Source organism: Kogia breviceps, chromosome 14 (assembly GCF_026419965.1).
Source record: "Kogia breviceps isolate mKogBre1 chromosome 14, mKogBre1 haplotype 1, whole genome shotgun sequence".
Classification (NCBI taxonomy): Eukaryota; Metazoa; Chordata; class Mammalia; order Artiodactyla; family Physeteridae; genus Kogia; species Kogia breviceps.
In genome coordinates, this window is record NC_081323.1 from 52171901 (window position 1) to 52243481 (window position 71581).

Genomic DNA, 71581 nt, shown 5'->3' on the forward strand with positions numbered 1-71581 from the left:
AACCCGTGTCCTGAATCCTTCCATAGTTAAATGTCAGGCCAGATGAAATAGCAGATGTCAGCAAGCTTTGCAAACTATAGGGCGCTGGGCAGATGTTTATATAAACACCCCAGAGGAAACCCCAAACAAGGCTTATTGTGGAAAAATCTAAATGTCACTAAGCCTCCTACTCCATCTTCTATCCCACTTTCTCTTCTGTCTGTAAAACTAATAATAGCTAACAGTTACACAGCATGGCCTTGTGCCAGGCACTGTTTTAAGAGTTTCATGTATATTTAATCTAATCCTCAAACAACCCTGTGAAGTAGGTATTAATATCATCCCTATTTTCAGAGGAGGAAACTGAGGCAGAAATAAGTAATTTGCTTAAAGTCACACTTAATACACAGGAAACCTCTGGTTCAAACCCAGGCAGTTTTGCTCCCAAGTCTATACTGTGTATAGGAACTAGGGTGGGGAATGAGTCTGGGGGATTCTTCATGGAACAGACGGGGTAAGAGATGCAGGTTAGCAAAAGGCCTAAGGATGACCCATGGCCCCCAGCAGGCTGCCTGTGCCCAGAAGGCTGAGTCTCTCAGCAGACCCCACTCCTACACAGGGACATAAGAGGATAAGAGGTTGGGGGGAGGAGTTGGTGGGTGGCCTTAAGGCATCTCTTTAAACTTGTTTGTTTATGGAAAGAAATTTCTGGCCAGTTGCTGAAAACCTGTATTTTATGGGTAATTTTTCAATTTATTTCACACTGGTATTAAAAACAACAACCCAACCTACCACGGAGGCTGTGATTCCATGGGGGTTGGTGAGGGAGGGGTGGCTGACTTGAAGCAGCTCCTTTGTTTGCCTGAGCATCCCAGGGCCAAGGCTGCTTGCCTTCCCTTGGGAAGAACCAGACAAAGTGAAGAATGAAGACAGGGGTTGCAGAGGTTGTGATTTAAGAGGAGAACAAGACGAAGTCTGGTGGAGGAAGGTGTGGGGGTTCAATGCCTCTCTTTTACCGATGATGAAACTGATGTATAGACAATGGAAATTATTAGTGAAGATTTACTCTGGATTAGGCATTGCTTTTACCTGCACTACCTCAGAAGCAGTCAGGACAGAATTAGTAAAATATTGTCTTGGTTTGTGGTTGCTGAGAAGCAGACCCTGAGACACAGATTGGAGTTCAGGAAGTTTATCTGGGAATTGATCTTGAGAAACACAGGGCTGAGAATAAGGAGTGAAACAGGACCGAAAGGCAGCCCGAGAAGGATGGGTCATCAAGACAGTTATCACTGGGCACAATTGGAGCTCAACTGTGCTGGGGAGTTCTGGGAGACAGCATAGAACATGCCTCAGGCTCTCTCACTTACTGAAGGAGGGAGTGGGGGTATTTGTCCATCACTGGGTATCTCTACTCTGCTGTTGAGTCTATTAGCAAAGTTTTTGTTTCAATTATTGTATTTTTTAGTTTTATAATTTCTTTTGGGTTCTTTTTTGTAACTTCTATTTCTTTGTTGAGATTTTCTCCTTCCATTTTTTTCAAAAGACTGTATAATTTCTTCTCAAAGGATTTTTTTTGATGGTTGCTTTAAAATCCTTGTCCGATAATTCCAACATTGGAATCATCATGGTTTAGCATTGGCTGATTGTCTTTTCTCATTAAAACTATGGTTTTCTGGTTCTTGGTATGACAGGTAATTTTCTATATATCCTGTACATTTGGGCTATTATATTAGAAAATTCCAGGTTCTATTTAAATCTTTCATTTTAGCGTGCAATCTCACTGTTTAGGTATAGCATATAGGTTCTCACCTACTTTGGGGGCTGTAGTTGCAATGACCATTTGGTTTCCAGAGCCCTTGCAATTCTCTTCTGGCCTGCTTTGTTCTTCTGGCGTTACTGGGGTAGTATTATCCTAATACCCAAACCAGACAAATACAGTACACAAAAATATATAGAGATCAATACCCTTCATAAGTATAGCTGCAATAATCCTTAATATTGTCCTTAATATTAATATCCTTAATATTGTCCAGTAGAATTCAGTAATATATAAAAAGAATCATAAACCATGGCCAAGTGGCGTTTATTCCAGGGTGGAAAGGCTGATTCAACATTCAAAAATCAATGAATGTACCATATCAACAGGCTAAAGAAAAGTCACATGATTATATCAATAGATGCAAAGAAAGCATTTGCCAAATCCAACACCAATTCATGATAAAAACTCTCAGAAAAAATAGCAATAGCAATAGCAGTAATAGAGAGGAACTTCCTCAACTTGATAAAGAGCATCTACAGAAAATCTACAGCTAACATCATACTTAATGGTGAAAGACTGAATGCTTTCTCACTAAGATTGGGAACAAGGCAAGGATCACTCTTGTTCAGCCAGTGCTGGACGTTCTAGCCAATGCAATAAGACAGGAAAAGGAAATAAAAGGAACATAAATAGGAAAGAAAGAAATAATAACTTTTATTTTATTTGTAAGTGACATGATTGTCTACTTTGAAAAGCCCTAAACATCTTTTTAAAAGTACTCCTAGAATTAATAAGTGAGCTCAGCAATGTGGCAGGATAAAAGAGCAACACATAAAAATCAGTTGTATTAACCCAATCAAAAATGGGCAGAAGACCCAAACAGACATTTCTCCAAAGGAGACATACAGACGGCCAATAGGCACATGAAAAGATGCTCAACATCACTAATTATCAGAGAACTGAAAATCAAAACTACAATGAGGTATCACCTCACACCAGTCAGAATGGCTATCATTACAAAGTCTACAAACAATAAATGTTGGAGAAAGTGTGGAGAAAAGAGAACCCTCCTACACTGTTGGTGGGAATGTAAGTTGGTGCAGCCACTATGGAAAACAGTATGGAGGTTTCTTAAAAAACTGAAAATAGAGTTACCATATGACCCAGCAGTTCCACTCCTGGGCATATGTCCAGAGAAAACTCTAATTTGAAAAGATACATGCACCCCAATGTTCATAGCAGCACTATTTACAATATCCAAGACATGGAAAAAACCTAAATGTCCATCAACAGATAAATGGATAAAGAATATGTGATATATATATCTGAATTTGCCATAAAAAAGAATGAAATAATGCCATTTGCAGCAACATGGATGGACCTAGATTTTATCATACTAAGTAAAGTAAGTCAGACAGAGAAAGAGAAACATCATATGATATCACTTATATGTGAAATCTAAAATATGATACAAATGAACTTATTTACAAAACAGAAACAGACTCACAGACATAGAAAACAAAACTGATGGTTACCAAAGGGGAAATGGGGGTGAGAGGGATAAATTAGGAGTTTGGGATTAGCAGATACAAACTACTATATATAAAACAGATAAACAACAAGGTCCTACTGTATAGCACAGGGAATTAAATTCACTATCTTGTAATAACCTATAATAAAAAAGAATATGAAAAAGAATACATATATATATAACTGAATCACTTTGCTGTATATCAGAAACTAACACAACATTGTAAGTCAACTATACTTCAGTTTTTAAAAAATCAGTTGCATTTCTATATACTAGGAATGAATACGTGAGGCAGCAAAACTAAAAGTACAGTACCATTCACAATTGCTTTTAAAAAAAAGGAAAATAAATACTTAGGTGTAAATCTTACTTAGGTGTAAATAAAACATATGCATATGCCGAAAATGAGTGAACATTGATTTTTTTTTAAAATCAAAGAAGATCTTAATAAATGGAGAGACATATCATGTTCATGGATTGGAAGACGCAACATAATCAAGATGTCAATTCTCCCCAAATAGATATACATACTTAATGCAATTCTGATCAAATTCCCAACAAGATTTTTTGAAGACATAGACAAAATTACTATAGAATTTATATTGAAAGGCAAAGGAACTAGAATAGCTAAAACAGTTTTGAAAAGGAATAAAATGGGTAGGATCAGTCTACCCAATTTCAAGATTTCTTATGAAACTACCATAATCAAGACAATGTGGTACTGGCAGCCAGACCAACACATAGTTCATGGAATAAAATGGATAACCTAGAAACAGATCCATACAAATATACCCAGTTAATTTTTGACAGAAGAGCAAAAGCAATTCAATAGAGGTAATACAAGCCTTTTCAACAAATAATACTGGAGTAACTGGACATCCACAGGCAAAAAAGGAACCTTGACTTACACCTCACCCTTTATACAAAAATTAATTTGAAACAGATCATGGTTTAAATGTAAAACAATATAACTTCTAGAAAAAAATAGGAGAAAATATTTGAGACTTGGGACCAGGCAAATGTTCTTAGATTTAACACCAAAATCATGATCCATAAAAGGAAAAATTGATAAAGTGGACCTCATCAAAAGTAAAACCTCTGCTCTATGAAAGACATTGGTAAGAGAATGAAAGGACAAATTATGGACTAGGAGAAAATATTAGCAAATAACATATAGAATAAAGGAGCCTTAAAATGCAACAATTAAAAAATCTAATTAAAAATGTGCAGAAAGACATGCACAGACATTTTTGCCAAAGAGGATACACAGAAACTTGTATACAAATGTCCACAGTAGCTTTAGATTTAATAACCAAAATCTTGAAATTATTCAAATGTCTTTTGGTGGTTGAATGGTTAAACAAACTATAATACATCCATATCATGGAATACTACTCAGCAATAAAAAGCAACTATTAATACATGCAATAACTTGGACAGATCTCAAGGAAATTATGCTAAGTGAAGAAAGACAGTCTCAAAAGGACACATACTGCGTGATTCTATTACATAAGTGTAACAACATAATTATAGAAATGGAGAACAGATTAGTGGTTGTTAGGGGTTAGGGTGGAGGGGAGGGAGTGGGTGGGATCCTAAAGGAAAGCATGAGAGAGCGAGTCTTGTGATGGTCCAGTTAGGCATCTTGATGTGGTGGTGGCTACATGAAACTATACATGAGATAAAATTGCGTCCCAGGAAACTCTTCAATCCCTGGCAAACCAGGAAAGTTGGTCACTCTAGCAGGGGCCATCCAGCAGCCCTTGTAGCTCTGAGGAGGAGTTCGGGCTTCACCTGAAAGAAAAGCCAGGTCCTCTGGCTACTTAGGAAGAAGAGCTTGTAGGGGCCAGAACTGACACAGCCAGGAGCTACTACATCAATGGGGCCACAGTGGCAGACTGGTCAGATGTTCACCTAATGTTTGTTTTCCCCCTGAGCACATGGCTATACTATATTTCCCAGCCACCTTTGCAGATAGATGTGGCACATGACTGAGTTCTGGCCAATGAGATGTGGGGGGACATGATCTTCGCCTCCAGTATGTGGTCCTCCATGCCCTGCCCCTTCCTCAGTGAGCTTTAAGCCATGTACCAGAGAGCAGAGCACAAGCTGGAAGGAACCTCGGGCCTGGCTATCCTACAGAGAAGGATTTGCTGATCAGGAACACACACTGTGAGCATAATGCATTGCAGCCATTATACCCATCTTCATTTATTTGTGATAGTGTCCAGTAGTTCCTTAACTGATGGCTCCTGGTGTGTACACCTCCTCTTCTGCCATCAGCACCACTGGTCTTGATGTCCTCCCTGTGTACCTATGTTGGGGGATGGCAGGCTGGGATTCCCAGACAGCCCTCTACAGCTACAGAGAACCCAAGACCCTCTGAGCAGCTCAAGGTTGGGTGGGGGCCTGAGTTCTGGCTCTTAGAACCCTGGAAATACCAAATTCTGAAAGGATTGGAAGGGGTCTCGGAGAACACAAAATCCCATCTGTACCACTGAATGAATGGAGAAACTGAGGCCCTGAGAGAGAATAGGAGGTAGCTGATGTCCCACAATGAATGAAGGGGTGAGTGAACATTCATTCATTCTTTTATTCATTCCACAGATATTTATTGAGCACTTTATGTGTCAGGCACAAGGATAAAACAGAAGATTCCTGCCCTCATGGAGCTCACGAACAAGCAAATTACAAACATGAACAGGCCTGGTGGTGCTCGGTACCACGGACGATGAAACAGGACCAGGGGATAAAGGGCACAGGCATCTATTTTGTCTGGAGTGATCGGAGAGGGCCCCTCAGAGGAGGTAACGTTGAGTGGAGACAGGCCCTGAGGATATCTGAGGAAGAATTTTCCAAGCAGAGGTAACAGCAAAAAGCCCTGCTGGGGACATATAGCAGTTTGAGAAGCAGAAGAAGGGGGTGGGGGGGCGGGTGTAGCAGAGGAAGCGGGGGGTGGGGGTGGGGTGGGGGCGGGGAAGAGGCGAGAGGCTACAGGCTGCAGAGCTCTGTGGCTACTAAGCAGCCCCAGCCTCTGCCTGACTCCCATGCACCCTGGCTTTCCCCAGCCCCGCTCACCTGGGGGATGGCCTGCTCTGGACTCTGGAGACTTCAGGACCGGTGGTGGCTGGGTAGGGGCCGACTTTCAAACTTCTTAAAGTTTGAACTTCTAGGGTCACCTCATTTCTCCAAGTACCTGAATTCCATGTATAAGCTGGGAGACTCCTGCATCTGGAGAACTCATTCATTCATTCATTCTACAAACATGTTGCATACATGCTCTGTGTCCAGCATGAGCTAGGCTCCAGGCATCCCAATATGACCTCATCTCTGGCCTTAAAGAGTTGACAGCTCAGAGGAAGGGACAGACACATCCATAGTTACCACCTGGTGTGATACAAGCTGTAATAAAGAGACTGTGGGAGCCCAGAGGAGGCACTGGACCTGGCCTGAGAATCAGGGAAGGCTTTCTGGATGAGGGGCATATTCAGGACTGGGTCCTGAATGAGTCAGTGGGGATGGGGGATGGGATGTAGACCAACATTCCATGGAGAGGCCAATCATGAAAGGCTCAGAGGTGTGAGAGGCTTGGAGGTGTCTGTGAAATACTGCAAGGAGTTGAGATCTGGGGTTAAAGGGGTGAAAGGTAGGGTAGAGGGGAAGACGGAGATCAAAGAAGTCAGAACAAGAGGGCTTTGTAGGGTCTGGTGGTTGGGGACCATGCTGGGACACCTGGGTGCCCATCCCACCTCTGCCTTAAACTTGCTGGGCTGCCTGAGCTAGGCACCTCCAATCCCGAGGCCTCAGTAGCCCCATCTGTGGAATGGAGCCATTTTGGGGGTGTGGCTCTGAGATTCCATTAAGACCCCTAGGATGTTGTTTGTCAGTGTTCGTGGAGCCCTACAGAAGAAGAACAGCCAGGGCAGAGTTGCCTCACTCTCTGTGTTTCCCTCCCCCGACATGCCCTCAAATGTCCTGATTTTACTGGGGGCCTCACTAAGGATGAGGACAAGGGGCTGGAGGAGATGCCAGCATTTACCTTCCTTTTTTTTTTTTTTTTTAATCAAACTACACACACAGGATAAAGGAAGGATAATTGGTCAGCAAGAGACTGTCAAGGATAAGTTTCTCTGGGCCCCAAGCAGTGGCTAAAAGGGTGGACGCTGGACCCAGACAAACCACTGACCTGCTGTGTGGCCTTAGGCAAGTCACTTGGCCTCTCTGAGCTTCCCTTTCCTCCCCTGTAAAGTGGAGCTAATCAGAATAGAACCTCGCTGGGTTGTTTTGAAGATTATATTAAGTGTAAAGTGCTTAGAACAACGCCAAGCACATAAGCCTCAAAGTGATAGGCAGTATTATTCTTACTCTTACTGTTTTACTGGGCAAGGTGGCCGGAGGCAAGAGTGCACCGTTTGTTGGGGAGGAGGGATTTGGCTCTGAAAGCGTTAAAATTGTACCAGCTGCTCCCATCCTGTAGACAAGACTGGAGGAAACACAGTCCAGGTCCTGGGCCACTTTACTGGCTAATTTATCAGGTGCTGGTCACTTTGGGGCTTAGGAGAAAGAGGAAACAGAGAAAGCGGACAAGAAAATCCGAGGCGGAGAGTGGGGTGGAGGGAGATGCTGAGAGAAGGGGGTCACCTGACGTCCGCGCGTCTGTACCTCTTTGTGTGGCGTGGAGGACCGTACCTGTGTATGCCACGGGACGGTGCCGGACGCGGGAACGACGACAGAGCGCGCACGGCGTGACAGACCAACCTGGCCGGGCGACCCCCTCCACCCCCACCGCGCGCCTTCCCCAAGCGGGTTAATGCACCGCCCCCGCCTCGCTGGCTCCTCCCCGCCCGCCCCTCCCAGCCCCGCCGACGCCCTCACTAGACCTGGAGGCCGGCCCCTGGGCTGACTGGGGGTCTCTGGCGGCGGGACCGACCCCGCACTCGCGGATGCGCCCGGCGCGCCCCGAGCAGCCCCCGCGCCCGCTGTGCCGCCGTCGCCGGTAGCCGCTGGACCGTCGGGCCTCCCAGGGAGCCCCGCGCCCCCGCCCAGAGCAGGCTGCCCAGATGCGGGCGCCACTCTGCCTGTTGCTGCTCGTCGCCCACGCCGTGGACATGCTCCCCCTGAACCGAAGGAAGAAGCAAGGTACGAGGGGCAGCCGGCAGGGTGGCCGGGAAGACGCCGCGGGATAGTCAGGGGGGTCGCCCTGAGGCATCTGCCTGCTGTCCGACGCCCGGGGCTGTTAACTCTTCCAGACTGCTGTCAATCCCACTTTACAGATGGGGAAACTGAAGCCCCAGGGCACCCGTGGGGCAAGCTGGACCAAGAGGCTCTCCAGGGAGGGAAGGAGCTGCCAGGGCTCTCTCATTGCCTGCTTCCTATAATCACAGCATTGCTGGAGGGGCAGGGAAGTGACTTTTGCAGAGACAGGAAGCCTCAGGTGGCAGGCTAGAGGTTGCAGGGCCTAGGGGACAGAGTTCGTGGCTCAGAAATCACCCCAAGCATCCGTACTGAGCCAGGAGGTGACATAAAGAGCCCTGAGCTGGGAGTCCAGATGCCCCAGTCTCGGCCCCATTATAGACCCTGATCCCCTGCATCACTCTCAAGAAGCCAGTAATTTTTGGTGGGTTCCCCTCTGGTGAGGTCATGAGCTGCATGAGCTCAGAGAGACCTGAGTTTGAAGACATTTATTCTCGGATGACCTGGAAGACGTCCAGCCCCTCTAAGAGGCTCAGTTTTTCCATCTTGACCTCCTAGGGCCTCTAGGAGGATGTACCAAGGTTCAGACCATAAATGTACCTGGGGCACAAAGCCAGGGGCCCCTTGCACTCTCACCTCGGGGTCCTGTGCCACAGCCCCTCCCTGAAGGAGTCAAAACATCCTCAGGAGGTGGGTTTGAGGCTGTCCCTGCAGAGCCAGGGTTGGCAGAGGTTGTCCCTGCAGAGCCAGGGTTGACAGAGCCTGGGGGGCCGAGGAAGGTGAGCGAGTCCCGTACCTGAGCTGGCAGCCCTTTGGCCTCCGAATGGCAGTCTGAGAATCAACAGCCAGCCACTGTGCCCAGAGTTTTCTACTCAAGGAGGGAATCCCCACTACATCCTCAGTGACATAGGGCTTATCCCATTCTAAAAGCCAGGTGCCAAGTCTCAGACAGGCTAAGTAACTTTGCTGAGTTGACCAGCAAGTGAATGGAGACCCTTTGTCTTCTCTTTGCAGCTCTGGTGTGAGGTCTGAGCTTGGTTACGTGGGAAAGAGAACAAGAGTCTGCCCTCTGGGGGCTTCTAGTCCACCTGAGCGAAAAAGCCCTAACTAGACAGTCACTCCTGGAGTGAAACAGGAGGCAGAGAGAGGCTGTGGGAGCATTGTGGGTGGGATTGGGTGGGACAGAGAGACTGTGGCCTGAAGGACTCCAGCTCCAGGTGTGACTGGACAGAGAGATCCAGGGAGGGGAGAGGTGGGTGAGCTTCACATGAGCTGCAGGGCATCTGGGGCCTCATGGGGACACTGATCTGTGAATGGCCCTTGTACAGAAGTTATGATCATGGGCTCTGGAGTCAGCCTGCCTTGTTCAAATCCCTGCTTCCCCAGTTACCAGCTGAGTGACCTTGGGGAAGTCACTTTGCCTCTCTGAGCCTCAGTTTACCCATCTGACGGTCTTTTAGAAGCTCTCTAAGATCTTTCTCAGTTCTTAAAAAGACCCAAAAAAATAAATAAAAACTGTCTCCTCAGCAACTCCTGTTTAAAATAGGAATAATAATCTTCAGTATCCAACTCACAGGGCAGATGTGGGCAAGGACTGAATGAGTTAGTGTGTATGTTACATGAGTAGCCAAGGACAATAGTCATTCTCCTTTCCTGTCCATTGCGTCCTTTGCCTCTCATAACAGCCTAGTGGGGCTGGGGGGATGCTTATTTTCTAGACGAGGAAACTGAGATTCAGAGAGGAAAACTGATTTGTCCAGCGTTGCACAGAGGGTTAGTAGCAAAGTAGGCTTGAATCTCAATCCGCCTGACATGACGGTGAGAAGATATCTCCTGAGCTGTGTCGGTCTTCTCTTCTCAGAGCCTCACTTTCCCCATCTGAAGAGGAGCTGGTTTAGAAGATCTTTAAGATGCTTCTCAGTCAGTTCTAAAAGACACACACACACACACAGAGAATAAAGAAAAAGAAAACTTCCAGTCCCTCCCCCCATCCCCAGTTGCTCAGTGAGGTCGGACATGGCTGCGCCTTACATAGCCACCATTTGGTGAGGGGGCTATTGGCATCCCTCCCCAGCGTAGGTGATCTCTTGCATCTGGGACACATGCATGTCCAGCGCAGCATCTTCAGAAAGAGGCTTGTGGCTCCATTTATCAGTCAGGTGCAATGGAGAGAGCCTTGCATTTCAGTCCAACCACCAACCCCTTTAGGTAAGTGGATTCCCCCCCAACACCTGCCCGCTGCCCACAGCCTTGGTTTCCCCATTGGCACTGGGGTGGAGGTGGAGGGGTAGCAGAAAGCTTCCTATAGCATCTTCTGCAAGGTGGTTATAGGAGTCCTGGACAAATAGGTATGAAAGATGCTGGCTTTAGCAGATTTCTTAACTGTAGGACTTAACAGAGCATTCATAGTGAAGAGGCTGAGGATAGAGAGCAGGACCTTTCCCAAACCAGTTACAGATTAGAGACCATTTTTCGTAAGACAGGTGCTTGGAAAATTGCACATGAGATCCCTGAGGGTCTTACCAGCTTTGACGTTCTGGTCTAACTTTGGCAGGAGAATGTGTCCTGAAGGCACCTAGGTATTGGCGGTGTCTTTTCTTTCTTTCCTTTCCTTTTCTTTTTTCTCCCTTCCTTCCCCCTTCCTTCCTTCCTTCCTCCCTTCCTTTCTCTCTCTCTCTTCCCCTTGTTCATTCAACAAGCATTACAGGGCAGACTGTGCTCTGGGAACTTTGGGAGTGCCGAGGTGAAGAGACCTGGGGCCTGCCCTTGAGGAGCTGCCAGTGTGGAGGGATGCCCTTCCCTGGCCCTCTCCTACCTCCCCTCCATGCCCGAGTGCTTGGCCCAGCCTTTGGCCTACTCTGCAAGGTCAAGAGGAACGCTTGCTGGGTCCAGCAGCCACCCAGGCTGAGCTGTCACCCTTGGGGCCTGGTCCCCACAGACCCGTGCTTCCTCAAGCTCCAGCATCACTGTTTTTTGATGAAACCTAATTTTTCTGTTTCTAAGACAAGAAAGACTAAAAGAAAAGGCTTGAGAACCGTTCTTGGATCTCAAGTGACTCTTACAAAACAACATGTTGATTAATAAAGTATAAATGAATCAGAACCAGATGGGGATGTTTCTCTTGAAACATGCTGGGGTGTCCCGGCAATAGGAGAGTCGGGCAGGGTGAGGGGGCCCTGGTCTGTACCCCTACCTCAATACGGAGCTTCATTTAGGCAATGAGGAGAGGACAGGCCATGACTGACTTTCCCAGCGTCCAAGGCCTGCTGGGGAGGGGGCTTGGTGGAGGCAATTGCCACCCACATTCACATGGTGCCTTTAGATCCTTCTAGACCTGAGGCAGCAAAGGGCAGAGAGAGGAGCTCTGAAATTCAGGGCCCTCTCCTTCCCTGGATGTGTGATTTGGGGCAGGCCATGTACCTTCTGCATTGGTTCCACATCTGTGAAATGGGAACAGTTGTACCTACCTCTGTGGTGTTTGGGACGATCCACCACATTCCCAGAGGGAAGGTGTCCAAAGGCATAGAGTAGGTGCTTCATGAGGACTCAGCCACTTCCCCCTCCCATTTTACAGCAGAGCTAGATGCTCCCTGGGCTGGGGTAGGGGAGTTTCATACGGGTTGAATCTCACCTCTGCCCTTCTCCCCTCTCTGAGCCTCTTTTTCTTTATCTGTAAAAGGACTGTGGCAGCACCCACTCCAGAGTCCTGTTAGGTGGACTGAATATAATAATTCTCTGTCAACTGAAAAGCCCTATGTGGATGGCCAGGCCAGCAGTACTGTCCCCTGTACACAGACAGAGAAGCTGAGACACAGCAAGCAAGTACCCGAGGCAGGGGTGGCGATCGGGGTGCACCCAGGTTTCTAGTCTCCAGGTCAGGGCCATGGCTGGGCCCAGAACAAGGTGTATCCCACCTCCCTCTCCCATGGATGGAGACCACCCCACCCCTGCCCAGCCACCAAAGGAGACCCTTGAGGCCACTTGGAGCCAGCCACGTGCCGGGAGCTCTGCATGTGGGTTTCGACATCTGATTGACTATGGCGCTGCCTGTGTTACACCTATTTCCTAGACAAGGGGTCCGAGGCTCCGAAAGGGGCAGGGACCTGCCCAGGAACTCCCGGCAACAGACTGGTACGTGGACCCAGAGTTTCGGAGGCTCCAAAGCCTGTGCCTAGAAAAAGAAATGAATTCTGCTAGAGACTTGCCAGGGGCTGCAAGGAGGAGGCATCTGAGAAGGGCCCCATCAGAGGGCTGCAGAGGTGGCAACAGCATAGGAGCTGGGGACTCTGGTAGGAGGAGGGGAGGGTCTGGCCAGATGGGAAGGGCCGAAGGGGCTGTGTGGCAGAGGGGGTGGAGGTCCAATGGCAGACAGGGCCAGAGCCCAGCATCTCCTAGGGATGTCAGGAATGGATCCATCAGAAAAACTGACATGGACAGGATTCGCTGTTCCTCAGTGCAGCCTAGAGAGGCTGGTCGGCGGCAGTCCTAGTCTCAGCTGAGGAATCTGAGACTCAGAGGTGGGACGTTACTTGGCTGAGGTGTCACAGGATAAGGGGACCTTCTTCCCTTTGTTCCCCTGCCTCCTCTAGTCCATCTGTCCGTCCACTGTCTCTTCATCCATCTTTCCATCCTTTCATCTAGTGAAAAAACTGAAGCTCACGTTGATGCAGTTTTTCCATCAGCAGATGAGGGAGATAAATTTAGTAAATGCAGCTAGCATTTAGAATGCCGAAATGGAGGAGAATGGATAAAACAGAACAGAATAGTATAGAGTAGAATACAATAGAGTGGGGTCAGCAAACTGTTTTTGCAAAAGGCCAGATAGTTACTATTCTAGACTTCATGGGACATATTCTTCCTGTTTTGTTTTGTTTTTCTACAAGCCTTCAAAATAGTAAACCATTCTTAGACTACAGGCCATACAAAAAGAGGCCATAGCCCAAAGTTAGCCCATGGGCCATAGTTTGCCAGCCCCCTTTTTAGAAGATATCAGAGTGCATTGCAAGTGTGAAGATTAATTATCATTTTGAGAAACGGGTTTCGGCTTACATATGTATGTGAATGTATGAGTGGGTGCATGTGTGTGCACATGGATGTGGGTGTGTGTGGAAGTGTATGAATGAGTGTGTGTGTACTCTGTGTACTGTGTGTGTACTGATGTAAAAATGTAATTTTTATCATTCCCCCCAAAGTGTGGAGCTTTTGACTGAGCCCAATGCAGTGCTCCTGACAGCTCTGAGAGGTGGGTTCTAGGGGATCCCAGTATTGCAGATGGGGAGACGAAGGCCCCATGGGTCACACAGCCATAGGCGTGTGAACCCAGAGAGTCTGGCTCTGGAGCCCCAAACAGGACACCGAATTGCCTTTATAAGTAGCAACTGCCCTCGACACATTTTGCAAACCTCTATTTCTTTTGTTGTTGTTGTTGCTTTATGGTACGCGGGCCTCTCACTGTTGTGGCCTCTCCCGTTGTGGAGCACAGGCTCCGGACGCACAGGCTCAAGCGGCCATGGCTCACGGGCCCAGCCGCTCCGCGGCACGTGGGATCTTCCCGGACCGGGGCACGAACCCGTGTCCCCTGAATCGGCAGGAGGATTCTCAACCACTGCGCCACCAGGGAAGCCCACAAACCTCTATTTCTTATGCTTGTTTCTAATGGCCCAGGATCTGGCGGCCACGTCCTTCCCAAGGTGTTTTCTTTTCCCAAGGTGGATTTTAGCCCCAGGACCCATTGGGGGCCTAAATATCCCTCCTGCATTAGACACCCTCAAACAGCCTGTGAGCACTAGACGTTGCATGTTCGTTTCTCATCGACCCTCCCCCAACCCTGCCAGGTGGATATGGTTGCCCCTCTTCCTTTAAAGAAGAAGCAGGCTGGTTCAGAGAGAGAAACTGGCTTGTCCAAGGTCACATAGCCAGTGTTCCTGATTCCAGAACCACAGGAGCAAATCCCGCCTACTATAGACTGCTCCAGAAAGCCCAGCTAATGCTGCCGTTAACCACCCTGTCATTTACATAGCACTTTATTGTTTGCAGAGCAGTTCAACTTTCATTTTCCCTCTGGAGTTCTGGAGAAGGTAGAATAATGGAATGTTAGGACTGAAAAGGCCAGTTGAGACCTTTGAGACCCATGCTTGTAAAAATGGAGCCTCAAGTGAGGACGTACCTCACCCAGGATCATCCAGCCAGGAGTGGAGGTGAGGATGCAGGAAAGCGAACGGGGGTGGTGAGGGTGGCCTTGGATAGGCAGAGGAAGGCAGCGTGCTCCAGGGCCTGGAATCTGGTATAGAGCTTCTCAGAGCCTCAGTTTCCCCTGTGTGACTTGGCCATGCTCAGTCTGCTTTGCCTTTCTCCCAGGCCTGGAAGAAATGTTAGATGAGAGGATGGAACCAAGAGGGCTTTCACAGCTTGAAGGCTGTGTGCAGAGGTTTCTTAGTAACCAGAGGCCAGCCTGGGGTCCAGGAACCTCGTAAGGGGCTCCAGAGTTACCTGAGTGCCACATGGGGTCTGTGGCCTGGCTGTGTGGTTCCATAAGAGAGACCTGGTGGAGGCCTGTGCCCCACACAGAACCACCATAGCCTGAAGGAAAGTCCTTCCATCAGAGCCGCAGGCTGTGGACACTGTCAGGACGTAGAACAGCCCCAGACTCTGGGGACACTCAGGAGCACACGCCTCACGTATATATCCACACACATATATGTTCCTAAAAACATTTATTTGTTTTTTTTTTAAGTACTTAATTTTCACTGGCACCAAAGGTTTAGAAAAGTCTCTTTTTGATTTGGTTTTATGGTTGAGCATTTACTCTATGCCAGATGTTACCTGTATTGTTTTATTTTATTTGTCAGTGTCAGGTACTATGCATATAAAGTGACTAAATTCTCCTAATAAACCTGTGATGTGGGTACTATTATTATCCCTATTTTACATATGAGAAAACCAAGGCACAGAGGGGTTAAGTGACTTTCCCCAGGACACACAGCCAAGTTCAAATCCTTCCTAGTCCCAGAGCCAAGCTCCAACTACTGAGCTCAGTTGCCTCCCACCCTTATTTAGTCCTCACATCAACTTGCGAAGGGACTTGTTATTATTCACATTTTACAGAAGAGGATACTGAATTAAGAAGAGAGGACCATTAGTTGAAGTATGTGAAACTGCCGTTTTTGTAGGTTGAAAACAGCCAAATATTACCGATTTCATATGTTCCAGTCCAATAGCTTGGCGAGTAAGTTTGGCAAAGCCAGGATTTAAACCCAGACAATTAATTCCAAAGGTTGGGTGCATAGCCATCCTGCCTGGCCTCCTCCCAATTCATCCAGATAATAGCCCACGAGGTGATTTGATCCTATTATTCTCCAAAGGCCCTCCAAGCACAGAGAGGGCAATTGACTTGCCAGGATCACACAACCAGGATGAGGAGAGGTTGGAATGTGCCCCGCAGGTCTCCATAGCCAGAACCTCCTTTTCTCAGCCCTGTGCAGCAGTCAGCGCCACTCGGGACACATGAGCCCTCGGCCCCACCCCTGGGGATTCCTCCAGGGTCCCGAAGGGAATGGTTTGGTTCCCATTGCCTGGGTGAAGCTCACTCATGTTGAGCACTGCTGCCTCAGGCTAGGCCACTACTGCCTGCCCCGGGATGATTTCTTGTAATGCCACGTGACTCCTAGGGCCCCTGCTCTGTGGCCCGTGGTGGGGACTCCTCTGTGCTGCTGTGGGTGGGGGGTTCTGTTTCAGCAGCTCAGAAGAAAGGCATTCTCAAGCCTGGGGGGACCCAGACTACATAGGGAAACCACTCCCTTTCCCTGCAGCCTGACTGCAGTACCCACATCCGCAGGGGTGGAGACACCCAGAAAGGAATGTCACAACTGCCCTTCTGCAGCCTGCTCTGGTGTTGGCAGGCAGGCACAGCTGTCTCTAGCAAGTGCCAGATGAGCAGCCGGGAGGCAGGCTGGCTGTCACGAAGGCCACGGCCTCTACTGCTCACCAGCTAGTGACCTTGAGCAGGTCACCTCTCCCCTCTGGGCCTCAGTTGGCTAATTTGCAAAATGGGGCATGAAACGCATCCCTAGCACATAGTGAGTGCTCACTTAGTGACTATGAAGAGTGTCCAGTGCCAGGCAGTGGGTGTGGGATTTGGGCTGTGACAGGCCTGGGTTCATTTCCCAGCTCTGCTACTGCTGTGCTTGGGTGAAAATATTTCACTCCTGAATCTCATTGTTGTCTATCAATACAGTGGGGACGATAATAGCGTCTACATCATAGGATTGCCTTGAAGGTCAAAACTGTGCATGTAACCCACCTGGGAGACAGTAGGTGCTAATAAATGGTGATTACAGTAATGCGTCATGGGAAGGTTGGCTCCTTCTAGCATCCAGGACATTCCAGCCTGATGTCAGACATGTCTCTGCCTGTGTTTGAAAGTCCTCTGTAGACCTAACTCTCCAAAAGAAGGTTATTTTGGGGAGCCCAGATTCAGAGGATAGGGAGGTCCTAGGTGCTCTGTGTCTATGGCACAGTGACTCGCCCTCTCTGAGCCTCTGGTCTCTCCTCTGTGAAAGGGAACCTCAGAGAACAGCAGTGAGGATGGAAGGATGTGTGTGTGTGTGTGTGTGTGTGTGTGTGTGTGTGTGTGTGTGTGTGTGTGTTGCTGGCACATGATGTGATGGCTATTTGTGGATGAGGCCATGATGGGGCCTGACATCCTGCCCTCTGCCCATGACAGGCTGGAAAAACCCAGTCAGATGCTGCCTTTCAGACCTGATTTTCCTTCCTCCTCCCCTCTTGCCCCACTTCTGACAGGCATTTGAGTCAATCAGACTTAATTCATAGCACATTATCAGCATCAGCCGAGCTGATAGTACTCTTGTTTTGCATTATTTTATTTCTCTTTCCTTATTTTTTAAATGGCTACAAATTGCCAATTTTTAATTTTACTCAAAATTTATTTCACTTATTTAAAATTTTTTCATTTTTATTTTATTTAAACATTTTAATTTTATTTTAAAATTTTTAATTTTTATTAATTTTAATGTAATTTATTTAAATTTACTTTAAAAATGTATTTTTATTTTATTCTTACATTTTATTTTTCTAAGTTTTTTATTTTATCATTTAGTTTTAAAATGCCATTTTATTTTAAATTTTTTATTAATTTTAGTTTTTTTATTTTAAATCTTTTAATTTTACTTTTTGGTTTTTTTCATTTTAAAATGTGTATTGTATTTTTATGTGCCCACTTTTTTATTGGGTTTCCTGAATTTTTCTTGTGAGTTTATAGGACTTCTTTGTATTACCTACATATTAATCCCCTGTTGGTTTTGACATGGAAGATATGTTTCTTCAATCTGATACCCAGCTGCTAACTTTGTATGTCCTTTGGAGAACAGAAATTGTTACTTATAATCCTGTTCCTGTGATCAATCCCCTGAAGGTTTTTTAGGTAGGAGGGCGTTGTTTCTGCCGTATGTTCTGGGCTTTTTGATTTTAGAAAAAGTCCTCATAAGATGGTCTCATGAGAAAGGTGTGAGCCCCCAATTCTCTATCCCTTGAGCGGATCACCCTTCCCGCAAGTGATTCTTCCCTGACAAGTGTTGACAGTCCTGATGCAGCAGCCCTCAGCCCTTCCTGAGTACATTCCTGGAACTCAAATTCAGGTGACGCTTCTCTGTCCACCCTCATTCCTGGATGTCCCCTGAGTCATCGCATTTCAGCCAGCACATGTCTGTTGAACACTTGCTGTCAGCTGGCCCCTGTCCTTGGGGGCCCCAGACGGATGAAGGTGGCAGGCCCAACAGAGTGAATAGGAGAGGTGTCAGCTGGAGACCCCCGCCCCTGGGACAGGGGACGTTGGCTTGACGTCCTCCCTGCAAGAGAGCGGAGCATCCCCACAATGGCTGCCGTTCTCCCAGGGCTGCTTTGGCTGAATAGCTTCAGTTCGTAGACCATCTTATTCCCTTGCATCAATAACCCTCCCTCCAACCACCTCCCCCATTAAAAGAAAAAGAAAAATACCGAGCACTCAGGACATTTCTGGGTAACAGACTTTATTGAAGGTCTGGGGATGCTGCTAAGGGCTCCAAGGCTTCAGACTTAAGACCACTGGGTTGTTCCTGCAGCCTCCCCTCTTCTCCTCCTGTCTGACTCTGCACACAGCTCGGGGACCCTCTTTGGCCCTGAGAGACGTATGACCTTCAGTGGCACTTCTCTGCCTTTGGAGAGCCACTGAGCATTAGACAGCAGGGAGGGGCTGAGAGGCCATCAGGGAGGCATGGCTCCCAGCAGTTAAGAGCTAGGACTCTGGTTTGCATGCCACCTGACTCTTCACTGTGGGTTCTTGTGTCAACCACTAACCCTAACCCTAACCCTAACATCTCTGCAGCCCAGCTTTTCAGGGCTGTGATGGGTTTGCAGTGATTTAACACAGGACCTGGTAGCTCAGGATCCTGCATGCTGCAGATGGCATCAGCCTGGTTCTGCCCATCTGCAGACCTGGTCCCTCGGGGGATCTACAGGAGCTCACAGAAACCAGCACCTCTGGCTGTGGCTGCTCCTCTTGGTTCCAGCCCTTAATCCTGGCTTTAACTGGGCAAGAAGGATTATGGTTCCCATTTTGCACATGAGGAAACTGGGACCCACTGACAGTGGTTGTAGAATTTCCAGGCCCTGCAAGCCTAGGTCCCTCCAACTGGCTGGGTTTCAGTGTGGTGGAGACGGTGCCCCAGGACCACGAGAGGTTTCCAAGGTAGAGCCCCACCACATACTGTGCCTGTGTCCCCTTCTCCCATTCAGCATCTCCCTACTGCCATCACACCATTTCTTGAGCACCTACTATGTGCCGGGTGATTTTTGGGTGCGTTAGTTACCCACAACCTTAGAAGATAGGACCCATTCTACAGAAGAGGAAAGTAGAATCCAGATAGCTGAAGCCACTTGCCCAGGTTTCCACAGCCTCCATTCAGTCTGGGTTGGAAGCCAAGCTGGGGCTCCGAAACCAGAGCTGTTTTTCACTGTGCCAGGAATTGGTGAGCAGAACCCAGGGCAGAGCATAAGGACAAAGTTGGCCCCCATTTGATGTCCTTGGCATATGAGCTGGGCACAGAACCAGGAGCTCTGCAGGTTATTACCTCCCTTTATCCTCTGGGCACCCCTTCGATAGCCTCATTCTCATTTTGCAGCTGAAGCGTGAGGCTCAGAGCAGCGAAAGGGACTTCCCAGAGTCAAGGTGGCAGAGCCAGGATTCATACCCAAATGTGTGTGACCTGGACTCCCGCCTGCCCAGCACTGCCTCCCTCCCATTTCCCATTTCCTGGGCAGTTGGTCTGGGGGCCTGGCCCCGGGCGGATGTCACTGTGACTCCCCACCTATTCTCACCTTCGAGAGAATGACTTAGGGAACCATCCAGACAGGGCCTCGGGTTTCAGTCCAGCTTGGGGGTGGCGGTATACAGCTGGTTTAGGGAGCAACTGAACAGCAAGGCGGCTTAAAACAACCAGAGGGAACCTTGAATGAGACCTTGTCCTGGTGGCCTGTGAAAGTCGAGAGGCCACAGCAGGTCAAAGAGGCACAACCCGAGTCAGTGGCAAGGAGGAGCAGAAATGATTGGGCATCTCTGGAGGAGGCTGCGGGGCAGACAGTCATGGGATTCTTGGATTCGATCCCTTGAGAGCTGAGGACGGGTGGCTGAGATCTGCTCACACCAGCTACCTGCCGCACCATGGACTAGCCCCCTTACCTTTTAATTCTCATAATATCCCTCCACCCTGGGCTCCTGGCTCCCACTCCTGCCCCCTACTGTTCATTCGGCTCCACCCCAGAGGGAGCTTTCAAGATGGCAGACACTCCTTGGCCTGCACCACGCAGGGCCTTCCCATCTTGCTTCCAGGAAAACCCAGCGCCATCCACACTCCCCTCTGAGCCTACCACCCAGGTCTGGGCTGATCCGCCTTTCTGACCAGTCCCTGTGCTCTGGCCTCACTGTGCTCTTGCATGCTAAACCCCTGGACCTTTGTACCTGCTGGTCCCTCTGCCAAGAATGCTTTGCTTATATGTCTCAGGGAGTCCTGTCTTGTGGCCAGGACTCTCCTCTCCTCTCCTCACTCTGTTTACTGTCATTCATTCACTGTCACTATCTCAAATGACCTCTCTCTCCTTTAGGATGCAACCTCCCTGAGGGGAAGGGATGTCTTGTCCACTGATGTATCCCCAGTGCCTACAACAGTTCCTGGCACATAGTAGGCCCTCGAGCACATTTGTGAAAGGAGCAAGCTTTCCAGTGAGCGGGTGATTGCCTCTATCTTACATAAGAGCAAACCGAGGTTCAATAACGGGCCCAGGGAGTGAAGTGTGGAGCTGGGATTTGAAGGCAGCGTTGTCTGATCCCAGGCTTTGGGTTCCCACGTCCACTCTTTATGCCTCACTGCTGAGCAAGACTGATTGGGAGCCTCATCTATTGTGGGGAAGGGGTGATGATAGATGTGTCACCTGGAACAGCAAGGGCCCAGCCATCCTCAGTCCCAAAGCAGGTGCAGCAGTGGGTATAGCAGGCCTGGCCTCCCCAGTCAGAGGCCAGGGATCAGGCTGTTCACAAGGCCAGACAGGGAGAGCCAGCTGGCTGGAGATAAAAAGCCAAAGGCACCCATCCAAAGACCAGGGTTCCAGCCCTGCCTTCCAGTGACCTACTGTGTGGCTCTGAACAAGTGCCTGCCCCTCTCTGAGCCTCAGGGCACCATTTGTAAAATAATACTACTATCCGTATACTACAGAGTTCAAACTTTAATAGACACTGCCCAAATCCTTTTTTAAAGTGAGCACTGGATGTTGTCAGTCTTTTAGTTTGCCTTTCTGATAGGTCACAAGTAATATTTTGTTCTTATTCTAAACATCATTTTGAAAATTACTAGTGCAATGTAATAGCTCTTCCTGAGGTTACTGGCCCATTTGTCTTTCTTTTTTGAATTACTTGTAATATTTTTGCCCATTTCACACCTTGGGTTGTTGCTGTTTTTCTTCTTCTTGATTTCTAAGAGCTTTTTGCATATTAAGGATGGTAATCCTTGGCCTTCTTTTGTGAGGCATAATGATCAGAGTGGACGTGTAACAGAGGATCACAAACATGACATTTGCTTTTTTTCCTCTCTCTCTCTAATTCTGTTATATCTCTAAAACCCAATCCTTAATACCTTTGGGTAGATCTCAGAGTTTCTGGTATTAAAAATCTCAGTTTGGTGCTAAATTTTTTAAAACACAGGTCTAATTCAAAGCTGTCTCCTTCCCCATCACTGACTTGGCTCCTGACTCCATTGATCTGCCCTGTGGGGAGATGTGTCATCCTCCCTCCCTTCCTCCCCTGTGTGCTGGGGAGCAGAAGAGGGATGGGGACAGGGACAGCTGTGTATTACTTCTCTGGTGCTGCTGTGGCCTCACAAGTCCCAGCAGTGAGAAAACTCAGGACCGCGTCACCAGTGAGCACAGGGAAGCGGCTGGGTCTAAACATTCCTATGCCTCCCTCCACACCCTCTGTGTGTGGCAGGTGCCCTGTCTGTGGCACGGCTGTGACTTATTAGGGGAGGAGCATGGCCTCGACCTCTTTGTATATTCCCAGCTCCCTCACTACCCCATGGTACCCCTACAGCACCTTTGGGTTGGAAATTTTGGATCAAGTTCAACAGCCTCCTTCAGTGTCCACGTGATCCGGACAGAGAATTGGCCAAATGGTGGCAGTGCAGGCTTCTGAGAGACTGACCCCTCCCCTTCTGCATCTCTCATTCATTCTCCCCCCTCCCCCAATAGACACGGGAAGGATTAGCAAGTGTGCGTTCAGTCAGGGGATGAAGTGCCCATTTCCATGTCTTATCGGGTTCACTCCGAACTGTGAGTGATTCTCTTGCCACCCCACCTGGGTTTAGGGGATTGGGGAAGTGCCCTGCCCCGCCTCAGCCCCTGCTAGACAGTCCTTCCTGGATCCTCTTCAGACATCGGTTTACACCAGCTGGTAGGCAGTGGAGGGGGAGAGGATGGAGGGTGCAAAGATATCTGGCCTCCCCCTTGCTAAGTTCTGAAGGGGGTGTCTGGCTCCAATTCCATACTCACGAGGCAGCTTTCTTTAGAACACAGTGGTAAGGGGAGGGGAGGACTCAGACTTTGTTTCCACCCTTAGTCACAAGTTTTGGAACAGCAAGATACATCTTGTTCCTTTGTTCACCCAATGGACATTTACAGAGCACCCAGTGTACCCTGGCACTGTGCGTGGCACTAGGAGGCGTGGGTGAACAAGACAAGGTGCCTGGCAAATTTCCCTTCCTAATCTAGTATCATTTAGCTCATCTTTCTAAAATGTTTCCACAGGTCTGTGATTTGTCTTTTAACTTTGTCCAATAAATCAAATAAAAGAAAAAAGTTTTTGTTTCTTGTTTTCACTGGAGTCTAGACAAGGGCCTGGTATATTGTAGGCATTCAAGAAACACCTACTGAATGGATGGACGGATGGGTGGATGGATGGCTCTTAGGCCCTTAGAAACACTGAGCTTAACCATCCATTTGACAGATGGAGAAACTGAGGCCCAAAGCCAGGGAGAGACTTGCCTGAGGACCCACAGAACTGGGATAAGAGTCCATATCTGGTGCTCTCTCCCTTCTACAAGGTTTTGAGTGGGGGAGGGAGACTGTGGGGAGAGACCAGACCCAGAATAGGGTCCCTAAAGATGTTCACCCCATGTCTGGAGGTCCAAACTGGATTCCCAACTCTTTGACACCGCTCGGAACCTCCAGTTACCCCAGGTGCTGGATGAGAGGGGCTGGGGCTGTCCCTGGAACGCCGAGAGGGTCCAGTGCTGAAGCCCAGCCCCATTCCCTGATGCTCACCGGCAGCAGAGCCCCAGGTTTTCTCTGCACGGGGAGCTGATGGTATATCCAAAGCTTCCTTAGGGCTTAATTGTCAGAGGCAATGAGGGTGTTTACATGGGACATATTCTAGGGGCTAGGTTCTCCGCAGTACTTAATGATAGCTACCAGTTACTAAGACTCCCTGGCTTTAAATCCCAGCTTGCCACTGTGTGATCCTTAGCAAATTACTTACCTTCTCTGTGCTTTAACTTCCTTGTCTGTAAGAGGAGATGATAATACCTCTTAGGGTTGTTGCAACAGAGTCTAGCCTTGTAAGAGCTCCACACTGCTCACAGCTACCCCATTGCCGTGCACCTACCATCTGCCAAACCCTGTTCTGAGCATGTCAGACACACCAACATACTGAACCTTCTCAGCAATGCATGAGGACAATGATTATGCCCATTTTACAGGTGGGAAAACTGAGGCTTAGTGTGCAATTTAGACCCAGTCTGTCTCCTTGCAGAGGCCGACTTAACTGCTACACCATGCTGTACTGCCTCTCCTGCCATTGGTGCTGAGGGACTTCGGGGCTTGAAAGTCTTTAGAGATTATCCATGCCCTTAGGGGATGCCCCCGGAAGTGAGCAGACGAAACCAAGAGGACTAGCTTGAGATCCCACCCCCCCTCACCCTATGCAAGCCTCAGCCAAAGTAGCTCAACTCGTAGCTGCCCTATTAATCGAGCTCCCAGATCACATCCTATCTTGGGAAAAAGAAAGCTTCCTTGGCTGAAAAAAGTTTGAAAGTCCTCTGTCGAGACCATTCCCTTGTTTTTCTGCTGGGGAAACTGAGGCTGCCAAGGTCACACAGAGAGCCTGAGTCCCAGCCGAGACGGGAAGCACGGTCCTGGCTCCTAGCCCCGAGCTCTGTTCATTGTGGGCCTTCAGCATGATGGGGTGAAGGGGTCATTTGTGGAGCAAACTGCAAGACCTGGTACATCTCAGTCACATGCATGTTAGGAATCATGTGCTCAGTTCCTCTTAGGAAGTTCCCCCACCTTCCCTGGAATCCTGGCACTCATCCTCCCCATGGCTCGTGGGGGGGCTCCTGGGCTGGATTAGTGGGCACCATCCCCCCTACCCCCCACCTGTGGCATCAGGTCTCCAGATTGGCTGGACATGTCCCACCAGGTCCTGACTGCTGCAGCATCCTCCCACTCAGCCGAAGCTGAAGCTTTCACAGCCTCCCAAAGAGCCACAGGAGACCTCCACAGCCATAAAGAGCCCAGGAACCGTCAACTCCCCACAGAGGGAAAGGGAATCAGCAGCTAGTGTTTTCTGTCCCCAGTATTGCCAGGTGCTTTATACACAGCTCTTGGGGTGCTTTCTAGCACCCAAGGCAGGCTCAGGGAGAATCAGAGAAGCAAGAGACCTGTCCGATGCCACACGGCCAGACAGCCCCACCATAGGCAAAGCCAGAACCTGTCTGAGTCCATTCCCCAGCCCACAAGTTCTCACTGAGCACCCACTGTGTACCAGGTACCGGTGCTACAGACGTGAACAAGTCAGAAACACCTGCCTCAGAGAGATTCCATTTGTGTGTGTGTGTGTGTCTGTGTCTGTGTGTGTCTGTGTGTGTGGTAGAGCAGGACCTCTTGAATACCTACTATGTGCCAGGCACTGTTTTGAGCATAATGCATTTTATCTGCAAAATAGCCCTGTAAAAGTCACTAAAAGAAGAAACTGAGGCACAGACTATTTCAGCAACTTGTTCAAGGTCACACACACAGCAAACCTATTCTTCTAACACAAAAAGAAAAGGAACTGTCCTCTCCGTATTTTTTCAGAAGAATAGCAACTGCACGTACCCAACACTTCATGACAGTTTTACATGTAGGACAATTGCAAGACAATTCCTTACACAATTTCACATACTTGACACTTTCACACGCAAGAGAGTTTTGTGACAGTTCCACAGACAGCTGGATTTTGTGACAGGTTCACACTCCGGGCAGATTCGTGACCATTCTGTTCATGGGTAACGGCGTGCCGAGCTCTGAGGATGTGGATGCCAGTGGAGCCAGCTGGGGGGTGTGACTGCCTCCCCTGGTCCTGGTCTCAGCCGCTGCTCCCACCCGGCCCCTCACCCCCCATGCAGCTTGTCGAATGATGAGGAATCCAGTAACAGTTCTTTTTTTTTTTTTGAATTTCATTTTATTTATTTTTTTATACAGCAGGTTTTTATTAGTCATCAGTTTTATACACATCAGTGTATACACGTCAATCCCAATCGCCCAATTCATCACACCACCACCACCATCCCCCCACGGCTTTCCCCCCTTGGTGTCCATAAGTTTGTTCTCTACATCTGTGTCTCAATTTCTACTTTGCAAACCAGTTCATCTGTACCATTTTTCTAGGTTCCACATATATGCGTTAATATACAATATCTGTTTTTCTCTTTCTGACTTACTTCACTCGGTATGATAGTCTCTAGATCCATCCACGTCTCAACAAATGACCCAATTTCGTTCCTTTTTATGGCTGAGTAATATTCCATTGTATATATGTACCACATCTTCTTTATCCATTCGCCTGTCGATGGGCATTTAGGTTGCTTCCATACCCTGGTTATTGTAAATAGTGCTGTAATGAACATTGGGGTGCATGTGTCTTTTTGAATCATGGTTTTCTCTGGGTATATGCCCAGTAGTGGGATTGCTGGATCATATGGTAATTTTATTTTTAGTTTTTTAAGGAACCTCCATACTGTTCTCCGTAGTGGTTGTATCAATGTACATTCCCACCAACAGTGCAAGAGGGCTCCCTTTTCTCTACACCCTCTCCAGCATTTGTTGTTTGTAGATTTTCTGATGAAGCCCATTCTAACTGGTGTGATGTGACACCTCATAGTAGTTTTGATTTTCAGTTCTCTAATAATTAGTGATGTTGAGCAGCTTTTCATGTGCTTCTTGGCCATCTGTATGTCTTCTTTGGAGAAATGTCTATTTAGGTCTTCTGCCCATTTTTGGATTGGGTTGTTTGTTTTTTTAATACTGAGCTGCATGAGCTGTTTATATATTTTGGAGATTAATCCTGTGTCCATTGATTCGTTTCGTTTGCAAATACTTTCTCCCATTCTGAGGGTTGTCTTTTTGTCTTGTTTATGGTTTCTTTTGCTGTGCAAAAGCTTTGAAGTTTCATTAGGTCCCATTTGTTTATTTTTGTTTTCATTTCCATTACTCTAGTAGATGGATCAAAAAAGATCTTGCTGGGCTTCCCTGGTGGTGCAGTGGTTGAGAGTCCACCTGCCGATGCAGGGGACACGGGTTCATGCCCCGGTCTGGGAGGATCCCACATGCCGTGGAGTGGCTGGGCCCATGAGCCCCGGCCACTGAGCCTATGAGTCTGGAGTCTGCTCTGCAGCAGAAGAGGCTACAACAGTGAGAGGCCCGCGTACCACACACACACAAAAAAATCTTGCTATGATTTATGTCAAAGAGTGTTCTTCCTATGCTTTCCTCTAAGAGTTTTATAGTGTCCGGTCTTACATTTAGGTCTCGAATCCATTTTGAGATTATTTTTGTGTATGGTGTTAGGGAGTGTTCTAATTTCATTCTTTTACATGTAGCTGTCCAGTTTTCCCAGCACCACTTGTTGAAGAGACTGTCTTTTCTCCATTGTATATCCTTGCCTCCTTTGTCATAGTTTAGTTGACCATAGGTGCATGGATTTACCTCTGGGCTTTCTATCTTGTTCCATTGATCTATGTGTCTGTTTTTGTGCCAGTACCATATTGTCTTGATTACTGTAGCTTTGTAGTATAGTCTGAAGTCAGGGATTCTGATTCCTCTAGCTCCATTTTTTTCCCTCAAGACTGCTTTGGCTATTCAGGTTCTTTTTTGTCTCCATACAAATTTTAAGATGATTTGTTCTAGTTCCATAAAAAACTGGCATTGGTAATTTGATGGGGATTACATTGAATCTGTAGATTGCTTTGGGTACTATAGTCATTTTCACAATATTGATTCTTCCAATCCAAGAACATGGTTTATCTCTCCATCTGTTGGTATCATCTTTAATTTCTTTCATCAGTGTCTTATAATATTCTGCATACAGGTCTTTCGTCTCCCTAGGTAGGTTTATTCCTAGGTATTTTCTTCTTTTTGTTGCAGTGGTAAATGGGAATGTTTCCTTAATTTCTCTTTCAGATTTTTCATCATTAATGTATAGGAATGCAAGAGATTTCTGTGCATTAATTTTGTATCCTGCAACTTTACCAAATTCATTGATCAGCTCTAGTAGTTTTCTGGTGGCATCTTTAGAATTCTCTATCTATAGTATCATGTCATCTGCAAACAGTGACAGTTTTACTTCTTCTTTTCCAATTTGTATTCCTTTTGTTTCTTTTTCTTCTCTGATTGCCGTGGCTAGGACTTCCAAAACTATGTTGAATAATAGTGGTGAGAGTGGACATCCTTGTCTTGTTCCTGATCTTAGAGGAAATACTTTCAGTTTTTCACCATTGAGAATGATGTTTGCTGTGGGTTTGTCATATATGGCCTTTATTATGTTGAGGTAGGTTTCTTCTGTGCCCACTTTCTGGAGAGTTTTTATCATAAATGGGTGTTGAATTTTGTTAAAAGCTTTTCCTGCATTTATTGAGATGATCATATGGCTTTTATTCTTCAGTTTGTTAATATGGTGTGTCACATTGATTGATTTGCTTATATTGAAGAATCCGTGCATCCCTGGGATAAATCCCACTTGATCATGGTGTATGATCCTTTTAATGTGTTGTTCAATTCTGTTTGCTAGTATTTTGTTGAGGATTCTTGCATCTATATTCATCAGTGATATTGGTCTGTAATTTTCTTTTTTTGTAGTATCTTTGTCTGGTTTTGCTATCAGGGTGATGGTGACCTCATAGAATGAGTTTGGGAGTGTTCCTTCCTCTGCAATTTTTTGGAAGAGTTTGAGAAGGATGGGTGTTAGCTCTTCTCTAAATGTTTGATAGAATTCACCTACGAAGCTATCTGGTCCTGGACTTTTGTTTGTTGGAAGATTTTTAGTCACAGTTTCAATTTCATTACTTGTGATTGGTATGTTCATATTTTCTATTTCTTCCTGGTTCAGTCTTGGAATGTTAAATCTTTCTAAGAATTTGTCCATTTCTTCCAGGTTGTCCATTTTATTTGCATAGAGTTGCTGGTAGTAGTCTCTTAGGATGCTTTGTATTTCTGCAGTGTCTGTTGTACCTTCTCCTTTTTCACTTCTAATTTTATTGATTTGAGTCCTCTCCCTCTTTTTCTTGATGAGTCTTGCTAATGGTTTATCGATTTTGTTTATCTTCTCAAAGAACCAGCTTTTATTGATCTTTGCTATGGTTTTCTTTGTTTCTATTTCATTTATTTCTGCTCTGATCTTTTTGATTTGTTTCCGTCGGTAACTTGGGGTTGTTTTCTCTTCTTTCTCTAGTTCCTTTAGGTGTAAGGTTAGATTGTTTATTTGAGATTTTTCTTGTTTCTTGAGGTATGCTTGTATAGCTATAAACTTCCCTCTTAGAACTGCTTTTGCTGCATCCCATAGGTTTTGGATTGTCGTGTTTTCATTGTCATTTGTCTCTAGGTATTTTTTGCTTTCCTCTTTGATTTCTGCAGTGATCTCTTGGTTATTTAGTAACGTAGTGTTTAGCCTCCATGTGTTTCTGTTTTTTACGTTTTTTCCCCTGTAATTCATTTCTAATCTCATAGTGTTGTGATCAGAAAAGATGCTTGATATGATTTCAATTTTCTTAAATTTACTGAGGCTTGATTTGTGACCCAAGATGTGATCTCTCCTGGAGAATGTTCCCTGTGCACTTGAGAAGAAAGTGTAATCTGCTGTTTTTGGATGGAATGTACTATAAATATCAATTAAATCTATCTGGTCTATTGTGTCATTTAAAGCTTCTGTTTCCTTATTTATTTTCATTTTGGATGATATGTCCATTGGTGTAAGTGAGGTGTTAAAGTGCCCCACTATTATTGTGTTACTGTTGATTTCCTCTTTTACAGCTGTTAGCAGTTGCCATAATTATGTACTGAGGTGCTCCTATGTTGGGCGTGTATATATTTATAATTGTTATATCTTCATCTTGGATTGATCCCTTGATCATTATATAGTGTCCTTCCTTGTTTCTTGTAACATTCTTTAATTTAAAGTCTGTTTTATCTGATATGAGTATTGCTACTCCAGCTTTCTTTTGATTTCCATTTGCATGGAATATCTTTTACCATCCCATCACTTTCAGTCTGAATGTGTCGCTAGGTCTGAAGTGGGTCTCTTGTAGACAGCATATATATGGGTCTTGTTTTTGTATCCATTCAGCAAGCCTGTGTCTTTTGGTTGGAGCATTTAATCCACTCACGTTTAAGGTAATTATCAATATGTATGTTCCTATGACCATTTTCTTAATTGTTTCTGTAGGTCCTTTTCTTCTCTTGTGTTTCCCACTTAGAGAAGTTCCTTTAGCATTTGTTGTGGAGCTGGTTTGGTGATGCTGAATTCTCTTAGCTTTTGCTTGTCTGTAAAGCTTTTGATTCCTCCATCAAATCTGAATGAGATCCTTGCTGGGTAGAGTAATCTTGGTTGTAGGTTCTTCCCTTTCATCACTTTAAATATGTCATGCCACTCCATTCTGGCTTGTAGAGTTTCTGCTGAGAAATCAGCTGTTAACCTTATGGGAGTTCCCTTGTATGTTATTTGTCATTTTTCCCTTGCTGATTCTAATAATTTTTCTTTTTCTTTAATTTTTGCCAATTTGATTACTATGTGTCTCAGTGTGTTTCTCCTTGGGTTTATCCTGTATGGGACTTGCTGCACTTCCTGGACTTGGGTGGCTATTTCCTTTTCCATGTTAGGGAAGTTTTAGACTATAATCTCTTCAAATATTTTCTCTGGTCCTTTCTCTCTCTCTTCTCCTTCTAGGACCCCTATAATGTGAATGTTGTTGCATTTAATGTTGTCCCAGAGGTCTCTTAGGCTGTCTTCATTTCTTTTCATTCTTTTTTCTTTATTCTGTTCTGCAGCGGTGATTCCACCATTCTGTCTTCCAGGTCACCTATCCGTTCTTCTGCCTCAGTTATTCTGCTATTGATTCCTTCTAGTATAGTTTTCATTTCAGTTATTGTATTGTTCATCTCTGTTTGTTTGTTCTTTAATTCTTCTAAGTCTTTATTAAACATTTCTTGCATCTTCTCAATCTTTGCCTCCATTCTTTTTCCGAGGTCCTGGATCATCTTCACTATCATTATTCTGAATTTTCTGGAAGCTTGCCTATCTCCACTTCATTTAGTTGTTTTTCTGGGGTTTTATCTTGTTCCTTCATCTGTTCCTCCCTCTGCCTTTTCATCTTGTCTATCTTTCTGCGAATGTGGTTTTTGTTCCACAGGCTGCAGGATTGTAGCTCTTCTTGCTTCTGCTGTCTGCCAACAATTCTTTTTTTAAAGCAGTGATGATTTTCTGAAGGTCTCTGGCAGCTGCTCTGGGCTGCTCAGGTACCCCAGTGCTCCCATCAGGAACACAAAGGTGACCTCACTTAATGAATAGCTAATGAAGGCAGACCATATCTTGCGGGTCCAGGGTGGGTCGTTAAGGGATAAGGAAGCAGAGATTTGGGTTGATGCAGGGAGGTATTCCAGGCACAAGCAGCCTGCTCTGGACTGTCCACCCTCCCCTGCCTAGCAGGAGGGCTGGGCAGGAGCAGCACAGCCAAGGCCTTCTCCATGCTTCAACCTCCAGGCACTAGAATCCTTTCGCTATGGGTCTCACCTGTCCGCACACACCTGCCACTGTCTCAGAGGCACACACATGCTCAGGACACACGAACCCAGCCCCTCTTCTTCTTGCCATGCCGGGCTTGGCAGGTACTGTCCTCAACTTGGGCCACTTGGGAAAATACCCCTCCTATGAGTGGTAAGAGAGGCCAAGTTGCCCCTTCCAAATATCAGCCCAACCTCTCATCCATCGTCAGGCCAGCAGGGCCAGGCACTGTGACACAGTAGAGTTTGGGGGCTCTGTCTAACTCTGTGACTTATAGTTGTTGGTCTTTGAGCCTTACTTTGCTCCTCAGTAAAATAAGAAGTAATAACAGCACCTGCCATTTTGCTTCTCAAAATGAGGTCTAGGGGCCAGCACCATCTGCATCCCCCAGAAGCATTGTACAAAAGCAGAATCTCAGGCCCCAGCCCAGACCTTTAGCATCAAACCCAAGGTCCCTGAGCACTTTGTGTGCTCCTTAGCATTTGGGAAGCCCTGGCTGACCTCACAGAGTGGTTTCTGAAAATCACACGAGTTCATATACATATGACACCAGGCACACCACTGTACACATTAAACCAACAGCATATATCGAGGGATGGAGGTGCCTCTGCTTTTAATAAGCAGCCCCAAGTGATTCTGATGTGGATTTAAATCTCAGGATCACCACTGGCTGGGAAACAGCAGATGTGGGTATGAACCCTGGCTCCACTACCAGCCTCCATCTCCCCACCTCCCTAGCCCATGGAAGCCGATGTCTGAAAAGGATTCTGTGTGCATTTCAAGCAGGGGCTGGGGCAGGGCACTTCCCCACCTCCCCAGGCCCAGGTGGGTGACAAGAGAATCACTTGTAGAGAGCTTAGAGGGGACCTGAAGGACAGGGAAATAGGCATGTCACCCCTGATTGAACACGCAGGTACTGATCTGCCCCACATCATGGAAATGTGGGGACATGAGCACAGGATGAGGGGAAAATGAATGAGGGATACAGAAGAGGCAGGGTCTGTTCCTGGGAACACATGTACTGCCACTGTTGGGCTAATTTCCTGTCTCAGTCAAGGTCAAATGGACATTGAAGGAGGCAGTAGTCTTAGCACAGCACTGGGAACCTAGCAAGGCCTTAGCAAGGAGACCTGTTATTCTGTGTGGAGGATTAAAGGAGGTGCTGGGATACACTGGCAGCTGGGAGGCCGTGTGGCCTCGAGATGAAGCCTTCAGGTTCTGCAGTCACACTGCCTGGGTCCTCTTACTAAGTGACCTCAGGCAAGCAGCAGCACTGCCCTGGACCTCAGTTTCCTCCTCTCTGAAATAGATATGATAATTATACCTAAATTAATTTTGCAGCATCTCTATATGGAATGGTAAGCAGCTATAAAAAAGGATGAGGCAGTGATGTACAACATTTGCCAGGATAATTTAAGTGAGCAAAGCATGGTGCTGAAGAGTCTGTGGAGTGTGCTGTGGTTTATCCCTGCCCTCCTGGAACTCACCTTTCAGTGGTGGGAAAGAGACACCAAAAATTCAAACAAACACATCACATATCAGGTGGGGATAAATGCCAAAGCAAAACAAAGCAGGGTGAGACGAGGATGCAGGGATAGGTGCTACCTCAGGCGAGGTGGTCAGGGAGGTTTCACAGAGAAGGGGACGTTCCAGCAGAGACCTGAAATGGGGTAAGCCCTGAGGATGAACGTGGGGAGGGCATTCCAGGCAGAGGGAGGGGCAAGTGCAAAGGCCCTGAGGAGGGAGTGGTCTTGGCATGTTTGAGGAACAGCAAGGATGAGGCCAGCATGGCTGGAGCAGGGCAAGCGATGATTGGGAGGGAGGGGGAAAAACGTGTTGGTGCAGACCAATTTCTGATAGATTCCATGTGGGACAGGAAGGAAAGGAAAGAGGCAGGGTGACTGCAAGGTTTCTGACCATGAGTGGAGTAGCCATTCATCCAGATGGACAGGAGAGGCAGGTTTGCGGGGAACGAGGGGAAAGGATTACAAGTTTCCATTTTGGATGTGTGCCTATTGTTACTATATTCTGAGGGTCCTACCCATTAACCCCTTGGTGTCATGTACAGACACCTTAGCAGGGATTCACTGTCTACTCCTTGCCCAAGCTCGCAGCCTGCCACCAACTTATATACTGTCATGTACTCACCTCTCTTAAAAACCTTTCTTTCTCCCACAAAGACTACTCCTGCTCCCATCCCTACATCTGCCTCTCCAGAAAACCATACCTGATGACTGCAGTCTGTGGCCAGCCCCTGGCTCTGAGCTCTGCTGGGCAGACATCATCAGCTTTCTTTGCAATGTGTGAGCCTAGTTCTCCCAACTAGACTGCAGCAGCCTCCCTGAGAACAGTTTTTGAGAACTTTTATTAAGCCATCGTTCATTCATTCATGCATGCATTATTCTTTTTTTAAGAAATAGTGGGCACCTACAATGTGCAAGACTGTGGAAATTTGAAGGAGAATGAGCCAAGCTGGGCCCCAGCCCTCAAGTGAGCACCTCGGGGTGCCTCTCATGTATCTCCCATGAATCAAGTAATAAAATAATGCTCATTCATCAGCCATGAGCTGTGCTAAGTACTTTGCATGGATGAGCTCACAAGTGCCTGGGAGGTGATTGCTACTACCGTTGTCCCCATTTTGCAGAAGAGGAGACTGAGGTTTAGAATCGTGAAGCCACTTCCCTAAGATCACCCAGCCAGAAAATGGTGCTTTGTCATGCTGCAAAGCTGAGATCATCTCAATGTCCCCACACCTGCAGGAGTCTCGAAACCTGGAGTCATCTCTAGGGCCCGTGCCTTGCTGGGGATGGTGCAATCTGCCCCCGAGGCAGGAATGTGCCCGGGGTCCTCTGAGCCAGCCTCCAGAGGCAGTGACTGCCTCCCATATGTGGCGGTCTGAGCAGGCAGACGGGAGCCCAGATGTTGTTTATTTCCTCTGGTTGTCGGCGACATGCATCCCACACCGCCAAGCAGGGATCAGAGAAGGCACTGCCCGTCACTCTCTGCATGGGGCCCCCCTACATGGTTCTGGATCCTTCTCAAGGACATAGCAGGGCCCAGGGCGGGGGCTGGCCCTCCTCAGGTTGCACTGCCTTGGGGCAGGGAGCAGCGGTCTCTTTTTTCTTCTTCCCCATCCTCCTCACCCACAGGAAGTCCTTCGGGACAGCTGTGTTAAATCCTTTGAGTCCACCATGACACACGATGTTCTCGTGTAAAACACACTTCCCCGGGCACATCCCAATTATGAAGAAACTCTACCCCAAAAATGTTGACATCAAATTAAAAGTTCTGCACCGATTGCCAAAGCAAGTCCAAGATCACAAACACCAGTGGAGGTGTTGCAGGTGGCGATAGTAACATTACTGAGACCCTCGTTAAGTGTCAAGCCTGCTCAGGTCCTCAAGGTTCTGTAAGGTTGGCCAGTATGATTTCTATTTTACAGGTGGGAAAACTGAAGCACAGAGAGATTAAGGCACGAGTTCCAGGTCACATGGGCAAGGATAAAGGGTAGAGCTGGGATTTGAACTCAAGCAGTCTGGCTCTTAACCCTGCTCTACTTTAAAGTGGGAACCTTGGGCTTCCCTGGTGGCGCAGTGGTTGAGAATCCGCCTGCCGATGCAGGAGACACGGGTTCGTGCCCTGGTCCGGGAAGATCCCACATGCCGCGGAGCAAGTAAGCCCGTGAGCCATGGCCGCTGAGCCCGTGCGTCCGGAGCCTGTGCTCCGCAACGGGAGAGGCCACAACAGTGAGAGGCCCGCATACCGCAAAAAATAAATAAATAAATAAATAAATAAAGTGGGAACCTGTTAGCAGTGCAAAATTCTCAGCCCCCCCCACACACACAACCCCAGACTTACTGGATCAGCAACTCTGGGGGAAGGCCCAGCAATCTGTGTTCTTAACAAGCCCTCTAGGTGAAGTTGATGCGTGCCCAAGTTTGGGAACCCCTGCTCTACATTGCCTTCTAATGTGAATGAATGAAGCAGGTACAAGATAAACAGCAGCTCGAGGGGGATAATACATGGCAGCTGACCTTTGCCCTCAGTGTCAGGGGTAGCAATAGGGCGTGGTGGAGACTGGCAAACTGGAGAGCACGTACCCCATCTATGGAACTCCAACCAAATGTTGCCCTGCAGGAATGCAGGCCCAGTGTTAGCAGGTATTCATACCTTTTCCAGAGGAGTCCAAATTCCAGCTTCTTATGTGAAATCGGATTTTTTTAAATGTTGGCAAATCTCTTTGGGGGGTGGGGGGGTGGCAGGGGCGGTTTAAGTGTGTAGCTGGAGTTCTTGGCTTGGGTATTGAGGATTTTTCATGGACAGACTCACTGTGGGCTGCTGAGGAGATGAGCCTGTCTGGGGAAAACAGGTAATTTTCAGGGTCCAAGATGTCTCCCTGTGCCTTTTGACCCCCTCAAGGAAAGCTCTGCGGAGTGAAGGTGGGTGGGCGGCATGATAATGCAGAGGTGACCCTGAATCCACTCAAATCCCTAAATGAAAAAATATTGAGGTCACTTGCAAACACTGAACCATTGACTCCTATCAAAACAAGGGGCTTGGGGTCATTCTCAGGATGTGGATGACTGAGTTTGGGAACCCTCGTTTCAAAGAGCACAGGTCACTCCCTGATCCCAACAGAAAGAAAAACCTGCCCTTCACCCAAGACCAAATCTGCCTCCTCTGTCTCTTCCCTGAGCCCTTCACCATCCTGAGGGTGAAAGACCATCTCCCTGGAGATGGAGGTTTGGTGGTTGTCCTCCGCCAATGCCTCTGGCCTCCGTTTGCTCACCAGTGAAAGGGGAGGAGGGTCCAAATGTGGGCTGACAATCCCACCATGTATCGTGACAGTGAGAGAACAGGAAAGGAACTTCTATTTATGGAGAAGGACCTACTACGTGCCAGGCACTTGCTGTTTGCACACACCTCATAACAAAACGTGTGGGAGTAGGGGTTGTTGCCACAGATCTTCAGATGGAGAAACTGAGGCCCACATTGATGAAGGTACTTATCCAAGGTCAGTCAGTGGGTGGTGGAGCCAGGATTTGAACCTGGGCACCTGGACCGTAATACATGTCCTTAGGTATTTGAGGGCAGAAAACAATATAATAACAAGATATCCAATTTATCAGAAGTCTGCTGCCAGGCTTTAAGCCAAGAGTTTTCCATGTACCACATCCTTTCATCACAACAACACTGCAAGTTAAGCATTATCCCCCCTTTTACAGCTAGAATAACTGAGGCCCAGAGAGTTAAAGTACTTTGCCTGTGATCACACAGCTGCTGCCACATTTCATAACCATCGACCCCCCAGCCCTGGACCTCACAGAAAGTAGGGGCTCAGTAACTGTTGAATGAATGGATAGATGGATCACTCGACCTCGGGCTAATGCACGTACTCAGAGTCGTTATAAGCCTGCATCCCTTTGTAAACTGCCAGCCCCAATTGTCATTCTCCATAAAATGGACATCCAAGTCTCAGCTTATCCCCTGGGTGCTTGGGGAAGGACAATATGACTCAGATGTCATTCCAAGCCCCTCCAGCTGCTGGAGCAACACAAGGCCATCCTTTTTGGTACAGCTGGCACTTTGACCAGGGGAGGATGGTCTTGATTATGGGAGATACTTATTAAGGGAAATCACAGGGGGTGCCATCCCCTCTGATGCCCCAAGAAAGCTCGGGGAACTTGCAATCAGAGCTCAAATACTTCACTTAGAAATGTGCATTAGAACTAGAGGGCAGCAAAGAAGGCCAGCATGAAGTTGAGGTGTAGAAGGAGCCAGGGGTGTTCAAACTGTGCTCCCTACAACCCCAGGGTCCCGTGGCGTGCTGTGGTCAGTCTGCGTGGGCAGTACTTCAGGTCCCTTGGCCTTGCTGAAGCAGAGCTGCTCCACCATGATCTGTTGGGCTCCACCTATCTGGTGAGATACATAATTTTGATTGCAATTTGACAGGAGGAGAGCTAGCTCAAGTGAACTAGTGACTTTCTTTGGAGCTATGGGGTGAGTCAAGCCTTGGGGGACTGGAACCTGGGCTTGGAAGATGGTCAGAAACTCTGTCTGACCATCTAGGGCCCATGAAGTTTCTGGTTGCTTATTTTCTCTCCCTGCATCTGATTTTTTTTTCTCTCTCTCTCTGCTTCTGTGTAGTCAGGAGTCTTTGGCTGCACGTGACAGAAAACCCTACTCAAAATGGCTTTAGAAGAGACTTTATGGACCCTCCTAGGGATGGATCCAGGTGCACAGACAATCTCTTGTGTGACCTCCATTCTTGGGACACTGACCCCTCATGCGTTGCCCACCAACTCTGGTCTACATCTTCTCAAATCCAAACAGAGTGTAAACACACACACACACGCACACGCGTGCACACACACACACACACACATACATGCAATCCTAACACTAGCTCTAGTTGAAACATGTGCCTATGTCTGAACCAATCACTGCAGTCAAGAGGACCTGATTCTCTGATTGCCCAATCCCAGGTTAAATGCATCTGGACAGAGGTGGTTCCACATGAACCTCAAAGTCAAAGATGGGGCCTCTGTTAGCAAAGAAATGTGCCACAGATAATAGTGCTCACCAAAGCTTCTCACACAGGCCATCCTGACCTCCTACAAATGTCCTTAGGTCAAGAGGCCATCCTAGACCACTGTCTGTTGGCCCACAGTCAAAATTCTCAAGAGAGATGGTCTAATTGTCCCAGCCTGGATGAACTGTCAGGCCCTGGTACAGCCTGTCCACCACTGGCCAGGGGACAGGGTCATGCAGTACAAGAATATTTGCCACATCTGATTCTCAGGGAAAGGAGATTGTGAGCAGGGAAGACACTTCCACAGTGACAATTACATCTATTTTGGTCTTGTTTAAATGCACATCCCTGGGCCTATATACTTTACAAGCCTCCCTGGGGATTCTTATGCACAGTCAAGTTTAAGAACCATCAAGTTTGGATCTTTCTAAAGCAGCATTATACAAACTCTAGTTGTCATCACTTATTATTCGTAAAATTAGTATTCAAGTCTCTATACCCGTGACCTTGGGGAAGTGGGAGGAACAGTACTGCTCTTTCTTGTGAGTTAGAGATGTGATGAAAAGCCTGAGTGAGGCCATCAGAATCAAAAAGTCAGAGGTGCCATTACAACATAGAGGCACTAGAGGGCACCCTACCAACTGCCGGGACCAAGGATGCAGCAGGAGGCAGAGACAACTCTCTACAAAAACCCGGTGATGAATGATGCTAGTTGAGACCCATCACCTGTGCGTGTGTGTGTGCGCGCGCACACACACACACACACACACACACACACACACACACACACACACACACACCCCGCACCCTCCGAGGTCAAGAGAGGGTCCTTGTTGGGTTCTTTTTTCTGCAGCATGTTGAAATATCACTCTACAAATAGTGCTGTAGCTCTAATTGGAATTTCTTTGCTGTTTGGCTAACTGACCTTGGGGAAGGCTGCACCTCCTCTGGCTTCAGCGTCCCCAGTGAAGCGGCAGGGGTTGGGCTGAGTGACCCCTAAGCTCTTCCAAGAGACAGTGGTTAGTAGAGTTTTGCTTTGTCACCATCTGCGTTGCTATTACAGTAGCTTCTGTGGGTTTCAGCCCTACTACCAGGCGTATCTGATTGGCCAGGTTTGGGTCAATGCCTACTCACTGTTGACTTGAAGAAGGGCCAGGCCTCCATGGATTCTGGTCCTGGGGGCAGGCACCAGGATTTTCCCTTCTCCAGGGCCTCTCACAACAGGGAATTCCTCTGAAAGGAAGACGGGGCGTCAATAGGAAGGGGGTGGGGGTGAGGCTGGAGAGTCAAGAACGTCCCCTGCTAGGTGGCCATGGGCTCAGGTGAGCCAAAGTGTATAAGTAGTTTATTAAACAGGCTGACCTTGATGGAGTATTAACATACATGAAACAGCTTCATGTTTCCCTAATCGCTGTGTCTAAGAAGCTGCCTGGTCCTCTTCTGTCTCTTAATGACACCTGGTCACTTTCTGACTGTCCCCAACTACCATCTACCCCCGATGGTCTGCCCTGCTGCCTCCCCCCGCAGCTTGGCCCTTCTCTCTCCTGGTCTCTTTTCTCTGCTCAAAGAGATGGTAGATGGGGCAGACCTGCAGGGCTGCCACACAGGTTCATGTCCAACCAAGGCATGAGGTGCTGGTCACCCCTTTTTGCAGGCATCCGTCTCTGTGAGGGGTACCCTTGCATCTCCTCTCTCTTGGTTTGGGGGCTGGGAACAGAGGGAAAGCCACAGCACTCCCCCTTCCCCAGGCTGACAGCTCCTAAGTCCCCTGAGTCCCCCTCTCTAGGTGGTCAGCTTGATCAGGTGGTGGTCAGACAGCAGAGACTCCCTATAAGCCTTGGAGAAGCTCTCTTTCCAGGGTATTTTCCACCTCTTTCTTCCCAGTTTTGGGCCCTGGTTGCCAATTCTGGAACAACAAAAAGTTCCTTTCCTCCACTTGCTATACTTGATGATTTGGGGAGCCTTTGATAATGGTGGCAGTGAGGAACGGGGTATTGCTCAGAAAGGCAGCAGGAGGGTGAAGGGCTCCCCCACAGGCATGTGCACCCCACACACAGTCAAAAATACACACTATGTTAGTGAAGATCAAGTTTGTCTGTGAGTGACAGAGGACTCCAAATAACGGTGGTATGAACAAAATCGATACTGATTTTTCTCTCATGTAACAGTCTGCGCAGGCAGGAGAGGGCTGATGCAGCACTTCTGCCTTCCTCAAGGACCCAGGATCTTTTTATCTTATTTCTCCAGTATCCTTAACACATGGTCTCTATCTCATGATCCAAAAGAGATTCTCATGCTCCTCCAGCCATCATGTTCACATTCTACCCAACAGGAAGGATGAGGGGGATGGCAAAGGGTATGCCCCTGCCCTTTCAGCTCTCTAGAAGGTGCACACACTGCTTTACCTCATAACACACTAGATTTTGGTCACATGACCACGTCTAGTTGCATGGGAAATGTAGTCATTTGGGTGGCCACGTGCTCAACTGCTATACCAATGAGACAGTCTGAGCTGCTCACGCCTATGGTTTGACTATCTCTCTCTTCCTTTCCCCACCCTCCACCCTGGTCTGGCTGGCAGTGGGCACTGGTCTGGGGGGCAGCTGCACAGGCTGTGTCATCTGCTCAGAGGAGAATGGCTGCTCCACCTGCCAGCAGAGGCTCTTCCTGTTCATCCACCGGGAAGGTATCCGCCAGTACGGCAAGTGTGTGCATGACTGTCCCCCCGGCTACTTCGGCGTCCGCGGCCAGGAGGTCAACAGATGCAAAAGTATGTGGCCCCTCCCTCGTCCTGCGTTAACACTGTGCTCCTGAGCATCTCTCGCCCACATCCTACCTCTAGCCCAACGCAGCCCCAGGGGAAGTAGTATAGGCCTAAACCCAGACTCTGAGATGCTTGCTTTCAGGCTGGCTGTGAAGCCCCAAGCAAGTCAGTGCCCTCTCTGGGCTCAACACTAAATGGGACACGGGACCTTCACTTCTACCCTAGTTTGGCTGTGTGGCCTTTGGCATGCTACTCACTCTCTCTGGGCCTAGCTCAATGGAAAAAGGAGTCTAACTCCTAACTCTAATTTTCACTGTGACCTGGGCAAATCATGACCATCTCTGAGCTTTGATGGAAATGGAGTAGGGTGTCCTCGCTCCCAGTCCAGATTTGCTGTGTGATTTTAGGCAAGTTACTTGCCCTCTCTGAGCCTCCGCTAAAATGAGAAAGGGGATCAAAATAACCATGTTACCTTGGTCATGTCACCTGCCCCCACTGAGCCTCAGTTCAAATGAGAACAAGAGTTCTTGAATACAGCCCAGTTTGACCGTGGACAAGTCTGGGCTTCAAAGGACACACTGAATCCAGACCCCAGTGCTACAGAGCTTGGGCTACTCAGAGGCCCTCACCAGTCCCAGGCAGTCTCAGAGGATCCCCTCCCTGGGCAGCCACACTCACCAAGGGTGGCCCTGGCTTTATTACAGAATGTGGGGCCACATGTGAGAGCTGCTTCAGCCAGGACTTCTGCATCCAGTGCAAGAGGCGGTTTTACCTGTACAAGGGAAAGTGTCTGCCCACCTGCCCGCCGGGCACCGCAGCCCAGCAGAGCACACGGGAGTGCCAGGGTGAGTGGGGGCATCCCCACCCTGCCCTGTCCCCTCCCTCCCTGGAGCAAGGGCTGGTGAGGGATGTCAGGAGACCAGGAAGGAATCATAGGAGAATGTCACATGGTGATGGGAAGCCCAACACCATGTCAGGTACACATATGAACCCTTCAATACACTAGACCCATCATAAGCACCACTATTATGATTACTATTACTACCAACATCTACATCAAATATTATTGCCAAGAGAGGCCACAGAGCACAGAAGAAGAGCATTGATTTTGGAATAGGCCTGGGTTCAAATGCTAGCTCTAAAATTCACCGATTAGTGACCTTGAGCAAGTCAGTTAAGCTCTCTGTCCCTCAGTTTCTCCAAATGTTAAAAAAATTACAATAGAAAATAGAACCTACTTCATGGGGGAGGGTTGTTGTAAGGGGTAAATTAATACAATTTAAAGTACTTAATACAGTAACTAACACAGCAAACGGTCAATACATGTCATTATTATTACACATCATATTAGCTGTCATTACTGTTCTGTTTTCCCACCACTCCTTTTCAGACTCCTGTGTGAGTCCCTCTTCTGTGATCTGTCCTTACACAAGGCTATTCTCCAGTGTTCTCACCTAAATCACATATCTCTGCCTATACATTCTCTCTGGACACATGTTCACCTTCATTCCAAAAGCTGATGGCTCCTAACTCACTGTCCTCAGCTGCATTTCTCCATGGGCAGCAGACTCAGATCCTCACCTGCTCTATGGATGCCTCCTTCCCTCCCTCCCCATCCCCAGCCTGGTGCTTCCTCTGGGCTTCCTCCATCAATAACCAGCTCTGGGCATCACTGTGGGCTCTTCTCTCTCATCCTACATCCAATCCAATATCGTTCTTTCACTCAGGAAATATTTACTAGAGCATCTTCTACGCTCCAGGCACTTTCAAAGTTGCTGGGGACATATCAGTGAACAAAACAGACAAAGCTTCTGCCCTTATAGACATGACATTTTAGTGGGGAGATGGAAGACACACAAAAATAAATTCAGATATTAGGTGGTAAAGAGAACACTGGGGAAAATGAAGCAGAATAAAGCACCCAAACCTGCCCCACCCCTCCTTCCCCCTTTTCCCCATCCCATCCCCACACATCCCTTTCTCCCCACCCTCTGCCCATTGCTGGGATCTTGGCCACAGCCTCTTGCCTACCTGCCTGCCTCTGGTCTCACTGCCTCTAGCCCAGCTGGCTCATTCCAGAAGCAAGGGTGATTATTTCAAAATGACAATCTGATCAGGCTTCTCTTCTGCTCAAGGCCCTTCAGTGGCTCCCATTGTCCTCAGGTAGAGCCCCCAGGCTATGGGCAGTCTGGTCCCCATCTGCCACCTCTCCACCCCTACCATTTTTTTCCTTCCCCATTTGAGTCCGTGCTCCAACTTCCCCATGGAGGGCAGAGTCATTCTGGGGATTTTGCTAGAGTTATTCCTTTCACTTGGAGCACTTCTTCCTGCCCCTCCCTGAGCCTGGCTGACCTCCCCACCCCTACTTCAAGACTCAGATCAGGAGTCTCCTCCTCCAGGAAGCCTTCCAGCTCACCCAGGCTGGGACCCTCTGGTCTCCCACAGCTGCCCGTAAGAGCACCCTGTCTTCCAGCCTGACTGCTCTAGACAGTGAACTCTGGGAGGCAGACCCAAGACCAGCAGACAGACCGGCAGGGTCTGTCTTGTCCCTGCTGCACCTCGGCACCCAGCACGGCATGTGGCACACAGTAGGTGCTCAGTCTTTGCTTCCCAAATGAATGCATCTGTGAAGGACCATCATCCTGAGGTCTGGAGAGCTGGTTTCTGGGCCCAACTGGATCTTAAACACTTGCAACTCTGTTTTGTGAGCTCCTTCTCTGTTCCCTTAGCAAGCCCCTCACCTGCTCTAGACCTCAGTGTCCTAATCTGCAAAATGGGGTATTCATAGCTGCCCTATTCTCTGCCTACCTTTCAGGGACTCTTAAAAGAATCAAATGTGAAAGAATACTATATATGTTCATGTATTTTGAAAATTTCTCCCTACTAAGACCTTTTGTGCCCATGACTTCATTTTTCCTCACAACAGCCCAGTGTAGCTCCCACCTCGTACAGCTGATCAAAGGCACACGATCAAGTTCAAAATCCAGGTCCTGGCCCCGAGGGCCTCCCAGCTGACCTTGTAGCCTCATCTCCTGCCCCTCCCCTCCTGAACCTTCACTCCACTCCCACTGTAGCTTCCTCGTCCCTCACACAGGGTGGCCAGGCCCCCGGGCTGTGCACAGCTGCCCTGTATGCACTTCCTTCCATCACCACCTGATGAAGAAGTCCTCTCTCCCTTTAGCTCCTTTGTCACCTCCTCAGGGAAGCCTTCCCCTTTAAAGCCACACAACCGGTCCCTCAGGCTTCTGGCCCACAGCAGCCTGTGCTTGCTCTAGCACAGCTCTCATCCCAGGCTCTTACAAATAACTGTTTAAACGTCCCCCTCCGCTCCTTGCAATAGCCTGTGACTCCTTTGCATGAGGAGATGCTGTCTTCAGGGAACTGAACCGCTCAGACCCTGCCCTTGAGCTGAGGAACACTCACTGCCGGCTGACCCCATCTGTCTGTCTGTCTCTCCACCTCACAGAGGAGTGTGAGCTGGGCCCCTGGGGCAGCTGGAGCCCCTGCACACACAACGGGAAGACCTGCGGCTCAGCCTGGGGCCTGGAGACCCGCGTGCGGGAGGCCAGCCGGGCCGGGCAGGAGGAGGCAGCCACCTGCCAGGTGCTGTCTGAGTCAAGGCAATGTCCCATTCGGAGGCCCTGCCCAGGAGGTGAGCACCAGGTCGGGCACGGGGGGCAGCAGCAGGCAGGGCCCAGGGTGGCTCTGAGTGGCCTTGGGACACAGCCTCCACAAAGAGTCCCCGTAAGGCTGCCTGAAAGCCCCGAACTAGCCACACCTTTCTGTGCCTTGAGCATTGCCCCCTCTTGGGAAGATCAAGCTTGCCCTTTCCAGCGGGAGTTAGCGACCCTTTCAGACTGACACCTCCTGTCAGAGGACTTGGGACGCCCTCTTTACACTCTGAAACAAAGTCATGGATAATGTGACCCACTTGCACTGGTCAATTTTTTTAAAAATCAGTATAGTGCTTAACTATAAAAGAGAAATAAAAGAAATTTCATTATGGCAGCACTTGGGCCCAACACACCAGAGAGTACTGACCAAAGTCAAATCACAGTGCAAGTGGTAGCCATACACAGTCAGGGCCTCACGCATGGCTGTGTTGCCATCAGAGACGCAAATTCCCAAATGGCGACCAGCTCTTAGTAAAGTCCAACAAAACTGTCTGACTTCTCAATTGACACCATGCTGGCAGCCCTAGAATATTCAGTAACGGGACAAGTGTTTGCAAACACTTGGCATTCACACAGGAGACAGAGTTCAACTCTGAGCTCCCTACGTGAGGCTGGAGCAACCATTAGAGAACTGGCTGGGATGGGGCCTTCTTCCTGGGGGACTGTCCCACGCAGCACCCCCCCACCCCCTTCCACTGAATGCCCCCGGGAACCCCTTTGTTGTAACAACCGAGATCACCGCAGAGTTCCAGAATACCCCAGGGGCTATGAAGAACCACTGATTTAAATAGAAGAGAGGCCGCAGAGTGTGTGGGTAAGATGTAAACAGTGAGTAGTAATAATGTGGCATTAGCTAATGTTAACTGTGCACCTACTATGCACAGGGCACTGTGATAATTCTCTACATTCATTAAGTCATTTAATCTGCACAATGACACTATGAGGTGGGTATTGCTATTATTCTAGTTTTACCAATGAGAAGATTAAGGCCCAGAGAGGTTGAGCCACTTGCTCAAGGGTCAAATAGCTAGGGAAGGGTGGATGGACCTGGAATTCAAACATAGGTCTGTGTGCAAAGAAGAATCTACAGCCACGGTAAGGGTGAGGGCCCTGGAGCCAGGTCATCTGGGGCTCACTGGGTCGGGGTGGAGTCAGGACTTAAACCCAGGGCCACCCCTGGTTTCAGAAGGGCTTGTGGTGTCTGGGTTGGGAGAGCAGATAACAGAGATGGAGGCCCCTCAGGGCCATAGTGGGCAGTTGGGGAGAGAGGATGAGTTTGAGATGGGACCAGAGAAACTAAGAGACCCCAGACCTGAGGAAGCACCCACACAGACGGACAGGTCTCTGTAGCACTATGGCTACATCACTCATGGCATCTGAGAGCTAGTGGCTGATTGGCTGTGGAGGGATTGAGAGAGGAAAGCTGCTCCCCAGATAATAACGATAAGAATAATAATAACAGTAGCAACAGCAGCAAACATCCATAAAGCGCCGACCACATGCTGGGCACTGTGCTCAGTGCTTTGTAAATATGATGCCTTTGATCTTCACAACAGCCCTGCTGTGGGCTCCCTGCAGCATCTGTTCAAATGTCCCTCCTCAGAGAGCCTTCCATGAGCTTCCCCCAACCAAGAGTCACTTTCCATCATATCACGTCACAGCTGTTAAATCTTCCTGAAATGATCATGCACATTCTTTGCTTGTTTAATGTCTGTCTTCCTCGATAGAGTGGGACCTCCAGTGAAAGCAAGCTCTTTGCTTTATTTCCAGCTCCCTCTCTAGCACCTAGAACAGGGCCTGGCACATAGTAGGTACTCAGTCAACACTTGTGGATGGCAGGTGTGGGTGGGTAGGCAGGCCTAGGGAAGGGGTGGGGACCCAAAGCTTTGCACCCCATTTCCCACCTTCACAGCTGGCAAGGGCCCCTCAGGCAGCCCCCCCACCCCATCCCCCAGATGCTGTCCTCCCCTGAGGGCTGACACAGTCAGTGGGAGCTTAGAGGGGCGCCTGGCTCCAGCGCCCCCGAAGGGCCCAGGAGTGGGCATAGGGGCCCCAGAAGCGGGCAGCCAGGTCTCAGGGGATGACCCTGAGAAGGGAGGAGCCCTGACTCCAGAGGAGGCGGGCACACAGCTGATACTCAGGTAATAAAATTGCCCTCCCCTTTGCCACTCCCAGCTCTCTAACTGCCTCACCCTGTGACCCTGGGAAGTGGTTCCCTGAGCCTCGGTTCCTTCATGTTCAAGGGGGCACACCGCTTCTGTGGGAGAAGAGTATGGGGCCAACGATGGGTGAAAATGGCCTGGATGTGGAGACACTTTTAAAACAGAAATTTAGGGCCGGCCCTGCTCCCAACCATGCCTCAGTCTTCTCACCTGTTGCTAATAATAATGACAAAAAACAATGGGAAGAGCATTCCAGGCGGAGGGCAAAGCCAGTGCAAAGGTGTGGAGGTGGCATGAACCTGCCAGTGGCCAGGACGGTGTGAGCAAGGGGGCTGGGGTGGGGGGTGGGGGGAGGCCCCAGAGACAACGTGGTCTTTTCCTCCAAGTGAGTGAGGAGTCACTTGGAAGTGATGCCCTGAACTCCAGCCCAGGCTGTGCCACTGAGTTAAGCGAGGCCCCTCCTGGGCCTCAGTCACCTCACCTAAGAAATGGGACTTGATAAGATGTCTGCGTTAGAAACTCACCCCAGCTCCACGGGAGATGGGGAGTGGGGCACAATGGGGTCAGGACCCCGAGGCAGGTCTGGGGTTTGCATCCACTCCCCACGGTGGGAACTGGGTGAGGCACAGATCCCGGTGACGGCGTCAGATGGGGCAGTGGGCCTGCGCCTGCTTCCCAGCTGTTGTGAGGGTGACATACTCCGTGGGGAGCATCAGCTGAGTGCTGACGTTACTGTTATCATTTTGAGGGCAGAGTTGGGCCCAAGCTGAGTGGGAAGGTTGGTGCCGGGACCCAGGTGAAAGGTGTTGAGTCTCCAGCGAAGAGCCCCGTAAACCTCGCAGTGAGTGCACGTGGGAGTGTCATGGGCGCCCCCTCGAGGCCACCCTAAGTCCCAACTGGGGTCCCAACAGTGGACCTCCAGGCCTGGCGGGGCAGATGCCCACCATGGGTGGTGCTCAGCAGGTCAGCGCCCTCCCCGCCCCCCGCCGAGGAACTGAGAGGAGTGTCCGGTTTGGGGTAAGTGATGCTGCCGTCCCAACTTCAAAAAGGAGTGATTGTCAGGTCAGCACCCCCGTGTCATTCCGAGCCTGCTGCGGGGAGTGGGGGGCACCCTCGTCTGTCAGGATGGCCTCAGCAGCAACGCCCCGCGCTCTCGTTGCAGAGAGTAACCCCAACCAGAAGAAGAGCGGGAAAGATCGGCGCCCGCGCAAGGACCGGAAGCTGGACGGCAGCGGGGAAGGGAGGCCCCGCCCAGCGTCCGCCTAGGCACGCCCCCCGCAGCCAGACCGCCAGCAGCTTCAAGCTTTCTCTCGCGCGCCCCTCGCTTTCTTGCTGCTGCTTCTCCTCTTCCTTCTCCCTTCTCTTTCTCACCCACCTCTCCTCTCTTTTTTCTTTTATTTCCTGCATTTCTTCCACTTGTTTTCCCCTTCTCCTTCCCTTCCTTTCTCTTCTTTCTCTCTTTCCTTTTATCCTTTTTCTTTCCTCCTGTTTTTCTTCTGTTCTTCACTGCGTCCCCCCCCGCCCCCCGACACACACACACACACACACACACACACACACTAAGACAGAGACCAGCTCCTGTGCACTCCACGCCTCACCCCCCTCGCTCTCTGTCTCCTCTTTAAAGAAAGCAAACATCTTCTTCTAGGCCTTTCCCGGACCCTCCCAGACCCCTTTGCAGAGAAGGTGTTTCGAAGAGCAGGGCCCAGGCCACAGCCCAGGCAGGCTGACTGAGTCCTGAGAGACCCGCTTCTTCTCCAGAGGAGACCCCAGAACCCGGAGCTGTGGGTGCCTCCAGCTCTGGCCAATCCCTGGAGGCATTTCCACAGCCCTCAGCCACCAGCTCCCCTGGGAACCCCCTGGAAGCGTCTCAGGGCTTCCTGATGCCCCAGCTGGCCACGGAGGAGCCACGACGACGGGTCAACCAGCCCCGTGCCCTCCTGTGGTGCAGAGTCACCCTCCTGGGAGCTGCTTCATGCACTTATCAGTGCTCCTTCAGCGCCCTCCCTCTTGCGGTTCCCTGACCCCTGCTTCCTGAGCCCACGGTACACCCGTGTCCTGCATCAGGTGGGGCTGTCATCCCTGGAGGAACCACCAGTCCATCCTAGAAGAGGCCATGGAGGCTGAAAGGAACGTTGAGATCACCCAGGCCACTCTGTTCCCCCCTGGCTCCTCCTACCAGTGGTACACCACTGGGGAAACTGAGGCCTGAGAAGGGACTTGCCCAAGGTCACACAGGGAACCCAGGGGCTGTGCCTTCCACCTGTTGGTTGCCCTGCTCAGCACACCCACAGCTGAGAGGAAACTTCGGGAGCCCTTGCGGAGGTGAGGAAGGAAGGTGTCAGATCAGGAGCAGGGGAAGGTTCCCCCACTCACCCACAGCACCCCGACACCCCAGCCTGCGACCCCCGCACACCAGCCAGAAGAGCAGGAGGCGTCTCCTCACTGCCTGTCGTCCCTCCATCAAGTGCCTCCTTCTCCCTTTGCTCCCCTGACTCCCCAAGAAGCGGCGTTCCCAATTCACATTGGCATTTCCAGCAGCCAGGAGCAGGGAGAGCGGGAGACCCCAGGGGCTCAGGGTGGCCTGGGAATTGGGGCTGTCAGCTGGCTGGAGGAGAGGCTAAAGGTGATGAAGTAGCACATCTCCACCCGAGACAGCGCCCACCCTCAGGCCGCCCTCCGCCTGGTGCGTGGGGATCCCCTAGCACTGCCTCCAACAGATTCTGAGGAACCTGCCCCTTCCCAGGCCTCAATCCCCCTCTCACCTCCCTGAGGTCAGCAAGAGCCCCTTGCCTGGCCAGGCCACCAGCTTCTCTTCTGCAAAAGTTTGTGCCTCTGAAATGCTCTGTTGTTGTTGTTTCAATACCCCACTATTTTTTTTTTTTTTTAATAAAGGGAAAAGAAAGAAACTCGCAAATGCTTCTTGGGCATCAAACAGGTGTTACAAAATCATGATGCTGATGAGTTTGGAGTAGCCGAATCTAAATGATGTGGGGCGGTTTTCTCTGGAATGCCCAGGGCCAAGAGGGCCAGGGTGTGCCAGGGACTGGGTGGGGGGTGTGGAGGGGAGAGGAGAATTGGGCCCTCAGCCCCTCCAGGCCTCCTGTAAGAAGGGGGCTTGGCCAGAGGCAGAAGAGAGCAATGCTGTGCTCCCCCCACCCCTGCGCCTTTCAGCCCCGAGATTACAGGAGAGATCCCAGGAACCTATCTGTGTGCTATATGACATGTCTGAGGGGTCAGGGACACCTAGGAGGTGTGACAATTCCACGGAGCCGTCTAAACTTCCTGGGCAGCTGGTGAGAGGGGTCTCAGCACTGGGAGGCACAGGTCCAAGTCCCAGCCTGTCATCGGCAATCTGCGGGGTCAAGGCCAAATCATTTCCTCTCTCTGGGCCTTGGTGCCCCCGTTTGATGGATGAAGAGGAGGCATAACTGGATTAAATCCATTGCCCAACCTGGGTGGCCCAACGGCATCCTCTGGGTGCTTCCTAAAAATTCAGATTTCAGGGCCCCGCCCAGACTTACTAATTGTGAACAAATTTAGGAACAGACAGTGAGAGCCAACGGTCATTCCAAGACAAGATCGGGGGAGAGGGCAGCTCTCAGATGACTTCCAGTCCCAGATCACTGGGTCTAAATTTGAGGGGGCTGCACTTTTGATTCTGACCTCGAGGCTCAATAATCTGATTCTACAAAGTTTATATTCTGTGTGGAGTTTTCTGATAAGATTCAAATTCTAGGATGCTGAATGTTCTAAATTCCACAATTCTAAGACACAAAGATAGGAATAGAAAGTTCCAGTCCTGCAATCCCCTGGCCATGTTCTTTCCCTCAGGGGGGCTGGTCCTCTGCCCCAGCTGGGGGCTGTGGACAAGATTTTTTCTAAACGTTTTCAAATTAGGAGATAAAGTTTCTTCAGGGCCTAAGCCCCTCCTATAACCTTTGGATCTCAGATGTTTCCCTGACCCCCAGCTCCTAATCCTTACCAATCCCATCCTCTCCCACATTCTCCCGGGGATTTAGGCCCCTTACTGGGAAGGAGAGCGGGATGGGTTACCTCCCAGGTAACCACCTCTTAGAGGCCAAACTCAGAGAGAAGCTCAGAAACTGATGGGGCCACCCAGCAAGAAAGGACTGTAAGGCAGAGTACGGGGGAGGTTCCAACTTCTGGCCCCTCCGGATGCTACCCCAGTGGGAGAGAATTAACAGCTTAGCCCAGCTTTAGGAGCTCCCGCCTGACCCCACCAGCGGCCCACTCCAGCTAGGCCCGCTAAGGCCCTCTCGCCCCGGCTCTGCATCCGCCTGGGCTCACTCCGCACCTGCCTGACGGGGCACCACGGTGCCCGTCCTACCCACGTTCTGTCACTAGAGGGCGTCACCCAACCAGGAACAGGCTCATAACCGAACCACACGGCTTGCGATGGTGGCTTCAGATGACTGGCGTTCGCAGCAGCGCGGAGAGGGTCAGACCTCAGAGGTCCAGGGCCCAGGCCATTTCTTGCACAGAGGGGAAACCGACTCAGCGGAGAACCCCCGCCCAGCATCCCGTAGCCAGTCTCCATGGTGGCGGCAATTATGGTCCTCCTGCCAAGACACACAACGCCCCCTCCCCCCACTCGTAGAGCTTCATGTATCTGCATTTCCACGTATATGAAAACCATCTTACGTGGTCCTTCTGGCTCTGGAGATGTGCATTCTTATAATAACAAAAATAATATTAATAATGATAATGATGACTACTAATGCCAGACACTGCTAAGTGCTTTAGGGGCAGTATCTCATTTTCCTCGCTTTTCTCTCCACAGTATACTAACTCCCACTTTTCTGACTGCTTCCTATGCACATACATTTTCACATCCTTTATTTCCTGCCACCTTCACAGCATCCCTGAAAGCCAACTTATAGAAGAGGAAATTGAGGCTCAACTTAAAGTCATTCAAAAGTCATTGATCTCGGGCTTCCCTGGTGGCGCAGTGGTTGAGAATCCGCCTGCCAATGCAGGGGACACGGGTTCATGCCCCGGTCCGGGAAGATCCCACATGCCGCGGAGCGGCTGGGCCCGTGAGCCATGGCCACTGGGCCTGCGCGTCCGGAGCCTGTGCTCCGCAACGGGAGAGGCCACAACAGTGAGAGGCCCGCGTACCACAAAAAAAAAAAAAAAAGTCATTGATCTCATCTCTTCATCCACTCAATAAATATGTATAAAGTGCCTGGGAATGTGCCTGGTGCTGGTGATAAGGACCCAGACCTTGTCCCTGGAGCTGTCACTCTGTGGACAAGTCCATACAATGGTGTGATAAGGCCCCGCACAGGGGATGGGATCTAGGAGGAGGGACAGCAAACCTGCCTACAGCCTATGGGGATCAGGGAGCTCCACCCCCAGCACCAGAGAGCCAAGCTGGGAACTGAAGAATGAGGGAGTGTGAATGAGATGGGTGAGGAGAGTCCCAGCTTGAGGAAACAGCAGGTGCAGAGGGGTCTAGACTTTCTAAGCTTCTTAGGCTGTCACACCCTGGAACACGGAGACACAGCCTTGGGGTCTGCTGGCTCCCTACCCTGCCGTCCATGACTCCCAGCCTCACCTGTAGAAGTACTTTTCCATTCAACCTGCCGCCCACAAGGCAGAATAGATCATCCAGCCAGACCTGATGGTAAAGAAGCCATCTCCGGGGCTTCCCTGGTGGCGCAGTGGTTGAGAATCCGCCTGCCGATGCAGGGGACACGGGTTCGTGCCCCGGTCCGGGAAGATCCCACATGCCGCAGAGCGGCTGGGCCCGTGAGCCGTGGCCACTGGGCCTGCGCGTCCGGAGCCTGCGCTCCGCAATGGGAGAGGCCACAACAGTGAGAGGCCCGCGTACCACAAAAAAAAAAAAAAAAAAAAAAAAAAAAAGAAGCCATCTCCGGAGCGGGTCTGCCAGCCCTGGCCTTTCCGGCCCAAGCTGTAGAATCCTCCTAGCCAAGGCCCCAGCAGAGATAAGCCGGGCCCGCTCTGCCCTGTCTGGACTCTGATCCTCAGAACTCATGAGCACAATAAAATGGTTGTTGCTTTCCGCCTCCAAAGTTGGGAGGTTTTGTAGCAATAGACAACAGGAGCAGGGGCTGACAGTGGGACCTTTCTCCTAGGGTGGAGGGGCAGATGGCAAGGCCACAAATCCTATCTCCATCTCTGACCTTCAGGCAAGTTATGAGCCTTCAGGCAAGACCCTGTACTCTTTGTGCCTCAGTTTCCTCATCTGTAAAAGGGGAAAATAAGAGTATCCCCTCTGTTGTCACTGTGAGGTTTAAATAAGTTAATATATGAGCAAGGGCTTATATACACAGAAAGTACTCAATAAATTTTTTATTATGACATATATTTTGTTTATTCACTCAACTAACATTTCTTATGCACTAAGTCTGAGCCAGGAACTGTGCCAGGCACTTAACATTAAAAACTTAAATTCATCCTAGGTTCCTAGAGCCCTCTGAAGTAGATTTTATTATTATTCCTATTTTTTACAGACAAGGAATCTGAGGCTCAGAAAGTAAGTAGTGGAATGAGAACTCAAACTTTTGCCCTCCACCAGGCATCTTGCCCTCCTCCATCATTTGCCTTCATTCATGCACAGACACCCATAGGGGCATGTCCCACTCATCATTGCTCCCTTACGGCAAAAACATTCATCCAGAATAGGAATTCCAAATGGCTCTTACCTACACACTGGAAAAGATGGTCCACGTCACTCAAATTAAGTGACAAAAAAATTACAAAGAGCTACTATTTTTCACCTATCTGATTGGTCAAGAGCCAGATTTTCAAACCACAGGGCCTCAGCCAGGCTGTGGGCAAGCCTCTGGAGATCTCTCCTACCTTCCTCAAGGGAGGACATGGCCCAGCCTCTACAGAAGAGAGTTGACGACCTCTATCAAAATTACAATGCAGGTGTCCCCGACCCAGCAATCCACTTCTAGTGATTTATCCTCTAATTAGCCTCGTTCACATGCAAAGTGACAAGTGTACATGGTACAAGGCTATTCCCTGCAGCCTGTGTGTGATCACAAAAATCTGAAAACATCCTGAACATCTGTAGGAGATCTGTTTACCATATAATCGCAGAGCTTGTGATGGAATGCCACGCAGCCGAGACGCCTGAGGAAGCATGTGGCATGCTGGCCTGGAGCAATCCCAAGATACATTGTTACCCAGGAAAGGCCAGTTGCACAACAGTGTGCAGTGTGCACCAGGGCTGGGGTTGAAGGGCATGGAAAGGAGACTTGCTTTTCTCTTTTGTTCCTTTTGACTTTTAAGATATGGGAATAGGGCTTCCCTGGTGGCGCAGTGGTTGAGAATCCGCCTGCCGATGCAGGGGACGCGGGTTCGTGCCCCGGTCCGGGAAGATCCCACATGCCACAGAGCGGCTGGGCCCGTGAGCCATGGCCGCTGAGCCTGCGCGTCCGGAGCCTGCGCTCCGCAATGGGAGAGGCCACAACAGTGAGAGGCCCGCGTACCACAAAAAAAAGATATGGGAATATATGACCAAGTCCAAAAAATAAAAATGAAATACTTTGGAAACATTTTGCAAACTGGTCTTAAAATACTCCTAATAAAAATTCAAATGGCTTTGACATACATTCTGAAATGAAGCATTTTTCAGACAGTGTCTTGGAGACAACGTCCTTGAGTTTAGAGAGTGAGGCCCCACCTTTCACCCGCAAGTGTGGGCTCCCCAGCTGCCTGCCAAAGAGTGAGAGCCAGCTTCTGAGGCGAACCCCTGCACACCAGCCCACAACGAGCTTCCCCCTCTCTCTGAGGGTCCATTTCCATTACTTGTGCAAACCTGGTGTGAAATTCTGCTAAGGAGTTTTTCAGATACTGAGATACAGGACTGAATTATGCCTGGGCTCACTGAGTTCTTTGATCCACCCCGAAGTGAGGATGATTGAACATACCAGCAAGTTACACAGACCTGGGTGCAGATCCCAGCTCTGTGCCCAGCAGGCTGCAGGACCCTGGGCGTGTCACTTTGCCCCCTGAGTCTCCCTTTCCACAGCTGCAAATGAAGCCAAAAGTAGTAACACCCATTGCCAGGGTGGTAGAGGATAAAATGATATCAGGTATGTAAAGTCTTGACACACAGAAGGGATTAGTGATGGTAGCTTTTTTTTTTTTTTCCGCTCCGGACGCGCTCACGGGCACAGCCGCTCCACGGCATGTGGGATCCTCCCAGACCGGGGCACGAACCTTGTCCCCTACATCGGCAGGCAGACTCTCAACCACTGCGCCACCAGGGAAGCCCTGTGATGGTGGCTTTTTGTAATATAACTCCATACAATCTTTCATTTGCTCATCAATATCCCAGACTCCAAATAGTATCTCTCCTTCAGCATACATGCTCCTCCTCCAGGAAGCCTCACTTGATCCATCCTTCACCAGCTGGAAGTCCCCTGCCTCTTGTGACGCCCTCCTCCTTCCCTCTTTCCACACCCTTGGTCTGATACCCAGGGAGTGGTCTGAGTCCTATAACTGTTTTGGCCACGAGAGGGCAGCACTGTCCAGGAAGACAGAGGAGCAAGGCCCTGACTTCTAGGGCCAGTGGCTGGAAAGATCACACCTATGAAGCTTGACTATGTGCCAGCACCGCGCTGAGTACCCTGCCCGCTTTATCTCATTGCAGGAACGTGTTGCTATGGCCATCCTTCCAGCACGCCCATTTTATCTTCTTTTTCATTTTTTTTTTACAGTGTGGGTGCCAAGGAAGTTGCATTAATCATTCTCGATTCCTGCAAACCCCTCTTTCTTTTAAATTTCCCTCTTGATGCTCCTGCCCTTCCTCTTCCCCTCCCACACAGGCACCCACTCTCATGAGTCCGGTCTGTGTCCTTGAATACTCATGAATCCTTGTGAACCACATGGGGATGTTTTGTGGTTTGTGTGGTTTTTCATTTACAGAAATGGCCTCAGGCTACAGATTTCTATCTTCTTTTTTACCCATCATCCACCTGGTGTTTCTTAGCTGCACCCTTGCACCTCACTTACCCTGGCATCAGATGTAGGTTATCGTTGACTGCCCCCTTCCTCACGTCTCAGCACAGGAGAGAGACCCATGGCCTCTTAGTGTCCCCTCCTAGGCCTGCGGGAGAATCTCTCTGGGCTTTATACGCAGGAGGAGGGTGGCTGGGTCTCTCCTGCTTACTGTCCCTAGGTGCTGCACCAGTCCAAATGCCAGCAGAACATGAAACTCCCATCTCCCACACCCTCACTAACTTGGGAGTTCCTGACTTCCTAATTTTTGCCAGTCGGGTAGGTATAGGCAGAGGGGATGTGCCTCTTACCATTTAACCTGCATTTCTGTGATTACTACTGAGGTTTATGAGCATTTATTCACACACTTGCTTGCTATATTCTCCCCCATTTTACAGGTCATACAATTGAGGCTCAGGCGCCCAGGAAGTAGAAGGTGGAGCCCTCCCTTGGGCCACCTCTCTAACAATGGCAGCAATGCATTCAATGCCCACTCAGTCAATGAATGTTTGCTGGTTCCTTGATGATCTTGGGGGACTGTGGTCAGGGGCGATGGCTGTGTTAACTCAACAACAGGCAAGAGGATCGAGGAGCCTAAGAAAAGGGGTTCAGGGAGGGTGGGCCTCACTGCTGGATTAGCGGGGCGGATGGAGGGGCACCGGAGGGATCTGGGGACGGCCAACGTGTCCACTGACGTTGACAAGAACAGAGGAGGAAGCAAGAGACCAGGAGCCAACCAGGAACAAGCATACGGAGGGCCCCTTGCACTGTGTCAGGGCTGGTACAAACAAGCTCACGATGGCCACAAGGCCCAAACTAATCAGCCCCCATGCCCTCTCTGACCTTTTCTCCTGCCCTCTTGTCCTTGCCCACTTAAACCACACTGGCTTCCTTTGTTCCTTAAACACACCAATCTTATTCTGGCCTCAGGGACTTTGCACTTGCGAACCTCCCTGCCTGGAATGCTCTCCCTCTAGATCTCCACATGGCTGACTCTTTCTCTTCCTCTAAGTCTCTCAGTTCAACTGGCATCTCTTCAAAGAGGCCTTCCTTGATAATCTTATCTAAATACCATGCCCCTCCCCACAAGTCATTCTCTACTTAGTACCTTTGAAATTTTTCTTCATAGCCTTTATCGTGATTTAAAGGGTCTTGTTTATTTAATTCTTGACCACTTTACATCTTCCCCCTCACCTGGATTCTGACCCAGTTTCCAAAGGCTGCCACCAGACTTCCCCCTTCTCCCCCTCCTCCAGGCCCCCAAATGCCCCTCTTCCTCCTCTTCCCCCCATCACTGTTGCAGACCTAACTGTACATCAATCACTTTACACATATTCTCTTGAATCATCTTGCGCACTTTCGGAGGCTGGGTAACGGCCCCATTCTCCAAATGAGGAGCCTGACCGCAAGGGAGAGCAAGCAGCCGGCGGCTGCAGAACTTTCGAACCTGGCCCTGAAAGGCCTCACCCCGATCTTACCCCTCACCTCCTTCACACAGCCGTGTTCTCTGCCTGCAGCCCCCTTCCCCCTCCTCTTCACCTAGCTAAAGCCATCATACTAGAGGTTTCAGCTCTGACTCTGCCTCCTCCTGGAAGCCTTCCTGACAGCCCCCCAGGCAGGCCAGGTGCCTCTCCCATCAGCTCTGCTCCGACTTCCCTGTGAGTTTCCTTGCTCTATGTGTCTGTCTCACCCCTGGACTGGGAGCCCCATGAGGGTAAGGCCTGGGTCTGACTCAGCTCAGAGTCAGCAGCCACTGCCTCTGCCATCCATGGGTTGCAGCTGATCAGCGTCCAGCCACGGCCCTAAAGCCCCAGAACACAGCCTCGTCTGGTCAATGAACCCCCACTTCGCACCCCCTACTGCCCTTCAGAGTCCTGCCCTCACTCACACTAGGAGGGTAAACAAACCAGTATGACCTCTATCTCTGTGGGGCATTTGGAAGTACTTATTAAGTTTACAAACATATGTATGGTCTCCTTAAATATTTTTCAACACTAAAATATTCAATATTGAATGTATTACTGTTTTGTTGGAATATAATTTATTCCAGTAAATAAAATTCATCCCTCTGAGATGTAAAGTTTATTGCATTTTAACAAACAGATAGTCATGTAACCACAACAACAATCAGAATATAGAACTGTTTCATCGCCCCAGAAAGTTCTTTCCTGCCCCTTTTCAGTTGATCTCCTCCCCCCTCCCCCACCCACCTCAGGCAAACACTAATTGGCTTGTTCTCTGTCCATTTGGTTTGCCTTTTCCAGAAGGTCATGGAAGTGAAATCATGTAATATGTAGCTTTGTAAGTCTGGTTTCTTTCACCCCACATCTTGACTTTGAGACTCATCTGTATTTTTGCTTGTATCAACAGTTCGTTCCTTTTTTCTTGCCGAGTAGTATTCCATTTTTTTACCCATTCACTGGTTGGAGGACCATTGTTTCCAGTTTGGGGTGATTATGAGAAAAGCTGCTATAACTATTTGTGTATGATTTTTTCACAATTTTAATTTCTCTTGGGTAGATATCAAGTGTGCGTAGTATTGCTGAGTCCTATGGTAATTGTAGGTTTAATTTTATAAGGAACTGCCACATTGTTTTCCCAAGTTCCAGTTGCTATGTACCCACATCAGCCCTTGGCATTGGTGGTATTTTTAATTTTAGCCATGCTAATAGGTGTGTAGTGGTATCTCACTGCGGCTTTCATTTGCATGTCACTGATGACTGGTGATATTGAATGTCTTCATGTGCTTATTTGCCATCAATATCTATATTTTGGTGACGTATCTTTTTAAATCTTTTGCCCATGTTTACTGGATTATTTGTTTTCTCATTATCCAGTTGTGCAAGCTCTTTATATATATTCTGGATACAAGTCTTTTATCAGATATTACTTTTGCAAATATTTTCTCCCAATCCGTGGCTTGTATTTTCATTTTCTTAACAGTGCCATTAGAAGAGAAGTTCTTAATTTCGATTAAGTCAAACTTTTTTTTTTTCTGACTCATGCTTTTTGTGTCTTGTCTAAAAAATCCTTGTCTAACCCAAGTTCACAAAGATTTTCTCCTACTTTTTGTCTGGATATTTTATGCGTTTAAGTTTGACATTTAGATCTATGGCCCATTTCAACTTAATTCTTGTGTATGGTGTGAGGTATAGGTTAAAATAATTTTTTTTACAAATGGATGCAGAATGCAAATGTTATACGTTTTATAAATGGATATTCAATGCAATTGCAACCTTGATTGAAAAAGTAAAATATTGGAAACAGCCTAAGTGCCCATCGCTTGAAGACTGGTTGAGTACATGTTGACACACTCGTGCAATGAAAACACCATGCAGACTCAGAGCTGGCACTAGCCACGAACACCGTACAGGTGTAGGGTCTGTGCACTGCTGGAATCCATTCCGATTTGTCAACGTCCATGCTAAATAGTTGTATGATACTTTGACTATCACCTTGGTCAGGAGTCAAAAGGAAGGAGGTGCTCTTCATGGAGCATGTAGAAAGACCTCTAGAGGGAGTTTTAGATAACAAAAGGACAGTGCAGAATAGTGTGTGAAGTCTGCCATCACTGGGTAAAAAAAAGAACCCCGTGTATTTCCTTACAAATGCAGAAAATATCTCTGGGCAGATTCACAAGATATTGGTGACAGGGTTGCCTTGGGGAAGGAGAGTCTGGGTGTCTGGAGGACGGGGGTGGGAGAGAGACTCACTTTTCACTCTGTCCCCTTCCTTTTGCACCTTCGAGATTTTGTACTATGGATATGAGTTATACATTCAGAAAATAAGTATGAATAGAAAATAAAAGCCAAACTCAAAAGTCCCTACTTTTCCAGGGGTGCTTGGTCTGGAAGATTCTGCCCCAGGTGCACCGCCCTTCATAGTTTGGGAAACCCTCTCAGGCTCCTCCTCAGGTTTCCCAGCACAGGACATCCCTGCCAGGCCGGCGTGACGGAGAATGATCGCTGAGGGAGAATGCCTGCTGCTCAGAAGGAGAAACTGAGGCTCTGAGCAGGACCAACATTCCCGAGGTCACCTGGCCCAAACCAAGGTACATTGTCAGGTATCTACCAGAACCAGAGGGGCTAAGAGCCAGGGAGGAGGACTGCAGTCTTGCCCCGCTGGGACCCAGACCGAGTCACTTAAGGTCCTGCTCGGAGCGGAGCCCATCTGGAAGCCATTATCACCGCCCACCCCGGGCTGTGCAGAGGAGTGTGGGCGGGGCCCCGACTCTGTGTGCATCTGTTCCTCATCAAGGCTCAAGCTCTGGACTGGGCTCCAGCCCTGAAAATCCCATTTTCCAGCCAGGCCAGGCCACCCTCACACCAGCCACCCTCCCCACCAGGACCTGAACAAGGGTCCTGAGAGCAGCAGGAGGTGGGTTTCCAGTTCCAGGCTGCATGTCCCATTACCTCTCAAGAGCTTTGGGTTCCTATTGCTGTAAGGATTAAATAAGCCAGTTCATGCAAAGCACTCGGCACATCAGCGTTCAATAAACAGTAACTGTTCTTGTCTCCTGATAGCCCTCCACATTTCATTCCTGTACTGTAGGTGCCCAAATATCAACAGTTAATGTGCCCAGCCAGCACTGTTGTGGGCACTGTGTATGTACTAACTCTTCACAACAACCATCAGAGCTAGATGTTCCTACTAACTTGGCTTTTCGGATGAGCCAGCTGAAGCTCAGAGATGTTAAGTAACTTGGCCAAAGTCACACAGCCAGCAATGGGCAGAGCCAGGATTTGAACCCCAGGCCACCTGGCTCCAGAATCCCCACTCCAAAGCGCTCCCTCCACCACTTCTATGGACCCAAACCTCTTCTCCACTGATCTCTGATTCCTGTGGTTGCCTGTGACAGTGTCACCTGAGATGGAGATGAACACTGACCTCAACCTATGATGGGTGACTGAGAGACGAGCATCCACAGCAGAGCCAAGAGAGGATGCTGGTCCTCCAGTCACCTTGAAGCTAAGGAGGAAACCAGAGATGCAGGGAGGCTGGGGCCTTCCAGGATGGAGGGGTGGGGGCACCAGCCACCCTCACACACAGGCTGGGCGAGTGAGTGTGCTAGTCTAGAGCAGCCTGCTGTGGAGGTGGGATTTGACGGTACGCACGCGCATTAAGAGCACGTCAGCCTGCTGTCCAGGGATCTGCCTTAGAGACACGGCACCGTGTGGATAAAGAGACACGAATGAGGGCTGACCCTGCAGCCCTTTCACAAGTGTAAGGAGCTGGGCTGCAGCCCAGAGGTCCACCAGGGACACTGGCCCCACTGACCGCGGCCCAGCCACACTGAGGCAAACTACACCGTGGTGGAAAAGCCTGACACGGGGCTCCTGCGCTGCCGGGACTCCGTCCCAACCCCGCTGTGCGCTGGTCAAAGGGGCTTCGGGGCAGCGTGCGCAGGGAACAGCGGAGGGGTGGGGTCTGTGCGCACGGAGTTGGTGGGGGCGGGAAGGGGGCTGTGAGAGGACCGACCGACAGGATTTTAACTCTGCTTTACACCCTTCTAGAACTTCCTTCACTGAATCAGCCATTGTTTTCTCAGAATAAGAGAAAGAGAGAGCAGGCAGCACTGTGCCTAATACCCAGAGGGGGCTCAAACTGAAACAGGCGGAGGCGTTCTGATCCCCTGGCGGCTGCTGAGCTGGGAGAGCTGTGAAGAGGGCCGGCCCTCAGCAGCCCCTCCCTGCGCTGTGGCCCCAAGTGCCTGATTGAGAGCTGGGTCTATGGAGGGGGCGAAATGGCCAAGATGAGGGGACAGCAGGAGTCTGAGGGCTGAAGTCTTATGGAAGATTTATCGACGCTGGCAGTGGGTCAGGTAAGGTTCTAAGCATGAAACCTTACATTATCATCCGCATTCTGCAGATGGAGGAACTGAAACCCGGGAGAGACCCATGGGCTTCCCACCTCACCCTCCACTCATACCCTCCGCTCACACCCTCCGCTCACAGCCTCCATTCCCACCCAACCTGAGCACTGAGCCAGGAGACTGAAGCCTGGCTTGTGATCAACTCTGGCCCCTGCTCCCTTGTCGGTAAGCCCCTTCCAGTGCTGGGTGAGGGCAGCCAGAAGCTGGTGGCCACTCAGCCAAGAAGACTGGGAGCCATTAGGGTCTAGTCTCATTGTTTGGAAAGAGGTGCCTTCTGCATTTTAATCAAGCGGAGCATCAAGAGACCAGCCCAAGTTTCTGCTCTCCAGTGGGGCTGGGGCAAGACCCAGGGGAGAGAAGGAACATCCCTTCAGGAAAGGGGAGGGAAGGATGGGAGGATGGGACTGCAGCCAGGGTGTTGCAGGGAAGCTCAGAGAATGTGGGGAACCTGGTGCCCTGGGCCCTGACCAAGACCTCCCGGAGGTAAAGCTGGGCTTGGGGCTCATCTTCACTTCCTCCCTGCTCCCTCCAGCCTCCCAAGAAATTGGCCTGAATAGTTCTTTAGGCCTCAGGGATGATTTCTGGTCCTGACTGCTCCTCACCGTGAAAACGATGTTGGGTCCCAGCAGAAGGGAGTTGGGCAAGGAGAGTGGCAAGGCTGGAGAAGGAAGGGAGGGACTGGGTCCCTCTCGTGGAGAGGAGGTCAAGCCCCAGTCCCCAGAGCAACAGTGCGGTAGGTGAACACCGTCCCTTGACACTGGCTGAGGTGTGGAGGTATAAGCAACAAGCAGGTCAGTCTGAAAGCTGGAAGGAACCTCAGAAAGGATCTGCATTAATATTAATAGCAACAATGACAATAGCAATAGAATAGTAAAATATAGTAATAATAGTCATTCCTAGCAGTTACTGGGCACCAGTCACTGCACGTTTAATCCTCATCATAACCCTGGAGACTGTGCCGTCCTCACTGCACGGATGAGGAGACTGAGGCACAGGACGTTAAATAGCTTGCCCAAGGACAGACTGCTGGAAAAGAGTGGAGCCAGACTAGCCCCCTCCTCAAACAGGGGAGAAAAGGGAGGCCCAGAGACAGGCAGAGACAAGCCCCAGGTCACACAGCAAGTTAGAGGCAGGGCAGAGGCTATGAGGGCTTGACTCTCAGGGCTGTCTGTCCCTGTCGTCTGCTCCCTGTCAAGATCTCCAGGAGGGCAGGAGGGTGCCCCTGTCATTCCAAGGGCCTGTAGATTCAAGCCCGGGGCTCATTTTCCCAAGGGATCCAGCCTCCACATGTGACAAGAAAAAGAGAGCAAGAGGGAGAAGTCAAGTGGAGCAGAAGAGATACATTTGGGCTGAGACCCTGTCTTCTCTCTTCCTTTGGATACCCCCTCCCTGCAACCCCAGAGCTGACACCCAGATGAGCCCTTCCAGGGGAGTCCTCTACCCTCCCCCACCATTGCCCACACAAACCCGTCCTTTGTCCCATCCCAGCCCCCTCCACAGCCTCATCAACCCCTCCCTCTCCTGCTCACTCCACTCCAGATGCACTGCCTTTCTTTCTGTTCCCTGAAGGTGACAAGCTCATTCCAGCCTCAGGGCCCTTGCACTTGCACTTTGCATGTGCTGTTCCCTCTGCCGGCACACCCTTCCCAGATCTTCAGTGGGCTCACTCCTTTTGCTCTCAGCTCAACGTCAGGAAGGTTTCCACTGCCATTGAAATTCAGGGCACTATCTCCTCTCCTCACCCACCCACATCTTCCTGACTTACTGTCTTCCTGTTACTCATCCTTATCTGAACTCATCATTTATCTATTTATCTGTCTATGTGTTTATTGCTTGTTTTCCCCATTAGGGTATTGGCTCCATGGGGTCTGGGATTTACCCCTATTTTGTTGACTGCTATGTCCTCAGCTCCATAAATATTGCCTCTCACATAATGAATGAAGGCACAAGCTCCAAGGAAAGGCCGTGCTGTGGGAAGGAAGCTTATCTCAGGAAAATGCTGCACTCCAAAGATGCTACCCTTTGCAAAGTGTCCTGGAATGTCCAATGAGCTTCCATTTTCTCATCTGTAAAATGGGGCAGTGCCTTCCTTGCTGGGTCATCATCATGAGGATGAAATGAGATCAGGCTTATGAAGCAATAAGTCCAGCGCCTGGCAAGCGGCAAATGCTCTTGAACACTGGCAGCAACTCTCATTATTGTGGTTATTAGTCTCTTACCCCGACTCCAGGCTTGACGTCATGGGCTGCTGTCTGGCGGTCAAGGGAGGAGGACCCAAGGAGCGTCTGGTCTCAAAACAAACCATGTGGTCACTGCTGGCTCCTTGGGCCTCCTCACCTGCCCCACCGACTTCGCTGGCGCCCACATGGTGTGCCCTCCATGGCTGGCCGTCCATCTCCCAACCCACAAGACTTTACAGGACCCCCGGGTAGTGGATGAGAGAGGTCAACATTAGTAAGCCCAAGAGACAGAATGCACCAAACACCATAGAGGTTTATTTCTCACTCCCCCGAAGTCCACCATGGGTGCCCCCAATGAGTGAGCAGCTCTCACCAGCAATGATTCCAGAACCCAAGCTCCTTCCATCTCGTGAGCCACCATTTCCACCACGAGGTCTCCAGGCCTGCGTGCGTCAAGCCCACAGAAGGGGAAGGCGTATGGTGGAGCGGAACTCAGTGACACGCCCACTGCTACCTGCAAAGGAGGCTGGGGAATATGGCCTCGCCACCTGCCTGGGTTTGCTTACCGCCGGGTGGTTCCTGCCTCTGGTGGGAGCAGATTTTCTACCTGGGATTCTAGGCTTGTCGGGGAAGGCTTTGCAAAGAAAGCACCCTGGCTGTTGCTGCTGGCACAGGGCCACCGGGGCCAGCCACTGTCTCTCATGCCGTCCTCCACCGGATGGCCATTCTGTCCCCCGTGCTGGAGATGCAGGTGCTTTGAGGTGAGGCCCAGGGCCTGACAGGCTCAGAAGTCTTACAGGGAAAGCAGAGAGGACTGAGGAGAGAAAGGACTGTCTTCCTCTGCTTTCAGGGTCGCAAGGATTGCCATGTGATAGGATGAATTCAGGAAGGTCACAGCCTGGTCCTCACGCTTTACGGCTTGTCTTTTACTCCCGGGAAGATGCCCTAACTGGACAGTTCCCCTGCATTATTCTCCCTCCACCTCCCCAATAAAACATCTGCAGGATAAACGAGCTGTTATCTCCCTCGTTGTCCCAGGAAATGATGGACGGAAACTCTGACCAAGAACAAGGAGTCTGTTGTCTCCCTGGATCCTGGGGCGTAGGGAGAGCAGCCACCATTTCCCTCCTCTGCTGACAGCCCCCCGCTCACCCACGGGGGAGCCATCACTGCCCACTCTCAGCCTGTGGGGTGAAGGTGGCCTCCAGGGTGGTTAGCTGGCATATCCCATCCCTGCGGCCACCACGGTTGGTCCAGCAGTAGGAGCAGGACCCCATTGGAGCCAATGTGATGCCTTCCCAGAGATTTTATGGGGACTTGACAGAGAGGTGCAGCAGTCAGGAATGCTTTCTGCTGCAAGTAACAGGGAATTTAATGCAGTGGCTTAAACGATAGAGGCTGATTCTTCTCTTTAGGAAGAAGTCTGAAGGTAGGAATTCAGCTGATTAACAATGTCAGAGCTAATGTCATGATGATTTTTTCGGCCTTTCCCTCGAGGTTGCAAGATGGTCCATGCTCCAAGCATTAGGCTTGTTTTCATTGACCTGAAGTAAACGGACAGCTAGATATTTCTCCCACAAAGATGGTTTTATTCAGAATCGGCAGAGAATTGCAATTTGAGGTCGGCAACCACGGTGAGCCACATGCAACCCCCTGCACGGCAAGGAAAGGAAAACACTTTTATAGAGAGGAGAAGGAATTGGGAGGGCTGTAGTAAACAAAATGTCCATGGTTGGCTGAGTTCTTGTCAGGAGAGAAGAGGAGTCTTTCTTCTTCCTGTTGCTCTGCTACCATCACAGCCTGTGAGGGCTCCCCCTACTGGTCTCTCAACTCCCTTTAATCGAGGTTTCTGTTCATTAATGTGTATGTGTGTGTGTGTGTGTGTGTGTGTGTGTGATACGCTGGCCTCTCACTGCTGTGGCTTCTCCCGTTGCGGAGCACAGGCTCCGGATGCGCAGGCTCAGCGGCCATGGCTCATGGGCCCAGACGCTCCACGGCATGTGGGATCTTCCCAGACCGGGGCACGAACCCGTGTCCCCTGCATCAGCAGGCGGACTCTCAACCACTGCACCACCAGGGAAGCCCCTAATTAATTTTTTACATGTACAACGCAAGACAAAGTGAGGAAAGGAAGCTCCAGCCACCTCTGCCCTTGTTATTAGAGTAGCAAAAACTCTCTTCCTGCCAGCTGGCTTTGGCTTATGTCATATTGACCAGCAGTATGTCATGTGTCCCCACAGCTGTAGAAGAGACTGAACAGGTGGATATTTGGCTACACAGCCTCTATAGTGGAAGGAAGCCGATGGGAATGGACACTTGGTTAGCCAAGCCCAAGGACTACTATTAGACATTCTTTTTCCCTCAACACTTGGTTCTTTGAGGAGGGGAGGAAGGAATGGGAGGGCTGGCATTGCCAGCAGCCGTCTTGCTACTATGACATGAGAGGCCATCTGGGAATGGAGCCAATTTTGATGGTGATGTTTGAGACCTTAGATCCAGCCATGCCTGAAAGCTGCCCCTCATGGATATATTTATTACATGAGCAAAAATTAATAATAACAATGAACTATATTTATTTTTTAATTTTATTAAAATATATAAAATATTTTATAAAGTATTTTATTTATAATTTATTTCATATAAAACAGTATATATATTGTTTTTTGCCTGCCCCCTTAGGCTGGACTTAACTTTTTTCTCTTGCATAAGAAAGGCCTCATGGTAGAAGAAACAGTACTCAGAGTTTAGAATCAGACCACCCAGTTTCCAATTCTGGCTCTGCCTTGAGTTCGATTTTCGCCAAGTCATTTCACCTTTCTGAATTCTCAATGCTTACTCTGTGAAGCAGGCTATCGTGTGAATTGAGCCAAATGTGGTCTGTGAGAGGTCCTGTCCCAGGTAGGCCTCAGCACACAGTAACTGCCTTCCTCCCTCCTTTCATTCAGTTTGCAGAAACTGGAGATGAATTTCCCAGCTATGTTTTGCTATGGCTTCTGTCCAACTTTCTTTTTCCTTTAGACCAAGTACTCCTTGAGGCCAAGGACTATGTCTGATTTATTTTCGTATCCACAGCCCATAGGCTTTCGATGATAGGAAATGTTTGAATTGGAGACTACAACACTTCACTTATCCACTTAACAAATATTTACTGAGCACCTACTGTGTGCCAGGTACCCAATGGGGAGACAAAAGTAAATGCCTTAGACATAGTCCATGCTCTCGGGGGCTCACAACCTAATGAAGGAGACAGACAGAAAATAGATAAATAAAACCGATGTCAGATAGTAAGAGTGCCATGAAGAAACCACAGAGGGGAAAGGGATAAAGAGTTTGTTTGATACGGTGCCCAGGGAAGACCTCTTCGAGGGCAGATACTGGAACCTAGCTAGAATGATAAGATATCCACCGGGGGAACAGTGATCCAGGCAGAGGGAAGAGCAAACGCTAAGATGCCCAGGTTGGTACTAGGTGACCCACACGTAGGAAATGTCTAAATGAATGAATGAACCTACGTACAGCACCCCCCAGGCCAAATACTCCTCTCACCCCGATATGGAATGAAAAAATGATCCACTTAAGAAGAGGCCAATTTGAGAATGTCTGTCACTGATGGAACTTCATCTTGGCTGCCAACTTTCAGAGAATCATTTCTGCCAAGGAGGTGATATCTGTGAGGGAATATGCTTGTCCTCCAGGATTTCCAGGTCTTGGGCTCAGCCTCCACATCCACTCACTCACGTAATCCTCCCACAAACCCTGTGAAGTAAGGAAAATTATCTCACCTTCCACAGGCAGACCCCCTCACACCACCACCCCCAGTTCAAGAAGGTCACGTGGCTCGCCCGGGATCACTCAGTGAGAGGGAGGGGTGAGCCCAAAATGTCCCAGGCCAGAAGCCAGTGAGCCTGGCGCCCTCCTGCGGCCGGTGTGTGCAGCAGTGTGGACTGAGACAGCCCCCCACCCTCAGGGGCTCAGAGTCTGCTCCGTCAGGGCCCAGGCCTTGCTGTCACTCTCCTCTTTGATGCACTGCTGGCTATGCATGCCCCAACATTGTATCTTGGGCAATGATAATGAAATAACGTCAGGAACAACAATACCAGCTAAGGTTCATGGAGAGGCTTACTGTTTGCGAGGTGATGTGCCAGGCATATGGCTCTCACTAGCTCCTTCACTCTTCCCTGCATTGCTGAGAGGTGATATCTGTAACACAGCACTTTCTGGAGCATATGCTGTGCCAACCTCTGTCCTGACTGTTTCATGTGTATTCATTCATTTCGTCTTCTCAAGACCTCCATGAGGTAGTAACTACAGCATTTGGAGTGGTTTGGCTTAATCAACAGAGAAGTTTGTTTCTATCTCAGTTACCAGCCAGGGGAAGACAGTCAGGTCTGGGACCCAGGCTCCTTCTATCTGCTGCTCTGCCATATGTGGCCTCAATTCTCAGGTTCAGCTCATGGTCCAGGATGGGTGCTCCAGCTCCAGCCATCACATCTGCATTCTAGACACCAAGAAGGAGAAAAAGGGCAGGAGAAAAAAAGAGCCCCATCCCTACCCCAGACATTATACAAACCTTGGCTTAGATCTCATTGGCCAGAATTTAATCACAGGGTACGCTGGGAAATTCTATCTTTAGCCCAGCTAAAACTCACAGTTTGTATAATTGATGAAGAAGAGGGCTATAGATGTTGGGAACAACTCATGGTCTCTAACTTCATCTTACAGAGAAGAATGCTGAGGCACAGAGAGGTTAAGGATCTTGGCTAAGGTCACACAGCTGGTCAGCAGGGCAGATGTGATGAGATCACAGACCTATGCTCTGCAGCTTCTCTGTGCTGGCCAAGGAGATTGTATTACTAACTTCTCTGTTTTTCTATTATTCTCTTCTTCAGAGGAGGAATTGGAGGCTCAGAGACATGAAGTAACTTTCCCACTGTCTCATAATTATAGTGGAAGAGGTGGAACTCAAACCCAGCTCTGTCTGTAAAGCTGAGCTCAAAACCATGGCATCATGCCACACTCCCTCGTCTCCTGTAGACACACTTCCTCCCTACCTGGGGCATCCCAGGCCTGGAGAGGTCCTGCCACCAGCTCTCCCATTCCTGTGCCAGCCTATGTACCTGGTCCAGATTTGAGCCCAACCCGTAGCCCTATCAGGCCTCCCTGAGGTCCCCAGCACCCTCCTGGCTCTGACTCCCCCTGCTTCTGTGGTAGGTGCGAGTAGCGTGGGGAAGTTAACGGACAGAAAGCTGGAGAGCATCCACCCTGCCCGCCCGGCCAGATCCCAGCCCTGCAGGGGGATGAAGTGACAGAGGGGCCATTCCATTCTCATTTGGAGCCCAGATCTTCCTGACACACATACGAGGGAGGTTTTCCTTCTTCATGTCTTCTTCCCTGTGTCAGGCCTTTGCCCCTGCTGTGCCTTCTGCTGGAAGGAGCCTCCCGACCCCATGCCTGAGCAACTCCTCACCACCCTCTAGCCCGACTCAAATGTGCCTTTACAAGGCTGCATTTCCTGACCCTGTTATCCCTCCAGGGCTCCCTGGAGCCTCCTTCCCAGCATTTGTCACAAACAGATTCATTTTCTGTCTATTTTTTTCTTGGCATCACTTTCTTGCACTAATATGTAAACCAACAAGGATAGCATTTCTCCTTGTTTGTTCCTGAATCCACAGGGCCAAGCATGGTTCTAGGCAAGTAGCAAGTGCTCAATAGATATGTATTAGATGGACGAGTGGATGGATGGATGAATGGACAGATGGAGGCATGGGTGGAGGCATGGATGGATGAATTCTTAGTAGATGGGGAGAGGATGCTTAGGCTCCTTAAGGAGACTCACCCATCCTTATGTTTATTAGAGGTAACAATTTTCACCATCACTTACTATGGTCTTTGGGGCTCTTTTCCTGCATCATTTCCAGTCCTCACAAGGGATCACACAATGAAGCAGGTGGTGATTCCCATTTGCTGATGGGTACAGTGCCTTGCACTTTGTTTCAGAGGCAGGCAGTGCTCCAGCACCTTGGTGATCACCAAGAGTCAAGCATCTTCCTACTGACACTACCTGTTATCGTTTTAATCAGCTTCATTAAGGTATAATTTGCATACAATAAAATTCACGCATTTATGTTTATAGTTTGTTGTGTTTTAACAAATTTGTACACCTGGGTAGCTACCACTCTGATCCAGAAGAGAGCACCTCCATCACCCTAAAATGTTCCTTTGTGATGTTCCTTCCCAGTCAATCTCTACCTTTCAGGGCCCCGCCCAGGCAACCACTGATCTGCTTTCTGTAGCTATAGCTTAGATTTGTCTTTGCTAGAGTTCCATATGAATGGAATCACTATGAATTCTTTTGTGGTTTTGACTTCTTTTACTTGGTATAATGCTTTTGAGATTCATCTATGTTGTTCTACATAATTCATTCCTTTTCGTTGCTGAGTAGTACTCCACTGTTTGCATGTACTACAATTTGTTTACCCATTCACAAATTGTGACATTTGGTTGTTTTCATTTGGGGGCAGTTTTCATTTGGGGGTAATTTTTAATTATGAATAATGTGATTCATAGGAATATCTGAATACATATGTGTAGGCATATGTTCTCATTTCCTTTGGATAAACACCTAAGCAGAGAATTGCTGAGTTGTATGGTAAGTATATGTTTAACTTTATGAGAAACTGCCAAATTGTTTTCCAAAGTGGTTGTACCAGTTTGCATTCCCACCAGCAATGAATGGGAGTCTCAATTGCTCTGCATCTTCACCAGCATCTGTTGTCAGTCTTTTTGATTGTAGTGAATATGTAGTAGCATATTTTTGATTTGGTGAATATGTAGTAGCATCTCACTGTGGCTTTAATTTGCATTTCCCTAATGACTTTTCATGTGCTCATTTGCCATTTGTATCTCTTCCTTCATTGAGAGTTTTTGTTCAAAACTTTAGCCCATATTTTTGGGGGGTTGTTTGTTTATTTATTCTTGAGTTTTGAGATTTCTTTATATACCCTGGATAAAAATCCTTTATCAGATATATGTTTTGAAAATATTTTCTCCTCGTCTGTGACTTGCCTTTTCATTATTTTAATCGTGTCTTAGAGGAATAAAAGCAATTAACTTTAATGATGTTCAGTTTATCAATCTCTGATCTATATGTCTGTTTTTGTGCCAATACCACGCTGTTTTGTCAATTTATCAATCTTTTCTCTTATGATTCATGCTTTTGGCATCCTTAGAAATCTTGGCTGAAGTTGTTTTTGTAACTTAATATATCATGGATCTTTCCAACAACCTCACTTTTAATAGCTCCTTGGTTTTTCAGCCCACGAACTTGCTACAGTTTCTTATTCCCATTCTGGAAGAGGAGTCCAGGCAGAGGGCCTCTAAATCCCCAAAGCTGGACCTGTGGAGCTTCCTTCCCATCTCTACAAATGCCATCTCCCTGGAAAAGCCACACACACACATCCACCTAGTCACCCTGCTCAGTGTTGACTCCCCCTAGTCAGCCAGCTCTGTGAGGAGGGGCCGTTTTATTCACAGTCCTTCCTCGTTGCCTAGAGAGAAGTGCTGGGCATACGGTAGGCATATGTGGTAAATAAAATAAACAGGAAAATAAAAAATAAAAATGAGTGAATGAATATTGTATGTGGAGCACTGAGCAATGTGCCTGGTGCACAGAAAATCTCACCAAACAGACACTGTGATGACTGCAAGAGAGAACCTTCATTGACTGTTGTATTAGCTAGTGTAAGTCGGTGAATTCATTTCCTGGGTCTGCCATAACAAAGTACAGCAAACCTGGTGGCTTCAAACAACAGAAATGGATTTTCTCACAGCTCTGGAAGCTAGAAATCAAGGTATCAGCAGGACCATGTTGCCTCAGAGACTCTGGGTAGATCCTTCCTAGCCTCTGGTTTCCAGAGATGGCCATCAGTCCTTGGTGTTCCTTGGCTTGCAGCTGCCTCACTACAATCTCTGCCTCCACCTTCACATGGTGTTCTGCCCTGGTATTGAAGCTGAGCAGGACCCTGTGGGGCTTTTGCAGGTACAAAAGCCCCTCTGTGTTCCCCATTTCTTATTTGTAGAAAAAAGGCTTTAGTCTCCTAGGCCTTCCATGAGCTCCAAAGAGCAGACACATTCTGTTACTGGTTAGGGAAGTGAGGGAGTGCAGACCCAAACAAGGCAAGCAAGAAAAGTGATGATAGCTCAAACAATGGTTCAGTGATAAAACAGAGTCCTAGTTCCTCCTCAAGGGATGTACATAACAATCTGAAGACCCCCACCCAGGTGGAAGATGGTGACTACATGCTGACCC

General features: G+C 49.0%; 1 protein-coding gene across 1 annotated transcript; it reads left to right on the top strand.

The window, feature by feature from the left end:
• Positions 1-8332: 8332 nt before the first annotated feature.
• RSPO4 (R-spondin 4) lies at positions 8333-48433 on the top strand. The gene is made up of 7 exons (XM_059038608.1): positions 8333-8411; positions 40203-40391; positions 41090-41230; positions 43852-44037; positions 47384-47449; positions 47983-48166; positions 48289-48433. The coding sequence occupies exons 1-7, from the start codon at positions 8333-8335 to the stop codon at positions 48431-48433; spliced, it is 990 nt and encodes a 329-aa protein (XP_058894591.1).
• Positions 48434-71581: the final 23148 nt, after the last annotated feature.

Coding starts and splice junctions, on each gene's coding strand:
- RSPO4 (XM_059038608.1), top strand. CDS start 8,333: ATGCGGGCGCCACTCTGCCTGTTGCTGCTCGTCGCCCACGCCGTGGAC. Junction 44,038..47,383: donor TCGGAGGCCCTGCCCAGGAG/GTGAGCACCAGG, acceptor CTCTCGTTGCAG/AGAGTAACCCCAACCAGAAG. Junction 48,167..48,288: donor CAGCCCCGTGCCCTCCTGTG/GTGCAGAGTCAC, acceptor GTCCTGCATCAG/GTGGGGCTGTCATCCCTGGA.